General features: G+C 32.1%; 3 protein-coding genes and 1 pseudogene across 5 annotated transcripts; 2 read left to right on the top strand and 2 right to left on the bottom strand.

The window, feature by feature from the left end:
• Positions 1–30,485: 30,485 nt before the first annotated feature.
• Positions 30,486–35,698, top strand: LOC108479824 (probable LRR receptor-like serine/threonine-protein kinase At2g16250). The gene is made up of 5 exons (XM_053022572.1): positions 30,486–30,961; positions 31,103–33,256; positions 33,618–33,746; positions 34,396–34,418; positions 34,647–35,698. Exons 2-5 carry the CDS (start codon positions 31,305–31,307, stop codon positions 35,285–35,287), a joined length of 2,745 nt encoding a protein of 914 aa, XP_052878532.1. The 5' UTR covers positions 30,486–30,961; positions 31,103–31,304; the 3' UTR covers positions 35,288–35,698.
• A 288-nt stretch (positions 35,699–35,986) lies between these two features.
• LOC108479825 (NADH dehydrogenase [ubiquinone] iron-sulfur protein 8, mitochondrial-like) lies at positions 35,987–39,151 on the bottom strand (annotated as a pseudogene).
• Positions 39,152–39,182: 31 nt separating this feature from the next.
• Positions 39,183–40,432, top strand: LOC108480002 (protein NONRESPONDING TO OXYLIPINS 2, mitochondrial-like). The gene is made up of 3 exons (XM_017782890.2): positions 39,183–39,473; positions 39,549–39,667; positions 40,142–40,432. Exons 1-3 carry the CDS (start codon positions 39,349–39,351, stop codon positions 40,159–40,161), a joined length of 264 nt encoding a protein of 87 aa, XP_017638379.1. The 5' UTR covers positions 39,183–39,348; the 3' UTR covers positions 40,162–40,432.
• A 254-nt stretch (positions 40,433–40,686) lies between these two features.
• On the bottom strand, positions 40,687–43,619 carry LOC108480001 (BTB/POZ domain-containing protein At1g63850-like). 3 transcript variants are annotated; one of them, XM_017782889.2, is made up of 3 exons: positions 42,241–43,619; positions 42,096–42,135; positions 41,278–41,386 (listed from the first exon to the last, which is right to left on the bottom strand). In XM_017782889.2, the coding sequence occupies exons 1-2, from the start codon at positions 43,381–43,383 to the stop codon at positions 42,121–42,123; spliced, it is 1,158 nt and encodes a 385-aa protein (XP_017638378.1). In that variant the 5' UTR covers positions 43,384–43,619; the 3' UTR covers positions 41,278–41,386; positions 42,096–42,120. The 3 variants fall into 3 exon arrangements, 2 of the variants coding, with proteins under 2 accessions (XP_017638377.1, XP_017638378.1); XM_017782888.2 differs by lacking the exon at positions 42,096–42,135 and having other exon boundaries at positions 40,687–41,386; positions 42,241–43,617; XR_008275620.1 differs by having other exon boundaries at positions 42,096–43,619.
• Positions 43,620–72,089: the final 28,470 nt, after the last annotated feature.

Here is a 72,089-nt window from a genome sequence, read left to right as displayed (position 1 = left end):
CTAGATAAACTGATAGTGTGACTTGAATGCCGATACGATCGTCCAACCTGTCAAAAATCTACAGTGACATTGAACAACACAAGTAAGCTTAATGAAACTTAGTAAGTTTGACGAGTTAAATGAAAATCTTACTGAACTAAATATAATAAATCAAATAATAAAAATCAACCAAGACAACTCCTTGTCATTCATAACTTCAATCGATAAATACATCTGTATTTAAATCAATATAAAAATAAATAACATGTCTTTCAAATTCATTAAATAAATCACCTTACCGAGATTTTTCCATTCTAAGAATGACTTACAGTAAAAGTGCATCGTCAACAGAAGCGTATAAAAGCTGGTCCTCCCGAATACACCAACAAAAGCTTGAAAGCTGAACAGAAGCTCATAAGAGCTGAACAGAAGCTCGTAAAAGCTGATCCACCCAATCATGCCAAAGAGAAAGTAAAACACGAGACTTCACAACAAACGTTAAACTCTGTTTACTTGGGTAAAAATGCCGATACCTCCCTCCAATACCATCTCCATTCCAAACCCCCGTCATACACCAAATCACAAATGTACTCAAATCTCGCGTTCAATTCAAACTGAATATCCAATTCAATATTATAATTCAAACAATAATTTATTTCCAACAATAGAATATATGCATGATACCAATCATCAATTTATACAAATGTTAAATTTTAACCGTACGAACTTACCTGGGTTGAATTGTAGTAATTTAGAGGTGTGCATAGGCCGGGTCGGGCCCTACTAAAAGTTTAGGATCGTTTGCTAGGCCTGGGCTCTGCCCGGCCTGAAAAATGGGCCTAAAATTTTGCCCAAACCCGACCCGAATAAAAATGTTAAAACCCGGACTCGACTCGGCCCGCCCATATTAATTTTTATATTATTTTATATAATTTTAAAATATATATAAACCATCAAAAATACTAAAAACATCAAATAAATATACAAATGTCTTTAAAATAATAAAAAATTAACAATAAAATAAGTTTTATACAATATCCAAACAATAACAACAAAATAGTAGCAACATAATAGTAAAATAGTAGTAAAATAGGGAGAAAACAATAAGAAAATAATATTAAAAAAATTGTATGTAGTGAATTTGGGCCGGGTTGGGCCGGGCTGAGCCCAGGCCAAAAATGCCTTACTTGAGGCCCGGCCCATTTTTAAAACGGGCTTTATTTTTTTACCCAAACCCATTTTTTGGGCCTATATTTTTGCACACCTCTATAGTAATTATAGATGTTTAAGGACTATTTCGTTATTTTTTTCCTTTTCCACGAATATCTATGGGATCTTGATATGCAAAGAAATAAAGCAACCGAAGCTTTCTCCTCACCCTAGTTATTGCATTCGGCCATTTGAAGAAGATAAAGATAAAGTTTTGTTTTTCATTCTTTAATTTAACTTAATTTAATTAAACTTCTATTTATTTACAATTAAGGCATAATTATTTCTTAAGTCCTCTCTCATTTATTAATCAATCCATTTAATCACTTAATTATTATAATTAACATATTTTTCACTTTCTACAATTTAGTCCTTTTCTTTTAATTAACTAACTAAACATTAATATTTCTTAACCAAATTTTAATACAACTATAATGACCCTATAAATATTCTAAAATAATATTTATGAGTCGACACGATGGAAATTTTTAGTCCTGAAACCACTATTCCATCACCACTGAAAATCGGTCTGTTACAAAGCATATAGAGATACATGTATCGTGAGTAATCGTCTATGAAAGTGATGAAGTGTTTCTAACCTTGCACATCCATATTTGGGCAACATATATCAAAATGGATGATCTCTAATATTGTCGAACTCCTCTTGACACCTTTCTTTAACTTTTTTAGTCTACTTGCCCTTAATGCAGTCTATATAAGTATTGAAATCAATAAAATCTAAAATACTGAGTACCCCATCATTTAATAATCTCTTAATCCTTTCAATGGAGATGTGTTCTAATCTCCGGTGCCATAAAATAAAGGAATCTTCATTTATAACACAACGTTGAGTACCAATTTGAACATGAATAAATTTATGATTGACATTATTTTGCAAATTAAGAGAATAAAGACCAACAGAAAAAAAATCATTTCCAACAAGTTTAGATTTATAAAATAAACTGAAACCAATGTTTTAAAAACTAAAACAATACCCAAAGGGTGCAAGTATTGAAATAGAAACTAAATTTCTAGAAAAGTTGGGAATATAAAAAAAGTCATTTTTGAAATTAAAACAAAGTCACTCCTAAGCACTAATTCACATGTTCCAATTGTTTCCACGTGTGGCTCCATCTTGTTTCCCAAGTAGATGTGTCTCTTAGCTCCCACTGGTTCCCTTGAGTTTCTTAATCCCCGTAAGGAATTTGAGATTTGGATTGTGAAACCAAAGTCAATTCACCATGTGTTATAACTAACATCAATCATATTTGACTCAAAGCAAACAAGTAAGATTGATTTACCTTTCTTTCCAAGCCAACTCTTAAACTTGACACAGTCCTTCTTTAGGTTTCCGTTGTTTTTACAGAAAAAAACACCAGGACTCTTTCTTTATGTCAGTTTGGGGTTGCATTTTGGCCTTCCCTTTTTGCTTGGATTGGATTATCTTCTTTCCTTGAGTAACCGTCAGTGCACTCTCTCCCATCTCTAGTATGAGTCTAGCCTCTTCCTAATCACACATGGTCAAAAGTTCATCGATAGATCACTTATCCTTATTTATGTTATAGGAGATTTTAAATGACTTATAGTGAGGTGGAAGAGTGTTCAATATAAAGTGCACCAGGAAATATTCAGACATTTTAACCTCAAGTACTCTTAGTTGAGCTGCTAAATCTCTCATCTTGTTTATGTGATCACATACACCTTTCAAGGTACTGAGCTTCATTTATCTGAACTTCATGATTAGGGTGCTAGCTAATGAACTTTGAGAAGTTTTGAATTATTTTTCAATAACTTTTAATAATTCTTAGACATTCTCATAATGCTCAATTGAGCCACGAACATCAGTAGGAACCTTACTCTTTATGAACATGATACTTAAGCGATTAAATTGCTCCCATTTTTCATATAGAGCAATTGGTTTCAGTAATATATAGCTCAGATTTCCTTATGGCATAGTCAATATCCAAGAACCCCAACTGGAGGCAAATATAAATTTGAGGCAAATATAAATCATAATTTACCAATGCAAATTATGTAAATAATGAATCTAGTGACATAAAAATTACATGTGAGCTAAAATTTTAATTCAAATAAATCCATCTTATGATAGAATTATTTACTATCATTTTGATAAAATTATTAAATTCATTTTCATAATTCCTGTGGGTAACTATGAAAAGTCATTTAATAATTTTATCTTAATAAATTATGCAATGGGATTTAATACCTATACTTTTCAGATGTGATTTTTAATTTTAATAGTTTTATTTAACTAAATATGCTATGGCTAGTCTTTAATTAAATAAAATTATGAAAATCACTTAATATTAATCATTAAACTTTATTCAAGATTGTTGCTAAGTTATTATGCAACATCTAATGTCTATAAACCTTATAAGATCCTTACTACAATAAATAATTTCATTTAATTAAAGTTGTTGTGGCTAATGCCCTAATTAAATAAAATTATTTGGATCCCTAAACATATATTCTAAAGTTTTATTCTTAAACACATTATGCAATAAGTCTAAAAAATTTATACACCTAAAAAATGTTTGTAACTAATAACTAGATAATTCACATACAACCATTTACTTCGGCATAGAAAAAAATGATTCAAACAACATTTTAAAATTTTTCATTAAATTATTTATAATATAATTAATTTTAGAAATTTCACTTTAATAAAATCCAATGATTTTACATAAAAGTTTGCAATAAAAATCATCCTTATTTTGAGAAATTTACAAACTTTTAAAATTGGACAAGGTAAAGATTAATTATACTCGGATACCAAATATAAGCATAAATAACAGTTTAAACATTATAGTACAATAGAAAAATCAAACATAAAAACCTCCGACCATTATTTGAACCAAATGCTAAAATCTAAATGTTATTACATTACTCTCGAACAAGTCAAACCACTAACAAAGTCATCAAAATTAAGCGTATGAAAAATTGAAAACCGTCAAAGTCTTCTAAACACTCTAGAACTTCATTAAGTTATAAGGATGATTCCTACGTAAAAAACCACCAATTACATAAAAGTGAATGGAGATGTGAGAATTACCTACAAACCAAAGCATAATGGAAACATGGGAATGATCTCACTAACCAAAACATAATGCAGGTCCAACATTGAATGCATGAATAAATGTGAAGTTTATGAAAATTTTCTAGTAAAACTAAAAATAATAAATTTACAAACTTTTATTGTGATCTCAATTCATAACTCTATACCTGTTCTAGAAAAAAAGAAAAGAAAACCCAAATGTTAATTTTTATAATTTGAAATTTAATTATTTCATTTGCTTGTAACCTCTAACAACTTATTGTTTACTTATAAATAATTTATACAATAATAAAATACAAAAAAATCTCCATCCAAATTTATTTTTGATAAAAATTTTAAAATTAAAAAATCAAAAGAAATAAATTTATACTAAAAAGACAACAATATTCCTTTTGTGTGTTCTTTAAAAATTATTTAAATTATGGTTAATCAATAATTACTGGCTACATCTACAAGTTAATCATCTCTATGTACTGGTTAAGTGACTTCATCTCGTCATTGAATAAACACTTGACAGTTCAATTCGTCCTTATTCAACGACGTCTCTTTCCTGAAGCAAGAGATGAGTCTCTTATACAGGTGAAAGCTACCGATTGATCCATAACATTTTTTGTTTCTTCACCAGAGACGATTTGGCCGACGCCTCCACGTTGATATAACCACTATAATTCTCCCACTTGTTCTTCGGCGTTTCGCATTGTCTGGGTTTTGCCACTCTTAATGGCTTAATACTCGGCCACATTCAATATTAACTTTAATAAGTTTCTAGACAAAATTATATATGTAAAGGAGTGAAATACAACACCCGATAGCATTCAATATTAGCTGTAATAAATTTTTATTGATGTAATTATTTTTTTAAAAAAATTTATTTTCATCAGCTAATGAGCCCAACAGTCGGTGGTGCTAAAGCTGTCATTTGATTTTTTTTAAAAAATATCAATTCATGGAGAGGAGAGGAGAGGAGAGGGTCAGTGGGAGAGAGGGTGGGGTTTTTTATTTAATATTAATATTAATATAAACTTTAAATTTATTATTATATTTTTATAAATATTTATGTGTTTTATACATATATTTTAATTTTTTAGACTTAAAATAAAATTGAGATCATTTGTAAAATTTAATAGTTAATTTTTAAAATTATGATTAAATTAATATAATATGTAAAAGTTGAAAAGTTAAATTTATTATTATACCGATTTTTAACTGTCATGTTATCCTCCTGTTAGTGCTATTAATAGAAATGGATAAAAGAACTTGATTAATTAGATGACCGAAAAAGATACAAACTTTTTTAAAAAAATTCATAGTTGGATAAAAAAAATTTCACCAGCTGTAGTTTACTCTAAATATTACTGCTCTAAATGTTACTTGTTTCTTATTTTTTTTCTCAATTACTAAAGAAGAAAATGTTGACTCAGATTATTAGAGGTGCACATGAGTTGGGTCAGACTTAAGTATATATATTAACATACTTTATATTTATTCAAACTCGATCTAACTCGAAATTTGGGCCTAAAATTTTGTTTAAACTCGCCCATGTTTGCAAAAAATTAGTCCAAGCCCATGTTAGGCCAACCCATATTACTTTTTAAAATTTTTAAATATTTATTTTATTTTAATATTTTATAATTTTATAATTTTTATATAGTGATCTTAATATTATTTTAATGTTTACATTAAAGTAATATTATATATTTAGTATAGGTTTGTTTTTTTAAAGTGCTCTAAATTACATGATATATAAAAATAACATAATATAAAGTATTATAAACTTAAAACGAGTTGGGTTGGGTTGGGTTGGGTTCGGGCCTTGAATGTTCAAACCCGAACTCGGCTCATATTTTAAATTGGCTTTTTTTTTTTATCGAAACTCATTTTTTAAGCCTAATAATTTTGTACAAATCCTCCCAAATTTCAGATAGACCTTTAGATCTGTACAAATAACCCGTCCCATAAACAGTTTTACACATTACCAACACATATATAATTGTTTTTAAAAACAATAAATGTATGAACCAATCTTCTTTTAAACTTTGGTAACTTTACCATTGAAATAAGGTTGCATTTGAATGCAGCATTAAAAAAGTGGGGCAAGTCCAACACCCTGCAGTAAGCATGTCATCTGAAGTAAATGCTGTTTGCAGTTATTCCACCCTTTATTACTAATGTTTCTCTTTAACCCAATCTTATTTGTCTATCCTTCCCTCTATAAACAGCAAGAAATTAAAAATCTCTCCCTCCCTTCTCTCTATGTTTACTATTTTCAACTCATGTTTGTGAGAGTTGAATATATTTTTAAGGCTCAACTGGATGGGTAATGGGTTGAGTTGAATAATGAAAAGAATTTATAGGCAATGTTTGGTAGTTGGCAACAACTCTCTACTCTTCTTATTCCCAACAGTTTGGTTTTTATATATTTCAAGTTTTAAAGAGTTGTTGTGCTTTCACTTTCGCTTCCTCTTTCTCTTCTGCTTTGTCTTGTCTTTAATTAATGTTTAAAGCCTTACCACTTCAAGTATGCCACTCACACCTCAACTTATTGCTATTCTCTAACCCATTAACCTAACACAAATACATTTACTTATTGGAATTTGAAGTCAATGTTATGGCACTCCAATTTAACTTCTTCAATAAATCCAATTATTCTTCGGCAAAGGTTGAGGTACTTTACAACTTCAAATTCTACCATTTATAATTTCAATCTCTAAGTCTTATTCTCGTATTTCTTATCTGGGTTTTATCCAATTATTTTCAAAATAGTCCAAACTTTTGTCTGGTTTTTTTTATTTGTTGGATTCTACATTTTAGTTATTTTGACATATAGGTTGTTTATTGAATTAGGTTGAGTTAAAATGTCAAAATTTTGATTATTACTTTTTAAATAATTTAATTAAAATTAAAAGAATCCCGTTTAAAAATTATTCCCGATATCAATTAGTTTGACCATACCTGAGGTAATAAACACCCTAACCATCAAACCAACACACAAAATTTGTTTTCCCGTAAACTTTTATCCTCAACAACAAACACTTCTGTTGTTTGAATTAATACAAAATCAAGAAGATTAAGGAAATAAGTTTTAAATATTAATTTCTTACTATTTGAATTTGCTAAATCTCTTAGAGAATAAGGTCATTATCTTAGAGAAGTAAAGTAGGAAGGAATGAGTCAATTTCCAATTTAATATGCCCCAAAAATCATGTATTAACTTACAAACAATTGACCAACTATTGTTGGCCAGTTTTATATTTTATATGACAAGTCAAAGTTTTTCAATTAATGGGCCGAAAAAGTAATTGTATATAATTCGGGACAATTATTTGTCTAAGAAAATTGTTCAGAATGCTCAGAACTGAGTTTTGGGCATTTGAAGTTGAGGTTTTTCTTTCTAAGATTTGGTTAAAAAAGAATTTAAACACTTTGATTTTCTCTCTAAATTCAATTTTATTTTCTTTAACCCTAATATTTGAGTTGTTGGTTAAATGTGTTTATAACATCTCAAAGTCTTGAAATCAATCCACAAGATGTGCTTTATGTGGTAATTTAAATGAGTGTATGCGTAAATATAAATTTGAGATTTCTCTCATCTAAAGGTTTCTTTCTCTCTAAACTTGTAATTAATATTAATCATTTTCCAATGAAACTAACCCCTATTATTACCCAATGTAGTTTCTTTCTTAACCAACTTAAATATTTTTTCTCTAGTAAACAATAAAACTTCTATCTTCTTAATAGTTCCTTATTTTCTTCCTTTAATGAGAATAACGTCATCTCTGTTTTTTTTTTAGAATAAATCATATTCTTTTTACCTTATTATCTTCTTTTTTTTTCTTTCTTTCTTTCAATATAAACCATCATCCCCCGAATATTTTGTAAAGAAGCATTAAATAAAAAAAGAAGATGAAAAGTTTTATATTGTGTTTCAGGTGAAAAAACTAAGTGTATCGTTTTTGGTAAAATTGTACTCCTCTTATTATAAGAGTTAAGAAAAGCCTGTAAACTAACATTTTATGTTTTTAGGATGTAGGGACATAACTTTCTACATAATTAGTAAACTAACATGAAGAAAAAAATCAACCATAACAAGATCAAATGAAAACATTATTCAGAATAAAACCATGTTGATTAAAAGCATTCTAAACATATATGACTCAAGCCAAACAAATATCAATGCATTGAAATAACAAAGATTACATCCCACTGTTAATAAATATTTCATAAAAAAACCATGCAACTTAGAAACTAAACATTTGAAACATGTAGGGGAATTACGTATCCCTGTCATCATCCATAACATGAATGTGACAGTCATGGTAGGATGATTCCTGGAAGTAAGGAAATGAGGCGAACATTTGATGCTTTCAAAGTTTCCAAATACTTTTCTCTTTCTTGCCTCAGTTAGTTTGTGAGTGTCTAATAGACTAAAGTGCTTATAAACTATTGCGTTATGGAATAGATGAAGTGGATGTTTCCAACAAAGTTCCAAACACTTGGGTAGGTCTCATAGATGTTCTTCAGAAAAAAAAAACATGGGCCCTTGTTTCAACAAATTTCCCTTCATTACGAATAATGTTTAGGGCTTTGTATTGAATAGATAACGACATGGTCGTAGGATAGGCTTTTATTGATGGACCACAATAACTATTTTGATGATTTTTTTGACCAATTGAAGGGTGTCTCAGTCTTTTCTAGGATTAACTTGAGATCGGGATATTACCAGTTGAAGGTGAAAGATAGTGACGTACCAAAAGTAATGTTTCGTACGGGGTACGGTCACTATAAGTTCTAGTAATACCATTCGGACTATAAATGCCCCTGCGACATTCATGGATCTCATGAACCGCGTATATCAGCCCTATTTGGATGAGTTTGTAGTGGTATTCATTGATGATATCTTGATCTATTCAAAGTCCGAAGCTGAACATGATAAGCATCTGAGAATCGTATTACAAATGTTACATGAGAAGCAACTCTACGAAAAGCTCAATAACTACAAGTTTTGGTTATCTGAAGAGATATTTTTTGGGGCAAGTTATTTCAACCGAAAAGATTCTAGTTGATTCTAAAAAGATTGAAGCTATCTTTCAATGGAAAGCACCAAAGAATGTATCTTAGATTTGAAATTTCCTTGGTTTAACCGAGTACTACAAGAGATTTGTCAACGGGTTTTCCAAAATTGCCCTACTGATAACGAAGCTCCTGCATAAAAATGTGTCATTCTTGTGGGATGATCAATGTCAAGAAAGTTTTGAAAAGTTGAAAGTGATGTTGACTAAAACATCGATCTTGACTTTTCCTAAATCGGAGAAAATTTTGTAGTGTATAGTGATGCCTAATTGAATGGATTGGGTTGTGTGTTGAAGCAAGATGGTAAGGTGATTGCGCATGCATCTCGACAATTAAAACCGCATGAACGCAATTACCTGACGCATGACCTAGAGCTAACCGCTATGGTGTTCGCTCTAAAAATCTGGAGATACTACCTATATGGTGAAAAATGCCATATCTATATCGATCACAAAAGTATCAATACCTTCTATCCCAAAAGGATTTGAACTTGAGGCAACATCATTGGATCGAGTTGTTGAAAGGCTATGATTGTGTAATCTGAAAAAGCGAATGTTGTAGCTGATACTTTGAGTAAGAAAGCAACGATTGAATTGTGAGCAATGCTTGCTCAACTCAGTATTGAAAATGATGGTAGCCTATTAGCTAAATTGAGAGTCAAACTCGTGTTGCTTGATTAGATAAAGGAGGCGCAGCTTGTTGATGCTAAGTTGTATGAGAAAAAAGAGTTGGTTCAACAAGGCATCATTGAAAATTTCAGCATGGATGAAAATGATTGCCTTAGATTTCGTAATCGAATTTGTGTTCCCAATGTTGTTGAATTGAAAGATTTGATTTTATGCAAGGCTCATGATAGTCTCTTTGCTATGTATCATGGCGGTGAGAAAACATATCAAAACCTGCGAGAATCATACTTTTGGCCCAGAATGAAAAGAGAGATTGTTATATGTTGCTAAATATCTAACCTTTTAGCGAGTAAAGGCCGAGCATCAAGTTCCTATTGGTTTATTACAACTAATTTTTATTCCAGAATGAAAATGGGAACATATCACGATGGGTTTTGTAGTTGGCATGCCGACTTCACCCAGCAAAAGAAATGCCATCTGGGTAATAGTTGATCAATTAACAAAGTTAGCACAATAGCGAGTAAAGGCCGAGCATCAAGTTCCTATTGGTTTATTACAACCAATTTTTATTCCAGAATAAAAATGGGAACATATTACGATGGATTTCGTAGTTGGCATGCCGACTTCACCCAGCAAAAGAAATGCCATCTGAGTAATAGTTGATCAATTAACGAAGTTTTCACATTTTTTGGAGGTGAGAATTGATTGGTCACTCGTTTCAATTAACGAAGTTAGACTTCAAGACGTGCATGTGTCTATTATCTATGACCGGGACCCTCATTTTACCTCGAGATTTTAGAAGCAATTGCGTGAATCTTTTGGTACAAGATTAAATTTTAGTACAATGTTCCATCCCCAGTCTGATGGTCAATCTGAGCGAGTAATTCAAATTTTAGAAGATATGTTGTGAGCCTGTGTTATTGACTTTGAATCTAACTGGGAATGTGATTTATCACTAGTTGAATTTGTGTATAATAACAATTTCTTGTCAAGTATCCAAATGGCTCTATATTAAGCTTTATATAGTCATAGATGTAAAACACCTATCTATTGGTCAGAATTGAGCGAAAAAGGAATCATTAGGCTGGAATTGATTCAAAAGGCCGAAAGCATAGTAGAGTTGATTAAGGATATATTAAATGCAGTATCTGATAGATAGAAATCGTATGTTGATCTAAAAAGGAGAAATATCAAGTATTCAGTGGGTGATAAAGTACACCTGAAGGTTTCTCTATGGAAAAAGGCCCTATGCTTTGGTCGTAAAGGAAAATTAAGTCCCAAGTATATCGAACCATATGAAATCATCGAGAGAGTTGGATCGACTACATATCACCTAGCTTTACCCTTGGAATTGCAAAAGATTCAAGATGTATTCCATTTATTCATGCTCAGACGATACCATTCTAAATCATCTCATGTTATTCTGATGGAAGAAATTGATATTCATTTTGATTTTCTTATAAGGAAGAACCAATAAAAAATTTTAGCTCTCAAAGTGAAAAAGCTGAGGAATAAACATGTACCACTCATGAAAGTCTTTTGGCGCATTCATAGCGTAGAAGAAATGACCTAGGAACTGGAAGAGAAAACAAGATTCTAGTATCCCTACCTATTTCCTGGGAAATTTCAAGGATGAAATTTCTTAAATGGAGAATTGTAATGCCCTAGTTTCCAATGGTGTCAGAAAAGGCAATTTCGAAACCTATTTTCATAAATTGAGCTATTAAATATTTAATAAAGATATTTACGGAGTTACTATATAGTTGAATCTAATTTTAAATAAGTAATTTAATCAAACTTGTGTTTAATTAGGGCCTATGGACTAAATTGTAAAGTCCAATTGCTATAGACTTTTAATTAGAAAATGACTTAAAGACTTAAATTACAATTAACCCAAAGTCTAAAATAGTAAATAGATCATCTTAAAAATGTTATATAAACCTTAATATATGTGTATATATAAACTATAATGGAAAGGTGTCATCACCTTTATTTTTATCATCTCCTTACTGTCCATAAGAGAAAAAAACCTAAAGGGAACTTTAAAGTATTTGACCTTCATTCGGTACGTGATTTCAAGTCTTTTTTTTTCTACAATTTTTATGTTTTAGGGGTTTTGAGAGCTTGATTTAGCTAGCCTGTGTACCAATTTGTAAAATATTTAAAGTTTTAAATTGTTTTCATTTTTTATTTCTTGAAGTTTTAGGTGTTAAATTGTTATATTTTAAGCTTAGATATGAAAAAATGGACTAAATTGTAAACCTAATTGATAATTTCGTACATTAAGGACCAAATTTAATCAAATGTAAAATTGATAGTAGGAATAGGAAATAAGAGGTCCTTGATGAATAAATGTGAAATTGGATTTCAATTTGGAGCTTTAGATTGAAAGTTAGGTTAGTCTTGGTTTTAGGGTCTAAATTGAATAAATTAAAAAAATTGTATAAATTGATAATTGATTGGGAGTTGGTTGATTATTGATAGTACTATATGTTTTGTGTAAATCCATAGCTACCATTGACTCGGACTTGTCGAAAGGGAAATGAAAATCCAAAGTCGTCGACAATTAGCTTAGAATTTTGGTTTGTATAATTCAGGAACACTATTTTTTGCATGTGTATGTCATTTTGCATTATATGAAATTTGAGGTAAGTTATTAGTGATTAATTGAAACGAATTGATATGTTTGAGATTAACTTCTGAGACAATGACTAAATTGAATAAAGTATAAATTATTTGATATTTGAAATTGGGCATGAAATTGTATTGAGACATTTTGTACATGCTTTGAAAATATGAAATGTGGTTGAATTGGGTTTAATGAAATGTAAATTGAACTTTATACAATGAATTGAAAATTGATTACCCTATTAGCTGTTCGGATCGAGTCAGATATAATTGGCATGCCATATGGTCAAACTACTAAGTAAAACCATTATTTTCGAGCAATCGGGGGTGGTAGATATTGTGTATTGATTCATTATTGTCGAGAAACCCAAAGTGATAGATTGATTGAAATGAGAAAACCATTATTGTCGGGCAATTCAGGGTGGTATTATGTATTGCTATAACATTATCATTGCCATGCAACATGAGGTGACGGATCTATGTTTCCATTTTGAGCCCATGTCGACCTAATAGGGTTATAAACATAGGAATTGATTGAACGCTAAATGAACAAAATGGAATGTGAAATATGTCAATATGTGAAATGAGCTGAAAATGAGCACTGAGGGCCAATTGGATCAATAAGCTCTTAAGCTCGAAAGTGATTAAAGGAAATGAAATAAGATTGAATAGTGATGCATAAAATTGATATACCTAAATGGTTATGCATATAATAAAATTGTGACATGAAATTTGAGCATGTGTGTATATATATATGATGGTAGGATGAAATGATTATGTAACTTGCAATCTATAATGTAGAATGGTATGAAAGTATAAAAAATGAAATAATAGAAGATCTTGATATAAATTGTATGTGTAATGTATTGTGAATTGGACTTGAATTAGATCTATGCATTTGCATATGTTGTTTATATTATCTTGAATCGTAGATTTATTATTGGGCATTTTGCTCAGTGTACGATTTTTTTTCTCCATGTGCAAGTAAAGTAGATTCTTGATAGATCGAGAGGTGGTCATCTGAGCATCTAAAAATTGAACTTAACTCAGCCATTTTTGTGTATTTCCGGTTTTGTTAATAGTTTGGCATGTACCTACCTAGTTGAGTCACTTTTGATATACTACTATACTTATGTGATCTATGAATGAAATTTTAACTTATGGTATTGATGTTTTAGATATACATACACACTTAAGTGTTGCAATGTAAATCATATGAAGGAATAAGTGTGTATGTATATCTAAGTAAAACTTAGGTGAAATGTGTTACGTAATTTCTCTTATATATGTGATGGCATTGGCAGATGGTTGAATAAGTGTTATTGAGTTATAATTGGTATCCTAAGGATTTCAAATGATATCTATTCATGTTATGACATATAATTATAGATATGACATGTGGAATGGCTCTGAGTAGGTTAAAGATGGTTGAAGCTTGTAGACTTGTCATTAAATTGTTAAGTTTTTGAATGAATTGTATTAATTGGTTGGACTATAAATGATAAGGCATTAGTCTAGTATGTTTAAAGTTTTGAAGTACTTATTTTGGTGTTGGACTGCTGCTTATAATAGATGAACATTAGGTCGGTGTAGGTGTGATGATGCTTGGGAAATTTGTAGGTATTGTGTACCTTCAAATTGCAAAAACAATATGTAACGTCGCGATGTCAAACGTATCTTATCGCGACGAGATCAAAGCTCTAGGCCACAGCACAATGAGGAACCCTGTCACCCGACGAGGCCAAGTTAGTATGTCACATCACAACGAGGAACCAATTCACGTCACGATGTCAACCCTGTAATTTGAATACTTTACAATTTTGTCCTAATTCGATCTCGAGTTAGCTTTAGAGCTTTCGTAAGCTCATATAAGACCTGAGAATGATTAATTATCGTATTATTTACTTACCCATTTTTGCATGCCTAATGATATGAAACAATATTTAATTTGATAATAGTTGCTTCTGCAATGAATGCGACACATTATAGCTTGGACCTAGCGATCAGGTCGGGTTTATGTTGTTACAACCCATGTGCCATTACTTAAGAAGAAAATGGTTATCTATGATTGACCAATGGCTAGTGTTAAGAACAATTCATTTGTCAAATTTTTTTTAAGAGAAATAGAAATAGGTTATCGTCAAGCTCATGCACCTCAAAATGGTCATAGATCGATCATACCTTTTTTAGGATATGGATCTTTGGTCCAACTAGTAATTGCGCATTGGGAATTACTTTTCCAACAAGTGAAACTGCTCTCATCCTCTCATCAATCAATTCATTAAATTCTAGGTTGCATTGTACTATTTCAGTTTTAAGGTCCTCCATAATAATGTCGAAAACTTCTTCTTCAATGTCTTAGCCAATAGTCATGGAAACGGAACAGTTTTGGTTGGGAAAGAAAAAAGGTAAGATAGAAAGATTACTAATTGAGAAGTACAAAGGAAGCTTGAAAATGGCATGCATTTGAGGTGTACTTAAATAAAGAAATCTGGTAGTTTTGGAATAAAGATGAAGATTTAAATTATGAATAGTGGTATCAATGAAAGAGTAGCATGAATTATTAAAGAACACAATTAATCATAACGACCTTAAGACCTTGGGTATTGAGTAATCAAGTTTTAAATACAACTTGAAAGAACCATTTAGCTATTTAAAATCATTTTGTATAGTACTAATATCCATTTGGTCCCTGGATAAGTATTGCAAATTAGCTAATTGGTTCTCTAACACAAATACCCATAAAGTTTACTTATTATATTCAAATGAAATAAGCAAATTTAATTTAACATTGGAATTAAGCTTAGATAATTTGTTTAATGTTAGGTACATATATATATATATATATATTTCTTTGATTTTTTAAAACTTTTGTAAGTTGGCAATTTATCTATAATTATATTCAGATCTTAACTTAATTAATGTCATGAGTCAACTGAGCATCAAATCCTTTTGGGAAATTTTAAAATACTCTTACTATGTACAAAGTTACAAATATTAATAAAATTTTATCAAACAATGAAAGGAAAAATAAACTAAGAGAAAATATCAACACAAAGATGTAATACAATAGAAAGATAAATGAGAGACCTTTTTATTTAATTCGGTGTATATCACTACAAGCCTTGTACATGCCTCTATTTATAGGCCTTCTAACATAATATAATCCCTTAAGTTATAAATAATAAATAGAGGCGTAATTACAATATAAAAACCTCATAATTCTATTAGGGTTACTACATTAGAGATTACAACTCTAAGTTATAGGCATCCATAATAAAATATTATTTATAACAAAATTAGTGTTTTTATCTTGTCAAATATTAAAGAATTATTCATGAAATAGGATTTGAACTTAGGACACAATTTTAACCTAACCGTTCCAACCAAAGCCTCAATTGGTTTTAATATAACTTTAAAATATATATATTTTGACATAGGTTTTGTTGCTTATCGATTTAGGGTTTACATCGATATATATACACATGGAAAATGATGAGTAATGCAATGTCCTTAGAAAATTAGATTAGAGTTTAGGATTTACATAGATATATATACATTTATAAAATAAAGAGTACTGTGAGGCAAAATTTATTTCTAGTTAAGAAATTCGATTATGTATTTAAGGCGCCCAGAGATAAATATATTTCTATTTAAGAAAAAAACTTGATTTTGACCTCTTATGTAATTTTTGAAATTGCTAACCAAATATAAAAGAATAATATTCAGAAAAGAAAATGTTTAGAATTTGTATTTTATAAGTATAAATCATTTAAAGTGAAGATAAAACTGCAATAATAGTGTAAAATAAAGATAGACATTATAAATCATTCAAATAAAGGATTACATCGAACATGATAATTTAAAACTAAAAGACATAGAAATATTATATAAGAAACTGGTAAAATAAATCATCAGAAACATCAAGAAATTTTAATAGTTAAGCATATCATGGTTGATAGTATTCCATATCATTAATCAGAATGGACTCATATTTGTAGTATGAAATATGACATTGGCATGATGGTTGTTAAATTCCTTTATTGTGGGATTTGTTCTTGGCAATAAGTAATTTAGCCGAATGTCGTAGGCTTTAAAACTTTTCAAACACTTTTTTCGGCCTCACTTGTAACTTTATTGGATATTATATTAGATTGCCAAAAAATGATAGGGTTCTCGAACAAGATGGATAGGGATCTCGCATTTGTTACCCTAAACTTGCTAAGAAAGTTCCAAACATTTGGTTAAGCCTCATAGATATTTTTCTTGACGTAAAACAAGTCCTTTGTATCCATATTTTTTCATTCATGAATGATAGCCTAGATGGTTTTGTGAGCAGATATACAACTACTTTTAGGTATGTCTCTTATCAATGGCCCACAATACAAATCATATTTGAGCCAACTAGTTTTCCAACATTGTTTGGAGATGTGTCCTAATCTACCACATAAGTAATGTCACACCCTAATAAAGTTTAACATCTATAAAGGCATCATCAAAACAATATATGGCAACTTGCATAAATAATACTTCTAACAATACCAACACCTCACCCTTGAGCTTTCAGATCATATCTATATCAATCAAGGTGCTCCCTAAACTCCGTGAATCCAATCGGGCTCTTTTTGGAGTTAGGGAGACAAAACCCCCAAGTAGGACAATACCATCCATTGAGGGTCCGACACTCAACTTCCCCCAACATATAAGTAAAATTTTGATTTTGATTAAATTACACATATTTAAAGAAATAAATACATCAAATATATCTTTATATTAGATAAGTATACCCATTTGTATATGCAATGTGTAAACTTAAAAATGTTTTATATTGATAATAATAATGATTTTTGAAAGTCGAACCTAACCAAAATGTCATGTATAAAATTGCAAAAAAAAAAAAAAGATCAAAGTTTTTAGAGGGAATTGGCTCTTTTTTGGAGAAGTATTTGAAGTGTCATCCTTTGAGAGCGGACCCAAACCTCGATTAGTGAAGGTATTGTACCTTGGGTGTCTTGATTTGTCGTAATTTGATATGTCAAATTAGGCTCCCTCGAACACTTGATGAATTTGTTCTCAAGCAATTTACGAGTCTTTTCAATGTTTTTTGTTTATTTTTAGTTTTTAGTGTTAATGATAATTTCTCTTACATTTTAATCCTTTCAAGACCCAAATTGGAAAAACTATGCCAATGAGAGTCTAATGGTGGATTTGAGTTGTGTAAGGAGATGACTAAAGCCAAGCCTCGAGGAAAACATAACTATTGTGGGTGTTGCGACACTAACCTTTCATCACCTTAAGGAAGTAAAACTTTAACGAAAAACCAACCTAGACCAGTCTACCACGAGTGTCACGACACTATATGTGTTGTGTCATGACATTGAGCCTTAATGTCTTAAATACAAGCCTTCGAAGTCGCGATTCCAAGTTGATGGTTGAAGTGAATAAGCATAGTACCACTATCGAGGAAGTCATGACACTAGTTAGGTTGTGTCACGACATCAAGAACCCCCAAGCAAATGTCATGCCTACTATCGAGGATTTTGCAACACCCAACTTTGGTATAGCAACACTGAATCTGACAAGGTAAAAAATATTGCAGGGGCAATTTTGTGTTATCGTAAACTTAAGTTAAATCATTCTCTCCAAGGGCATGTTTTTAAAATGTTAGGGTTGAAAATTTTGTTGTATTAAAGGCATCCTTATGCCAAACAAAAAAGGAGCATCATTTATCATCTTTTTGATCTTCTCTTTTATTTCTTTCACCATTTTTAGTTTTCTAGGTTTTCCTTTCTAAGCTTAGTTAGTTAGTAGTTGTTACTTTCTTCATTTTTATTGTAGCTTTAGTTCTTGCACTTAGATATAAAACTTTCTCTTCTTTTTTTTAAGTTCTTTTTGAGTTATTGTATTGATTTCATCTTTGTAAACTTTCAAAAGTGTAAAAATATCATATTTGGTTGTGTTTCCACTACTTTTCTTGCTAATATCATCTTCAACAAAGATTCCCTCAAGAGTCCCAAAGAACCTCCCAACTTTGCCTTTTTTATGTTTTCTAAAATGAATCTTCTAAGCATGAAATTGACTGATATTTGTATGTTGATGATGAATAAGCATTAAATCTTATGGTGGTTGGTTGATTGAAATGTTGTATGGTTAGTTTTTGGGTCAGAGACTACCTTTTAAAAATTGGACTAATTTGAATAGACTTAAAACCTAGAACTAATGCCTTTAGATGAATAGTTAGATAGGTGTGACCGATAGGAGAACCTATTGCGAACCTATTTGATTGTCTCAATTGAGTTTAGTGAGGTCAAGAGATAAATTGAACTAAATCGTCTAATTAGGTAAAATTGGACCAATTAGAAGTTTGATAAATTTAGATTCCTAATCCAAGAATTAACTAGCAACATGAATATCAATCGACCACTTTATCTCATTGAATTGATATTTGTGCACTTTTGTATGTGATTCAATTTAGTCCTCTTAGGTGTAGTTTAGTTTAATTAACCTTTGATGATGACTTGTTATAATATAATACTTAGTGATTAACTAGCATGTGTTATCATTGTCATACACCTTATCACTCAATCTCTCTTGGGCTCGATCCTTGGAATGCTTTGAGTATAACATTGTAATACTTGAAAATGTTGCTTTTAACTTGTCACACTTATAGTCAAGCTGCTTTAATTTTTAATATTTTGTGTTAATTCTCTGCTCGACATTTGTACGTCGCGGAGTGGTCATGTCTATGCTCGGTCATAGCCCTAGGGTATTGTCTCTTGACTTTGAGGAAAGCCCAAAGGGGTTCATGGAGTTTACTGGGAGCGCCTAAGGTCCTCCAGGGAAATGTTTTATCATTTTTCCCTTAGTGGGATTCAGATTCATGCCCTTAAAGGGTCTTAGTGGGTAAGAATACTACAACTTGGCCAAGCCTAGCCAATACTAGGCATGTTAAGGTAAAACATTTAAGCCTACCTTGGTTGATGGTTTGATCTCCCGTAGGCACACTTTGTATAAATAATATTTCTAACAATATTAACACGTCTCTCATGAGCTTGCAGGTCGTATCTTCATCAACTAAGAACACTCTCTAAACTTCTTGAACTCAGTTGGGCTTTCTTCGGAATAAGGAGACAATATCTCTTAACGGAACAATTCCTTTTATTAAGAGTCTGAAATCCAACTTCCCTCGATAATATAAAATTACATATTGAACCAAAATTTATATATAATTAAAAAATGTATAATTTTGAGATTAATCTTATTTAACGAGTGGGGAAGACGTTGTAACGTGGAGTAATTTATCATAATTCAGTTTCAGAAGCTGATAGCTTGTTCACTTAGTTTTTTATTAATGTTCTTAAAAATATTTGGGCAAATGCGGCCTTTGTCCTTTTAAATTACTTTTTTCTTTTAGTAGAAATAAAAAAAAAAAAAGAGTGGAAGGAAATAGGCAATAGCATAGTAGACCATAGTGCTTGTTTTGATTTTAAAAGCAAGGTGTGACTTTAGCCACAGGTAAACAGTAAAAGATTCGTGCTACTCTTTTAGGCTCCCTTTTTTTGTCCCATAACAAAAAAAATAAGAATTTAATGTCATACAACTTATATTTTGGTATATTTGAAATTTATAATTAATTTTTGTAATTATCTATTGTATTTGAAATTATATCTTTTAGATTACTTAATTTAATATCAATATTTTATATAAGTTACAAATGTTGAATTTCATCACAACTTTCATTATTGTCACTTTATGCCAATGCTGATTTTATTAAATAATTAGTTTACTATACATGGATTTATTTTAGTTAGTTAATTAAAATATTTCAAAATAAAAATTACAAAATTGTCTTATGTTTTGAATTTCTTGTTAAAATTTATTAATATGAAAAAAGGACATTATAGATATTATTAAAATTTAATAATACATTATACAGTACATTATAATACAAATTTAAATATATTAAAATATTTTTGATACAATATTAGGGAAAGGGAGAGGGTAACACGATTTGAACCCATACTAAACGGATGTCGATAAGAACTTTAACCATTATTCCATACAATCAAGATAAATATAATAAAATATTTAAACTATGATTTAATGTTTAAAAATAAAATAACATATAAATAATATGAAATAACTAAATAAATGAATAGCTACTGTTTTGAATTATTTTAACATTTATCTTATTATAATTTTTATAATATCTGTTCTTTTTATATAAAACTTAAAACTACCTATAGTCCCTCTCCAACCCTTTAATAGAAGAATAATGCGCTTTAGCGCACTCAAACTCACATCCTCCTGCAATGAAAACAATACAATGCCAATCAAATTAATATTCAATCGACAATTCAATGTTATATGTTAAATATTGTAATAATGTATATAAAAGAAATATAATTCATTACTTAGCGAATGACATGATTATATATAAAATTATCCTAAAATAATAATATTATTACTATTAGTAATTATATAAAGAAAAAAATTGATATTTATCTCTGGAAAATCATCTTCACTTAATGTTTAATGTGAAATATTACAATATATATATATATATATATACCCAACAATTTGTAGTTACTTAACGCAAAATTCTTGTGTTCTTCTTTCATTATTTTAGTATAAATTATATTTCATATTTAAGTTTTAGAGAATTATAATTAAAGTAAAAGAAATGTAATTTACCAAAAGTAAAATAAAAGAAATGTAGATTAAAATGCTATTAAATATTGGAAAATCCCATACTTATGAAAGTAAAAGAAAAAAGAACAAAGAGCAACATAATTTAATAAAACTACATTTTTACCAAAACACTAAAAATGTAATTCTAGCTTAAATGTGAAACCTATATATAGTAATATTGAAACCTAAATAATGAAAGAAGAACAAAACAGTTTTATGTTCGGCAACAATAAAAGGCTACCGGTAATTATTAATCCATTGGTGTATAAATTTGATAAGTAAATACGTAATATTTAAATGTTAAAAACTTTCTAACTTTATATGTTTTAATAAATAATTAAATTTAAAATTTGTATATATATTAAAAAAATTTAATTGAATAGATATGATTTTGTTGAGTAAAAATTATGAAAAACTTGGATAAAATGTTTTAGTTTAAAATCTAAATTAAGTATATAAACAAATAATTTAAACTATGCTTGTTTTATATGTGGGCTTTCATATCTTAATTCCATGCAGGACTTTAGTATTTTTCTTTTTAATATTTGATTAAAAATTGAACTTAATTAAAATTAAATAATAATTGTATTGTTAATTGAATATTAACGCAATTGGTATGGTTATTAATGTCAATGTAGGAGGATATGAGTTTGAGTGTGTTGAACTATATTATCTTCTTATTTTTGGGCTGGGGTGGGGTTATAAGTAGTTTTAGACATTGTGTCAAAAGAATAGATATGATCAAAACTTATAATGAGTTTATTCAAAATAATAATAATTATATTTTACGAGAGAAAATGATTTTATTATTTTTATTTTTATCTAATTAAATGGGTAATGTTTAAGTTTTCAAATTTTAGACTTATTATAAATTAGGTAAGCTACACTTGTAATCAGTCAATTATAGGCAAGTTTCTTTTTTTGTCATCCAATTATGAAAAGTTACAAAATAGTTATCCAACTATTCAATTTTACCGTTTTTGGCCACTAACCGTTAAATGGCTAAAAGAAAAATGAGGTAACAATTTTTAAAATTGGCATAATAGCAAGTTTAACCTCAACATTTATACATTGTGTCAATTTAGTCTTAATTCTAAAAAATTTAACCCTCAACATTTACACTTTGTGTAATTCGATTTATTTTTTTTATTTTTTTGCAATTTTGCTTTTATTTGTGACCCTTTCATCTAAAAAGCTAAAAAAATATTAGTTGAATTTGACTGAAAATACCCAAAATGGAAACACCCAGAAATCCAAGATCATAATTTTTTTCACTTTCTTTTAAAATAAATCCCCAACGTTACTGTAGTTTTGTGAAAATTGTGAAAAATGCTTGTTATTATTTACGTGAAGTGGAATGCTTATATATACACATAATATCTTGTACATATGGCCTTGATAGGCTCTTATAAATTAGGATATGCAATAAAAAATCTTAACTAATATAATATATCAGTAGTTTAGGTAAATAATCTCCTAATAATAAATTATACAACGTGATACAACTAATCACATGCCTAGATTGATTCCCTACACTCTTCAAACTAGGCGACCTATGTTCTTCAAACCATGTATAGTACTTAGTTTATTGAGATTGATGCCTAGAGGGAACATAGTTGAGTGAGATTGTCTTGCTTTCAATTTTCTCATTGATGAATTGCCTATCAATCTCCACATGCTTAGTTCGATCATGATGGACTAGATTTTTGGTAATTAGAATTATTGACTGGTTATCACACATGATCCTGATAGAATCTGAAGTTCCAATCTTAAGATTGTTTAATAGTCGTTGTAACAAAATTCCTTCATAGATGCCTAAGGCTAATGCACAGAACTCATCCTCAGCACTGCTATGTGCTACCACTACCTATTTTTTTTACTACACCATGTCACTAGATTCCCCAAATAAATAAGCTATATCTATATGTAGATTTTCGGTCATAAGGAGATCTAACCCAATTAGCTTTAATATAAACTTCTATTGCCTGATTGGTTGTTATTCTGAACATAAGTCCTTTCCAAGATCTTTCTTCAAGTATATTAGGATACGGTTTGTTGCCTATAAGTGATCTACTGATGGGTTGCTGAGAAATTGAGTAACAATGCTAACAACAAAACTTATATTTGGACATGTATGAGTTAGATATATTAGCTGACACACTAAGCATTAATATTGTGAGTAAGAGGCGTGAAATAGATTGTCATAGGATTTTCAGCTTGACGAAGATTATGGAGAGAAGTTTTCACATGAAAAAGTTTAACTGCGTTCCCACGACTAAAGAATGTTTCATGTTTTACTTCCCATATATCTTTTTGTAATTGCCCATTTTAAGTGGTGACAGAAATAGTGATTTCGGGGCCACAATTCTAATGATTAAATTATTATTTTAAAGTTTATTTAATGTTTATATGATTATATTAAGTTCTTATTAAAATTTTGTTCAGAAATTTTGATGTTTAAATGGTTAACTAAGTAAAAAGGACTAAATCGTAAAATGTGTAAAAGTTAAATTCTATTAGTTAAAGGGATTCAATGGCTTTGAAATCTTAAAATAAAGGACTCTAATGGTAAATATACCATTTAAAGTGTTAGTGGATGTGCATGGATAAGGTTTTATTGAAATTTAGATAACTTTTAAAGGTTAAATGTGTAATTGGATAATTAAAGCATAAATTAAGTAAAAAAAAATTGTTTCATCTTCTCTAATCTCCTTCTCCAATGAAATTTAAAGAAAGAAGTAGCCATTTCGGTGCTTAAAGTTTCGTCTAGCATAAATGCTTACATGGTATGTGATTTCGGTCCTGTTTTTAATGATTTTTATGTTTTTGTGATTGTTTTAGCTTAATCTAGCTAGCCTGGGGGTTATTTTGTAAAACTATTAAGGTTGAGGGACTTTCCATGGAATTTTTTTGAAAATATTTTGATGTTAGTTGATGGATTATTTATCTTTGTTTTAAAATAAACATGTTTTGTTAAGTGATTTTTGTTGAATTTTAGAAATAGGGATTAAATTGTTAAATGTATAAATCTATGGGTTTATTGTGAAATGTTGGTAAATATGAGTTACTTTAAGGTCCCTTGAAACATGGGTTAAGTTGGATTTAGGTTAAAATGGTTAGATTCTAAGTTATGAGCTTAATGACTAAATTGTGAAAAGTCAAAGTATCACGGCTAATTTGTAATTTTGCATAAATATGAATTATGGATTAAATTGAATTCTAGAAGTACTTAATTGAATAAAATTATTTATTTAGATCAAGACAAACCCCAATCGAACTTAAATTCAGGAAAAGCTAAAGCTTCAGATTAGTTCGACTTTTCTTCTACGCCCCTAATTATCGAGGTAAGTTCGTATGAACTGCAATTGTTTTAATGTTAGTTAAATTTGAATATTTGCTATATTGTTGTAATATAAATGAGTTTGAAAATAAATGTATTCATATTATGATAAATTGACGGATAACGAGTCCCGGTTAGGATACAAATGACATGTCATTAGGGATTTCATGTTTCGGGTGCTGGTCTTGAATATCCTACCAATGGCTGAGGTCCTACATTCGTTGCGGATTCTCTATAGCTTGTGTTTGTAGCATCGTGTACCTTATATTTTGACCCACAACTTGTGTGAGCAAGCCCATTTCACAGCTTGTATGAGCATTGATGTAAAGGAAATGTTATGGTTATATGTAAAGGCACACTATGTGTGAGCTTTCCTGAGTATCCGATGTAATTCTAGATGGTTCAATGAGTAAGTAAAGGAAACGAAATGGTAAGTATGCAAATGGATTGAATCATGATATTATGAAAAGATTTATGTGCTAAATGTTGTATCTACGTATGGAATTTTACTTGTCTTATAGTTGAATTCATTTGTACCATGAACAAGTGTACTAACTTGTGAATTTGATGATGTTGTATAGGCTTAAGCTAAGCTTATGGTATTGATAATGAATTATGTTTAATCTATGAATTGTATAAATGAAATGGTAAGTTAAGTTTAAGTTTATACGAGCTTACTAAGCATTCGTTGCTTACGTAGTTACTTTCTTTTGTTTTATAGATAATTGGAAGCTCGATCAGTTGGAAGCTCGTCAAAGACCTATCACATTATCCAACAACCATTTCGGTAGTTTTTGTGCATTTTAGCCAATTTTAATATTGGCATGTATAGGTTATTTTGTAATGGTATTATGGTGAATGAGTTAATGGTTTTGGTATGTATATGCTTTGAAGTGATGATGGTTTGATGCATTTTAATGCCTTACCAAATTATGTCAAACTGGTTACTTTTGAGTACTTGTAAATAAGGTTCTTTTGGTACGTTGATGATGGCTTGAAAATGGTCAATTTTGTGATATGTTTCAGTACATATTGTAACTCGGTCTTTATGCATGAAATGAGGCAATGTTAACTTGTTTTGGTAAATGATGTTTTGATGCAATTATGGTGCTTTAGGATGTTTCAAATGACATGTTTATGTCTGTTTGAATGATGTTTGAACCCTTTGAATGTGTTCCCAAATGGTTTGAATGGTTAGGTATGAATTGAACTTGAAGTGGCTTATTTTTTGGTTAAATTTTGGATTCACACGGCCTAGAACATAGGCTGTCATATGGCCGTGTGTCATTTGAGATTTCTTAGTATTTCAAGTTAGTGAGTTACACGGCCGTGTGACCCTACTCAATAAGTTACATGGGTGAGGACACGAGCTGGGTTACGGCTGTGTTTCCCTTTTTTTTATTATTACACGGCCTGGGCTATGTCACACAACCTAGCCACACGGCCGTGTGACCCCTATTTTCCAATTTTTGCATCTTTTTCTTAAAACCTCTGATTTGTTTCAATTTAGTCTCAATTACTTCTAAGCTATTTTTAGGGCCTCGAAGGCTCAATTTAGGGACAAAATGCACGTAAGCGAATGGTTTATTATATGTTTAATTTATTTATATGTTATGATGCTGAGTGTTCTCCAATTGTATAGTAATGTTTCGTAACCTTAATCTAATGATGAAGACGGGTTAGGGGGTTACACTTTTGCCATGGTGTACATGAAAAAAATTCTCCTATCTCGTTTGTCATGGAATTGATTAACCAAGACACAACTAGATTAGTTTATGCTCTTTAAGTTTTATAGTCAGCATTGTTTGAATATGGTTTTGGGATAACCGTTGAAGGTAGTTGTGGCCATTTAATTTATGAGTGGTAATAAGGATAAGATTATTTACTGTGGTGGTTGGAGTTCTCCAAAAGGTTATAGGAGTATTGAGAGAGGGATTAGATGTATATGAATCCCTAGATGTTTGTTCAAATTCCACCATGAAAGATGATTTCTGAAAAAAAAAAAGGAGAGGAAAGCTAAGAGTGGCAGTTGAGTGGAAGGGCAGGGTTTCGAAACTTACAACTCTGATACTTTGTAGTTTTGTGAGAATTGTGAAAAATGTTTGTTATTATTTACGTGAAGCTAAATGGCTATATACATACACATAATATCATGTACATATGGCCTTAATAAGCTTCTATAAATTAGGATCTATAATAGAAAATTTTAACTAATATATAATATCAGTAATTTAGGTAACTAATCTCCTAAGAATCAACTATACAAATTGATACAACTAATTACATGACTAGATTGATTTCCTACAATTACAAAGAAAAACAAAACTATAAAAAGATCAAATTACACAATATGCAAATGTTTAGGGTTAATTTTTTAAAATCAAGACTAAATTGATACGATGTAAAAATGTTAAAGGTTAAAGGTTAAAGTTACTATTATGTCAATTTTAAAAGTTAACAAATATCTTTTGTTAGTAATTCAATTGTTGGTGACAAAAAATTTGAATTGTTGAGTGACCAAAAAGAAATTTACTAATAGTTGGGTGGCTACCAATATAATTTACCATATAAATTAACAATTCTAAATAGATAATATTATTTTTAATACTAATAATATATATGCTTTAAAATTTGAGGTTTAATAATTCATTTTAAAATATTTTTTGTGTTAATGCTAATTTTTATTAATGTATATTTTATTTAATAAATTTAAATTTAAATTTAAATTTTATTATTTAGAATGATTTTATATTTAAATTTTAAATGTGTGTTTTATTCATTTATTGTATATTGTAGATAATTTAATTTAATTTAAAGTTTAAAAGTAGAAATTTCTCTTGTTGTTGTAATTGTCGCTTAGATTATGTTTGGTTGTCGTCGACGTCATCATTTGAATGGATAAATGTATTTTTATGAAAATAGCTAACCACATAAACATTTATACAGTAATTTATGTTAATAATTAAGAGTGGGTGTGTCTCATAAATTATTAAAAGTTTTTATCTCGTTTTTCGATTTCGTTTTATTGTCAACATTTAATGTTTTAAATGCGTGTGATAATTATTTTAATTTTTATTTAATATAAATATTTCAATAAAAACTGTTGAATAAGATAATCGTTTAATGTAAAAATATTAAGTTTATTTTATTTTATTAAAATTTAAAATAAATTATCATTTTTAAAAATAAGATGTTTAAATTATTATATTTATCTTTCATCCAAAATGATCTAAAATAATATAAAATATTATATTAACAAGATTAAAATTTAAAATAATTAATATTTACTTTTATAAAATAATTATTTTAGTACTTATATTTACTAATTTACTAAATAATTTTGTAATATAAATTAAACTTTTATAAAATTTAACAATAAAATTTAAAATATTTAATTTTTCGACATTTAAATTTTTAGTTTATTAAATACCCTAAGTCAATGAAAGTTATTCTATTTGTTGAATTGGCTCATAAAAATAAATCTATCTAAATTTTAAAAGATAATCTTAATAGATTAGATAATTTGAAATTTTAAGATAAATTAATTTTCTATTTAGATATATAAAATTAAAAAATCATTAATATATGAGAGATAAATTTAAAATTAAATTACAAATTGAACTATAACTCATATTTTCATGACTTAAAAAGAAACTAATAGCTCAAATCTTTGACATCAATTTAATACTAGATTTGTTGCATTTCCAATATTTGATAGTAGATTTATTCATAGGTTGGATTATTTGATCCGACCTGAAAGCCTGTCCAAAAATAAGAAGGTTTGGGTAAAAATATGGGTCCGACAAATCAGTTTGGGCAAAACAATGAGACCCGTTTAGAAAATGGGTCGGGCCTTGGGTAGGGCTTTTTTGGCCTCGAGCTCAACCCAGCTTGGCCTGACCTAGCCCGAATATACAAAAAAAAACTGCTGTTTTTTTTTACTATTCTTGCTTTTTTTTTTTCTATTTTCTTGTTATTATTTTGCTACCATTTCACTACCATATTGCTACTATTTTGTTGTTTATCTTGTAGTTTTATTGTTAATTTTGTTACTATTTTAGAGGTATTTATATGTTAAGTTGCACTTATCTTAGTATTATTTAAGTGTACATATTGCTTTTTAATTTATTTTCAATTTGTCGGAAATATTTATTTTAATGTTTTTAATATTTTGATGCATTATATTTTTAAAAGAAATTTATATAGAAAATAATATAAAAAAATTAAGGCAGGGGAGTAGGTGGGCCAAGCCCGAGTTTAAACATTTTTATCTAGGCCGAGCACGATCCTAGCAAACGAGACTAAAATTTTAGTTGGGCCCAGCCCGACCTATGGACACTTCTATTTGATAGCCCAATTGATCTTTGCTGCTAATTTCTTTTTTTCGTGTTATAAAGATGCAACGTCGGTTTTTTTATATAAATAACCTAAATATACTAATTAATTACGAAAATAAATTGGAGGAAAAATTATATACGAAAATGATCCTTTTGTTATAGTATTTATTGGTGTCACCACCGGCTTTCCCCCCTTAATCATGATCAAATCATCAGTGTTTAAAAAATAATCTTTTAGTGGTGCCCCTTAACACAGTGGTGTCACCGAATTGAAGTATGATTATATAAAACATCCAAAGACCTAACGAATCAATTACCCTTTTTAGATTGAACAAAATAAAAGCGAAGAAGCAAACTACTTGGAGACTTTTAAGCAAATTGATGGATTTGATAAATGATTATGAATATTATATTTTTAAATAGCTTACTACTTAACTTACACTAATTTTAAAATCTAAATTTAAATCCAAATTCTAAAATTCCCTAACGCTATCTTAAGGAATTTATAAATCACTAATAATACATGTTCGATCAACTCAATACAAAGTATAATGGATAGAAAATCTGTATATATCTTAACTAAGACCTACATATAATAAAATTTAAACCGAAAATTATTTAAAGGATAAGATTTGAACTTGTGTTAAAATTATAAATTCTTTGTATATGTTATTATATGTATAATTATTCAAAGTTAGTTAAAAATGACAAATTGAGTGATCCCAATAAGAATCTTAACGGTCAGCAATCTTTCATTATCATCTTTCTTTAAATATAATAGTCTTAGAGATCCCGAAAGGGGAAAAAAATTGCTCTTCAATCCCTAATTTTCAGTTAAAATATTCCAGTTGAGGCCAAACATTACAAAAATACTCGTGATTAAATTAATACTTACAGCTATATTTTAAAATTTGAAATAAAATAAAAATCGATTAAAAGGATTATAAAATTTGGAATTTAATTTGATTTTGGATAAAATTAAATGTAATAATTGGTGCATCGATCTTATATTTTACTTTAATAAAATAAACATTAATACAATAAAACGATTAAATATATTATTTTATTTTAAGATGACAAATTAAATAGTCTTCAAATAGAATTACTAATAGTATTTAATTCGATTAATCATAACATTTAAAATTGAAAGTTATCGATCTTTAATAGTAAAGTTGGCGTGGGTTAAAATTGATTAGTGTTGTCGGTTGAATCTTAACTCGATTGGCATGGATATTGTTGCCAATGAAGGAGGACGTGGATTCGAATGTGTTGAAGTGCATTATCTTCCTATTTATTGATTGAAGAGAGTCTATGGGTAGTTCTAGATATTATCTTAAAAAGAATAAATATTATTAGAACATATAATGAGATTATTAAAAATGGTTATTTGAACTGGACTAAATTGGATAAATCAATTTTTATAGAAGTATATTTTATAGATTTTCAATAATTAATTTATTGGATTATAAAAATAAAAAATTAATTTGATAAAAACAAGGGTTATAAGTAGAGTAGAAGAACAAAAGCATTGAAGGGTCCTTAATGAGGAAAAGCAAGGACCGTAACTTATTGTTAAACTGCACAGCCCCAAACAAAAACAAATAAAACGACATAAACCGATACTAAAAACGGGAAACATGAGAAAACCAGCAGACTATATGACTACAACACCACCAATGGTGGGAAAGTACTAGAGAGAGTCCAGTTTGTTTAGTAAAATTTATAGTATTTTTGGAATTCGAAGCTTTGCTTAGCTGTAGTGGGCGGGATTGCCGGTGGTCAAACCAGAAATTGAATCAGCGCCGGAGAGGGAGAGCCAGCTCTGTTGTTCAACCCCTTAATTACTGAACCACCCCTTCCCTCTTCTTCCATTGGTTCAAAACCCATTATTATTAAGCCTTCCTTTTTCATTATATTTACCTTTTTTGGGTTTTTACCCTCTGTTCTTTTTGCTCTTCAAAGATCCACCCTTTGCTTTTTGGTCTGTTTAGAATAAGAAAAAAGGGTAAGATAAAAAAAGGTCAACACTTTTTAAGTTTTTGACCAGCCTCCTCCTTCTCATTCTCTAGAATTAAGTATGATTAATTTAAGAGTTTTTCGATTACAATTTTCATTTTAAAAATCTCTTGCTTTTTCTCTTGGTCAGCTTAAGAAACTGAAGGATTTAGAGAGAGAAAAGGAAGTAGTAGGTAGAAAGAGAAAAAGTAAAGGCAAAGAAGAACAGAAGTTGATACAGATTGGTTACCAACAATTTTGAAGAAATTAAAAGTGAAGAATTTTCTGGGTTGTTTTCTTAGTTGGGGGGGCGTTGAGAATGTTGGGGTGATTGGGGGTAGTGTCAATGAGCCATGGTGGATCAGCGTAGCATAAGAGTGGCTTTGTTATATCTCTTGTTGTTACTGTTATTTGAATCTACATTTGAGCAACAAGTGCAGCAGCAGCGGCTGAGTTCAGGCGTCGAGTTTACAGCTTTGTTTGAACTCAGATCCTCTTTGGGGCTCAGAAGCAGAGATTGGCCTAGAAAAGTTGATCCTTGTTCGAGTTGGAACGGTATAAGATGCGAAAATGGTAGTGTTATTGGGATTAACATTTCTGGGTTTAGAAGAACAAGGGTGGGTAAACAAAACCCACAGTTTGCTGTCAATTCTCTTGTAAATTTCACACATTTGATGTCTTTTAATGCCTCAAGATTCATGCTCCCTGGTTCTATCCCTGATTGGTTTGGTCAAAGGCTGTCCACACTGCAAGTGTTGGATCTCAGGTCTTGTAATGTTACTGGTGTTTTACCTTCGAGTATGGGCAATTTGACAAACTTAACTAGTTTGTATTTGTCGGATAATAGGCTCACTGGCCAAATTCCATCCACTCTGGGTCAATTGTTAAGCCTTTTAGTTCTTGATCTTTCCAAGAATTCGCTTACTGGATCTATTCCATCATCATTTGGTTCACTAAGGAATTTAACAAGTCTTGACATTTCTTCCAACAGTTTAAGGGGGTCAATTCCCCCTGGCCTTGGGGCCCTTTCCAAGCTTCAAACTCTGAATCTTTCAGTCAATGGTCTAACGTCTTCGATACCTTCACAGCTTGGCGACCTTGATAGCTTGGTGGACCTTGATCTCAGCAGCAATGGTTTGTCAGGGTCGGTTCCACAAGATCTTAGAAGGCTAAGGAATTTGCAGAGAATGGTTTTGGGGAACAATGGTCTTAGTGGGTCCCTTCCGGTCAATTTGTTCCCTACACCAAGTCAGTTGCATGTTGTTGTTCTGAGAAACAATAGGTTCATTGGTAACCTTCCTCAAGTATTATGGTCAATTCCTGGGTTGAACCTGCTTGATATCTCTGACAATAATTTCACTGGGGAGCTGCCTACTGCTTTGGACAATAATGCCATTGCTGCGGTTCTTGACATGTCTCGGAACAAGTTTTATGGAGGTCTAACAACTGTTCTCAGAAGGTTCAGTTCTATTAATTTGTCTGGAAACTATTTTGAAGGCAGGGTTCCAGATTACATGCTTGACAATGCCTCTCTTACTAGTAACTGTCTCCAAAATGTGTCAAACCAGAGGACTTTAATTGAGTGTGTATCATTTTATACTGAGAAGGGCCTGAGCTTTGATAATTTTGGGCGCCCAAATGCCACTGTACCTGCTGCAGCTGAAAGTGGGAACAACAACAGAAGGGTAATTATATTGGCTGCTGTATTGGGCGGAGCTGGGCTTATTGTGCTATTATTGTTGTTGCTTTTACTGGTTCTATTATGTGTTCGTAGACGGAACACAGCAAATCATAGAGGGATTGGTGTGGAACCAGTTCCAACTGGAGGAACACCTCCTTCACCAGGATTAGCCATTAACTTCTCGAGTCTAGGTGATCTGTTTACATATCAACAACTTCTTCAAGCCACTGGTGATTTTAGTGATGCAAACCTCATCAAGCATGGTCATTCTGGTGATCTCTTCAGGGGTGTTTTAGAAGACGGGCTTCCTGTTGTCATCAAAAGGATCGATTTGCAGTCGATTAAAAAGGAAGCATACCTTTTGGAATTGGATTTCTTTAGTAAGGTTTCGCACACAAGAGTAGTTACTCTATTGGGGCACTGCTTAGAGAAAGAAGATGAGAAGTTGTTGGTTTATAAATATATGCCGAATGGAGACTTGTCAAGTTCCTTGTACAGGAAAAACAATTTGGAAGATGATAGTTTACAGTCATTAGATTGGATAACTAGATTGAAAATAGCGATAGGAGTTGCCGAAGGTCTATCTTATCTGCATCATGAATGTACACCTCCCCTCGTCCACAGGTATTCTTTTGTTATGCTTAAACTTGCTTCTGTTTCAATGGTTCCTTTTCTCATGCACATAATAACTTCTGGTGAACTGGAATGTGGAGAAATTTTCACTTAAAAAGCTTGCGCTATTTGCCAGAAGTCTAGTCGTATTTCCTCTAGGCAAATTATCATATGATGATGATTTTGTTAAAATAATTAGTTTTGTTTTTTGGTGTTGATGGATCGGCTTACATCGACTATGAGTTGATTATTCAAAGCAAATGCTTTGCTGGCTCGAGTGTATCTTAATTTCTTTTTGCTGTGCAATAGATATAACCTATTAGCACTGAAAAACCTATAACAAGCAATGACATGTTCTGTTTTGATCTTGAAGAGATATTCAAGCTAGCAGTATACTTCTTGATGATAAATTTGAAGTGCGACTAGGGAGCCTGAGTGAGGTCTGCGCTCAAGAAAGTGATGGTCATCAAAATAGAATCTCAAGGTTACTGCGGTTGCCACAGTGAGTGTTCTGTTCAATCTGCTCATGTTTTCAGATTGACATTTTACTTTGCATTAGATGTTTATTGGACATGTTCTTGACTATGGTTTTTGTTATATCAGTATATCACTTAGTAAGTTACAATTGACTATTACTGTTTTCTTAGTCTCCCAGGTGTGATGGTTTGACATGCTTAACTTTTGCAGCAAATTAAGTTGCAGAAAACTGTTGCTGGCTGTCTTTCTAATGCAATTTTTCTATTTATCGTTTTCATGAGTTTCCTTCTGTTAGTTGCAGATAACACAGGCCTTTATCTGTCATTAGTTCTAGATGTCTAAATGTTTTTGTTAGGATTTGTGATAAAATCCGTATGCATCAGCACTCAGTGCTAAAGTAGTCGTTACACATTAAATAAATGCTATTTTGCTATGCCATCTACAATCCATGCATAGTCTTTACATGTTTCGAAACCTAGAGCCCTGTATGCATGAGAACTCAGTGCTAAACTAGTAATTAGCATCAAAAAGCATATTATATTTCCACCTCTTTATTCTCTTTGTGGATTTTATTGTTGTTTCAAGCAAAATGTACCTAGCTGCATTGTATTTATTATCATGCTTGTTTTCTCTATAAAAGATTGTCACGCAGTCCTTTTCTTTGTTGCATGCAGGTCATCAGAACAAGGTTCTTCTGGTATGTGCACCTTTAATTTATGCAATAGATCTTGATCTTTATCTTCTAGCTGTTCATTTGTTTGATTTGTTAGCTTGCACTTTAGGTCTGACATATTTGTTGCACCTCTTGTATGGTTGAAAGTATTGTTTGAATAATTAGCTACCCTTTGCGTTCAAGTTTCTCATTCTTATGGCATTGAACCCTAAACCATTTTCTGAAAAAAAAATTTATTTGTAAAACGGATAGGTTCATCTACAGCGTTATGTTCCTATGATGTTTACTGCTTTGGGAAGGTTTTACTCGGGTTGGTAACTGGGAAGCTGGACATGAGTGCATCAAGTGATACCCAGATGAAGGAATGGTTAGAACAGACACTGCCATGTATCAGTATATATGATAAGGAACTTGTGACAAAAATTTTGGATCCGTCTCTTCTTGTGGATGAGGATCTTTTGGAGGAAGTTTGGGCCATGGCTATTGTAGCCAGGTCCTGTCTTAATCCTAAAGCTTCTAGGCGGCCCCCAATGAGATATATTCTAAAAGCATTGGAAAATCCTTTGAGGGTGGTAAGGGAAGATAATTCAAGCTCAGCAAGGCTTAGAGCAACATCTTCAAGAGGATCTTGGAATGCTGCTCTTTTTGGGAGCTGGCGTCAAAGCTCGTCTGATGTCACCATTATTCCGGCAGCCTCAACAACTAAAGCTGAAGGGGGAAGTAGTTTCAAACAACCTGTCATTCCAGAAGGCTCCGCTATTAGAGCTGAAGGTGGAAGTAGTTTCAAACATTCAGGAACAACAGGTTCACGGGGCAGTGCTCAAAAAGATGGAGGTGACAATTCATCCTCCTGGAGACGATATTCTAAGGAGATATTCCCAGAACCATTATAGAAAAGACAGGATGAGAACTAGCATAGAGACTAATTTGTTCTTCATTATTTCCCAGTAAGATATCAGGTTTCCCATTTGAGTGCCTGCCGGTTGCCACCTGATGAAGCTCTTACTAGTTTTTTCGGATGATATTTGACATGGAGCCGGGAAGGATTCAAGATGCACATATATTCTTGACAACCAGAAAAGGGTTCTAATCTATTGACAATCCCATCCATCATGCATATTTGTTTTGAGAGCTTGTTATTTTAGAACAAGCTACAATTTTTTTTAATCTGTAATTGATCTTTGTTTTTGAGCCTTTTGTGCAATGCAAATTAAATTGTAATTGTCGAAGATTCCTTCATTCACACCAGAAAGACATGAAAATCCAGATAGAAATGAAATTATACAGATTGATTTGTTGTTTTATTCTTGGGGTTACTATTGGGTTTTTGTATTTGCTAATGGTTAAACCAGCTAATCTTTTGTTGGTTGGCAAAGAAAGATTGTTCAATTATTTTTTCTAGTAGAATATATGCATTTGTTTCTAGGTGTGATGGTACCGTTCATAGAGTATTGTATTTGTTTTCTTTCACTGCATTATTAGGTCACATTAATATTCAAAATCTGCAAAATTAAAACATCTGTAATATGAATTTATTATGATTAATGTTTACTTGGAAAAACTAGATGGTTTACCTTAGACTTAAGAGTAAGTTCTTTAAGGGAAAAAAGAAAATTCGGTGTCACAGAAATCTGAACTTGGGTTACTGTATTCAGAGTACAATGTCCTTGCCACTAAACCATAGAACCTTGGTTGACACATGTTTCCCAGAAATAAAGAAACACTTAAAAACTTACCAAGACAAACTCCTTTTTCTTGCCGTCTCCTCCTCCCTCCAACCGCACGTGGCCCTTACACTGCCCTCCCCAGTCGTCTTTTACCCATCTATGCAAGAAAGTACACTATCATCATTGACAAATTGAAAATCTGATCAGAGAAAAAAACCTTTTACTTCGAACTCTTCCCTGTTGCTACACCAATAAACCCAAAATATTCAGTACAATTAAATTGAAGATTATCATCATAGCACCAAACTTTAAATTCTACAAAAGTTTCACTGTATGCCCATTCTGTCCAATATGCATAATATAATATTGATTTAACATTCCATCCATTCCTTAAAGAACAAAACAAAAATCTTGCTATATCTCGTTTTGCTGAAGTTTTGCAACTTGAAATCTGTTCGCCTGATTATAGGATCCTTTTCTCCATCATTGCCTTTATATGTAGCAAAAACAAAAGTAATTCATCCACGAACTCACAATGGACAAAATACAAATTGTATATGCAACAACACCAAGTATATATCATTTTCTTTTTTTCAGCAACTATAAAAGCAAGCAGCTGCTGCCACACGGTGAGAAGGGAAATAGAGGAACAACATCAGCGATAAAGGCTTTCAGATCTGAGATTCTCTGCAATCTCAGTTTCCCATCTGTCACCATTCTCAAGCAGCTTCTCTTTGTGGTACAGCAGCTCCTGCAACATTGAGATTAACTAATTTACCTCACAACCAACAAGTGAAAATGGACATTTGTAATTGATTTATCAGACGAAGACAAACCTCATGAGTCTCGGTGGCAAATTCAAAGTCCGGTCCTTCAACAATTGCATCAACAGGACATGCCTCTTGGCAAAGTCCACAGTAGATACACTTAGTCATGTCAATGTCATAGCTGCAAAGTTGAACTAATGTAAGACAAAGAAGACAACCATAATAGAAAAGAGGGGGAAAAAGAGAAAAAGAAAAAAAAGAGAAGAGAGATTGAACCTTGTAGTTCGACAACTTCCATCCTCCCTTTCCTCAGCCTCTATTGTGATTGCTTGCGCTGGGCATATCTGATAAACCACTATCACTACATGAGAACATCATAACAGTAAATCTACATTCAGTGAGCGAAGCTTAATCAGGAGTTGATAATGGATAGGATTACTGAAAATTAATCAGCAAACCCAAGAACAGTTTGACGGGTCCAACTTCTCACAGATTGCTTACTCTTCAAGAGAAGCAATAGCAGACACTAATCTTCCTTTCTATATAACTAGAGGGTAAAATAGAGACAATACACATAACAAATATAGTAAACTTTTTTTTATGCATATTACCAGGTGAACCAATTCAGTGACCATAACACCCATTTAATTGCGAGAATGTTAACCTAAGACCACATATAGACTAAAAGGAAAAGGCATAAAGCCCCCAGACTCCCACTCCAGTCAGGTGTCCATACCAGAGGGCAGGGGATACTTTCTCCCAGGTTGATAATAGTCATTCCATATTGTATCACTGCATGCTGGTATCATTCCCACCAAATAAAAGTAATATAGCTAACTGATAATGTTGAACTTACAGCTTCACAAAGTTTACAGGCAATGCAACGTTCCTCTCCAGTTGGATATCGGCGGAGAACATGTTCCCCTCGAAAACGTGGGCTCAATGGACCCTTCTCAAATGGATAGTTAATCTGTACAAGAAAGACAGGTTTGTATCATAATATGTTCAATGCAAGCTCAAAAGAAGCATGAGGACACTTACTGTAACTTTTCAGTCAAAGAAGTACTTGAAAGTCAGCATGAGGCCCCTAACCATTTCAATTAGAAACAATGTGTTTATGCTTCGCTCAAAAACTGTCATTGAGAAGAATATAAAAAGACATTAATTGAAAAAGATAAAATTGAACTACTAACAAGAAATAGAGACAGAAACATTTCAGTGCACACTATATTACCAGAACTCCAGTCTTTAGAAATCTCCTTTGCAAGCTGCTCTCTTTCTACATCATCTGCAGTTAATACACATGAAAACACACATGAACCAAGACATCTTATATCAAGCAAAAGAACAGCCTTAAAAATAGAAGTCCCATCAAACACTAGGATTGATGGTCATGCATGGAAGAAAATTGTTAAAGCATTTCTTATGATTTCCATGGAGAACCGTGGTGGAAAACTGAAAGGCATTTATTCCCCATCGCATGCTCTTCCAAAACTCAAAAATATCTCCCCATTAATAACATAAAATAATTCATAATCTTCACTTTCCATCCATATTCCAGAGAATTCTTAATACTTTTCCAATTTCAAGATAGCTATAGCTATAATAAAAAGGAAGATCAAAGAGGGAGTAAGGCAAGACCTTTCTTGTGCCGTAGGAGTGCGAACTGAGTTGCAGACCATAGTTTTGTAAACCTTGCAACGCTTGCCCCGACACAGCTTATAAGTACATAACCCAAAAGAATCAGTAAAATATCCAAAAAGAAAAAATACAAGTCCCAGAAAAATCATAACAACGTTGATGACAAATAATCAGTGAGGTTCTGTTAATACATAATAGCTTTTGAGCCGATGGATAAAGCAATTAAAACAGGAAAAAACGAGAGTTTAATTTATGGAAATTGAAGTAAAACAAAAGAGAATAAAATTTTAAATTATATACAACAGAGGTAAAGTCTCTAACCTAAATCTACATATGAGCCTCGTCTTTTTCCACAACTTCATTTCTGTACATTATCAGGTGCCAGAAAACTAACATTTTAATTCCCGCTGGCTATGAACAAATTCTAATGAATAATCAATTCCATGATTATATAAATCTAAGGTATGGATCAAAAGGAGAAGAGGAAAGTGAGCTCTTACGAGGTGTCGAGCTCGGAGAGCATTGAGAGAATTACGAGCGAATATCGCAGCCATTGATTTTGATTGTTGATGGCGTTGATCTCGATCGGAGCTGTAACTAAGCTTCTCCTCCCCACCTCATTAATCGGGTATTTTCTCTTTTCAGTTCTTTACGACATCGTTTTATCCTGCGCTACATTAATATGGACTTATGAATGTCCAGCTCAAAGAAAGTAGGGCCCAATGGCCCAAGAAGAGCATTTCAATCCAACAGCGTCATTTCGAAGGAGCTCAGGATCTCAAATCTCTGAGCCGATATTTTTAGGGTTTAAGGAAGACACCACTGCCAGCCTCCCGGTGTTTGTTTCAACTCTCCACCCAATTTCCAAACCAGCGAGAGATGGCGTCGTTTTTCGGATCAGCAATGCGGGCTGGCTCGAGGACCCTAGCTTCTCGATCTAAAACCCTAACTTTAAAGAGCCTAATCCCAAATCCTTCAACAAGATCCCTCCCTCGGGCCTCAAGGTACTTGCTTTGTGTTTTTTCCATCTAAATTTTTTATCAAATTCTTAACTTCATTTTTTTTTTAAATTTTTAAAGGATTGTTTCGGCGTTGGGAGGATTAGAGTCGATGATGCCACTTCATAGTGCCATTGCATCTGCTCGCCTGCAATCAAGCATAGCCGTCGATTCCTCCTGTTGGAGCTGCCTCTCTCAAGGTTTTTCTTCTATACCTTTTAAAAGAAACAATTGTTTAATATATCAATGTCTCATCAACGTTATAGTTGTTCTGTTGGTTCAAGTTTTTTTATGCTACAATTGGGTATAAATTTCAAATGCAGTATAGTTTTTGTTGCAAGTTTAGGAATGAATTATCCTTCACTTCCCTACGTTCCCTTTGACGTTATTCAAGAATCCAAAGTAGAAACTGTATATAGAAATTGACTTCCAATGCTCTTAGCTGTAATTGTTTTGAGGAATTATATATGTAAAAATATGTACTAATTTCTAGTAATAATATGGGCTTCGGATTGTTAGCTTGAAGTATTTGAAGACAACCGTGTGATCTGCATTGTTATAATGCTGGGTTCTAATGGGCATGGAATAAAACTTGACCATCCATGAAAGCATGTCGTTTGATGTACAAACATAGCTGTTCTACTTCTAACTTGGTTTTCTAATTCATGAAATAGGACTTGCAACACCCTTGTGACAAAGCTGGATACTTTGTGGGACTGGGACATTAAGAGCATAGGGTCTTTGTTTTTGAAAGCTCTGTCAAGGGATTTCTGACAACTGAAACTTCTTCAGCTCCAATGTCTTAGCAAATGATTAGCTACCTTTGCAGCATATTGGGGGGTTTTGTTGTTGATTTGTGATGCATCTGATTTAGACCTTTTATATGCTTTGGAGGAATCACTGCCCAAAGCAAAATCCATTTTACTTTATTTACAAAGTGAACTTCTAAGCTTTCTTGCTCTTAACTTTTTTTTCAGTATTCATGTATTTGATATATATCTGGACATGAAAAGAAAAATAAGATTTTTTAAGGTGCACCTAATTCATGAAAAACCATGAAAACAATGGGCGCACACACACACGTGTACTAATAGAATAGTTTGCTTTTCTCATTTACTAAATCAATTTTCATTTCAGATCACTTTGACTTAACATTGTAAATTTTTTAGTTCAAACCACTCAAGATAGTATTTTGACTAATAAAAGAACATCAGCGAGATAAATCAATAACGCCATGCATTTAACTTTTAATTGATAAATCAATTTATACATACCACTATTTCATGGTGGAATATTCAAATATTGTTAGCTATAACCTCACTTTGAACACATAGAATAGTTATAAGTCATCGAGTAACCGAACAATGTCAACAATCTTATCTCCTTTCCAGCCAACAGTAACTTTCACGTTTAAGACTAGGTAAAAGAGGTGCATTGCAGCCTCAAGCTATATTATCTTCTTCTTCTTTCTTTTCTTGTATATATTAACACATTGGGAAATATCTAGTTTTATGCAGAGTAGTCAGTTCGGGTCATCATTCACCAGCTTACTATATGCACAGAAGTCTGAGAGAAAACTAAAGCTCCATAAGCAGCACTATCTACAACCAATGCCATCGCCATTGATAAATACCATTCTTCTAATCAAGATTTTCCATTTGAGGAGGTTGACTTGCCCTGCGGAACCAAGTATTGAAAGCTGTGACCAAGTGGGGGCAATCTTCAACATTCCTGGTTGAGAAGCTTAGACATTGTTGCAACAGAACTTGTGCATCTGACATTGGCAATGTTGATATAATTCTCAGGAATGTCTCCTCCAATTCTAGGTACAGTGTTTTATGACTGGGCAGCATAGGTGAGACATTGTCTTTGCATGAGATCAGAACAGGAAGCCAATCTTTCACAAGCTTCATTCTCACCTGAAAGTTTACAAAGACTCAGCTCATTTTCACCATCCATAATGGGCAAAATGCCGATGGTAAGAATTGGCTTAACCCTCTATTCTTGTAAGAATATATATATAACTCTACCCTTAAGTACCCCGCAATTTATCATTCAAATATGGTGACAGAACATGTTCAGACCATACTTTTGCCTAGAAGACAAACTTAGTTTTAGATCATTTTGAACTCTAACAACCAAAAATATTTGCATTCCCTTTACACTTGTTAGATCTTAAGAGTATTAAGTTGAATGATTCTGATAGATGAAATCATAGAGGTCCTAGTTGATATGACCATTATGTACAAAATACTAGGATGAGGGACTACATTTCAACCATAAAAATATTAACAGGTGACCAAAAAGGGTGATTAAGGCCTGCAATTAAACAATTACCCTATCAAAGACTCGGACGTTAACTGAAGACATAAACTTTAAGCAACTGACTGATGAAGCAAATTTCTTGGGGTTTATAATATTTCAGAATCACTTTTACAGCAAAGCTTAAATAAGATTTGACTAACAACACATTTACACATCATATTATAGCCAATCCATACTCCATGGTCACCTAGACGATAAAACTAATAAGCTTACTTCAACATTGCAAATTACCCATCATAACCTTAAATTGAAATCAACTTATTCCTTTGGGCTATGAGTTCCCAGAACAAACAATTTACATACCTAACAAGCAGACCTAACCTGAACTCTATTCAGCAAACTCCTACAAAACACAGCGACAAAACATCACGTTTATCTATTGATTAGGCAATATTAAATAAACACCAGCAGGTTTGTATAATCAAATAAATTGCAACAACAACAATACCTGTCTGGAAGATAATATTGTTCCAGCAGCAACTGCACTGGCAAGCTTACAAGTACAGCGGAGCATGACAGCAGGGAGTCCTGGAACAATATTTCTCCAAGCATCATCCCTAAACGCTTTCTGCAAATCCACCGTAAACGCAGCCTGCTCACTCCATTGCTTCACTGCCGAATCTGCAACCTTCAACTCAATCATCATCTCAACCAGCCACAACAAATGCCTCCCATTAGTCATCGCCGTATGCAAATGCAACCTCTGTATCGCCTCTGTCTCGTTATGATCACCTCTAAAATCAGGGCTCGAATACTGCTCCAAACTCTCCTTCACGATCCTCAAATTCGCGTCGAACGCCCTCTCCAAAACCCTCCTCGCTGATTCCCGCGACGAAAAATCTCTCAGAAGCTTAGCCACGAAGACTTTAACAAACGCCATGTTAGGCTGGCTATACATCGCTTTTTCAATCAATCCATGCAACATCTCCTCACAAAAATCATCTTCCCCCGGCGAAACTCTGGCGAGGAGTTCCTTGGATTCTTCTTCACGCAAGAGAGGGATCAAGCTCAAAACTCTCTTCTCCTCTTCCTCACTCCACGGCACGGCTTCTAAGAATTTGACGCAGGCTTTGACGCAATCTTCGAAGAGTAACTCGAGAGCGACGGGGAGGATTTCGAGTGCGGTTGAAGCTGAGGCGATGACGGTTGGGAAATCGTAGGTGTAAAGCAGTTGAAGCACAGTTAAATGGACGGTCGGATCGTCGTGAACGCCGAGATTCAAATGGAACATATTATTACAATTAGCAATGGTTCTAGAATCATGGCCGGCATTGTGGTTGTTTGCTTGATGTTGCCAGCGATCAGATAAAAGAGTGGAGAAATATTTGGCGCGGGAGATGACGCGAGAGTGGAGATAGATCTGGAGGTCGGAATGGCGGGCGGAATCGGAGGGGTTGGAGGAATCAAAGGGGGAACGGTCGGTGAAGAAGCGGAGGATGACGTCAGCGGTGGAAGGATCATTGAAGGAGGAGGAGGTTCGGGGGAGCTTTTGGGAGGATTCGGAGATGGTCCTGTGGGGGAAGGCTTCGACGATAGCGGAGGCGTGGTGGTGAGGCGGGCGCTGGCGCTTTCGGGAGCTGTTTGGTATCATCTGGGAGTATCTAGAGGAATTACTAATTTTGATTTAGGGGTTTTGAATGTATATTTATATTTTGGTCTAGGATTTGAATAGGAGAAGAGGGAGACTTGGGAGTTTTATTTACGTTAGGAAGACAGGTTAAACCAAAAGCAGCTGGATGAAGGTGGGTTTGTTTTTCTAGTTTCTGCCTATACTGACCGACAAACAATTAAGTATTGTGGCTTTTTCTCAAAACTATACCTGCTAATGGGCAGGTATACCCCGCCTAGTCCGAATATCCACTTGAAAAGTATGTGAGTTTTGATAAAAATATAATATAAAAAAATAAATTTAAAATAAATTATTTAAAAAATGAGTCAGACTTTGTGTAAGACTTTTTCGGCCCAGGTACAAAATCTATCACAAAAATGATTTGTTTTCTATAGTGTATTTTGGTGCCGATCATCTCACCGTCGGCACCACCCTCCATCATCCCCTGATCATTGCCCCATGATTGCCCGGTGAATAAAAAATATTTTTTTGTGCCGACATTGTGTTTGTTGACACTTGTATGTATTTTATCAAATGCACCTTAAAAATATTCGTATTTTAAAAAATATTAAAAAATAAAATAATGTTTTAATAGGTGGCGACGTTTAGGTTGCCGGCACTGGTTCAATTTTTTTTTAAAAATAAAGGTGTCAGTGTCTTTTTGGTGATGGTGTTCTTTTTGCTGGTATTGGTGCGGTTTTTAATTTTATTTTTTGTCGGCTTACTTTGGTTGTTAAAAACGGTGACTATTTGGTTCTTCTTCTTCAAGCCTTGGACAATGTGACTCCTAAACCTTCAGTTGTATGAGAAGGCATGTTTGAATAAAATAACACAAAATCAGTAGAGAAGAAACACTAAATATTTGAGAAGAAAAAGAAATGCTTTTGAGTTTAGTTTACTGATTATAGTAGGCAAAGGAAATAAGAGAAGATGAAAAAAAAAAATCCAACAATCAAGGAAGAAGAGAAGAAGATAAAGAGGAAAATCAGTGATTGAATAGAGGAGAATAGGAAGAGAAATAGACAAGAAGAAAATAGAGAGTTACGCTACATTTATTATTAGATTAACAATTCCAATAAAATGCAACTGAAGGTTTAAGAGTTACATTGTCCAAGGCTTGAAGAAGAAAAACGAAATAGTTACCGGTCCTAGCAATCAGAGCAGGCCGACAAAAAAAAAATTCAAAAACCACACCAGTGCTAGCAAAAAGAATGTTGGCACCAAAAAAACACTAACATACCTTTTTTTAAAAAAAAAAAATGAACCGATGTTAGCAACCTAAACGCAAACATCTATTATAATATTATTTTATTTTTTAAAAATATTATTTTTAAAATACAAGTATTTTTAAGGTGTATTTGAAAAAAATACATACAAGTGTCGGCGAACACGATGCCGACACAAAAAAATTATTTTTTATTCACCGGGCAATCATGAGGCAATGATTAAAGGATGATGGAGGGTAGTACTGACGGTGAAATGGCCGACACTAAAATGCATTGTAGAAAACAGAAATACTATTTTTAAAAATTATTTTTTGTAAATAAATATTTTTTTGGTCAATTTTTGTACCTAGATCATTTTCGTAATAAATTTTGCACCTAAATTATTTTTGTAAATAATCATTTTTTGGGGTCAATTTAAAAAAAAACCAAGTATTTTTTTACAAAAATCTAAGGCCAGCTTGGCGATGACATACTAATTTGTTGGTTGGCTTGTTTTCCTGCTTTGTATGATGGTTTAAGTCATTTGACGTCCCCCAACTTATTTCGTAATTCTAAAAATTATTAGTAGGCAGGAGGCGCCTTTGGAATTCGGAGATAGCCTGCACAATTCCACCTATGGTGTGGTCAAATTCTATTTTTCTATTGCCAGCAATTGCACATCCTCATGAATTTTTTTTACAGTTATGATTCCAACTATTCATCAACATTCAGTTAATATATCATAACTTGAACTTTATTCTCAAATGAATTTATGTTTACATGTACTTTTTTTCAAAGCTTTTTAAAATCAGGCCAGTGATTGAATTAATCAAATCATCGACTCTCAACTCGATCGATTTGTTCATTTAATTGAATAAATTATTAAAAGATCATAAAAAAATAAAAAAATAAAAACTAAAAAATAGTGAAAATTAGTTCAATCGGTTCGCGAGTTCGGTCCAACTTTTTTTTAAATTAATACCCTAATTTATTTTTTATCTAACCGATCGATCTAGTTCTGTTTTGAAAACAATGATTCCCACTATTAAAAAAGAGATTCATATTTTGAAAATGATTTAGGGAGATTTTAAAATGCAATTTTTTTAAATGTTATATTAAAATGGAAAATTTTATTAGTTTTGATATAATAATATTTAAGATTGGAATTACAAATTATTCTTAAGTTATTTTCTAAAAGCTTATTGAAAATCTCTTAAAACATTTTCAAGGATTCAAAATCTCAAATTGTTTAAAATAGTAGGATATGTTTCTAATGTTTTTGAGCTAGTCAAAATCTATTTCAAGTGATCCCCAAACTTGAAGCCGAATGCACTTTCTAAAGGGGCAGAGGATTGATCCTTTACGAGTAACAATTATATTTTTTCTGCTTAATTTTTCACTTTCTTATATAGTCATATTTCATCCCAAAAGCTCCAAACAACTACAAATTAATTCTTTGATATAAATGCACTTCAACAACACTTCAATAAGCAAAAGAGAGGTATCCCAACAAAAATACAAAGCTTTTACAAGAATATCCAAGAAAAGTTTCAGTCCTTTCATCTTTTTCTTTGTACATATTTAGTGTATTGAGTTAAATATCTTTATACAAGTTTCTATTACTATTCTTGAAATCTCTAATTTTGTAAGCATCTACCTTAGAGAGTGCCTCCTTGTTTACACATTAAAACACATCAATAAAAGTAGAGGTTTCTATTTTGGCCTTGAAAGTTAAAATGGTTATATCTTAGCCCTAAAAAGATAGGTGAAAGTGGCTTTTATAGTAGCTAAGTAAAAATATAAAGTTGTAAAGGATATATATTTTCTTTGAAAGGTAGTTCAAGATAGTGAATTGAGAACCCTTTGACAAGTGAGGCTGAGAGAGAGGTCATAGGCAAGTGAAGTCAAAACTTCTATAATTTTTTTTATGTTGATATTCCTTGGACCTTTCTATGTTTGTAAAATAAAGGGAAAAAACATTATCCACTCATCTAAACCATCATTGTGTTTATTCAATTACTTGAGCTTAATAATTGGTATCAGAGAATTATCTTCATTGAAGGTTTCACCATTAGGAGAAAAGATTATTAAAACTCACATTTTCGAATAAGGAAAAATGACATTAAAGTTGGGGTCAATAGTATGGGTTAAAGTCATTCCATCGTGAGGCCATCACTCTTCAATGGAATAAATTATTCCTATTGGAGAAGAGCAATGAAATTGTTGAAATTGTTCATTTAAGCAAATGCTTACGAAGTGTGGAGAATTATCACAAACAAGCCAATCATTTTAAGCAAATGAGTGGGAAAATCTCATGTGTTAAAGGGCAAAGATGAATGGGATGAAATTGACATGAATATGACACAACATAACATTCAAAAATTCTAAAATAGATTGTATTTGGCTCCCAACAAAAACCAATTATAATGGGGAGTATTATAATTTATTGACATGATGCGTACAAATGTTGATACATGTAAAATATCATATCATTATACATATATAAAAAGTTGTGTTCTTAAAAGTAATGTTTTAGCTACTAATTAGAGTTTGGAAGCATTTAATTATTAATTCTACTAAACTAATTTATACACATAAACAACATGTTTTTGCGATAGTTACTCGCAACGAAAATCTAACATAAAATAATCATTGAAAGACCAAGAAATAAACTCACAAACATGCAAGAATTATTTTGTTTGCATGATCTGAAAGTTTTGTTATAAAACTAATCATTAAATAAGTAATCTTACAAACAACAGGTTGCGATTCGATAACTCAAATGAGATTATATTATAGATGCATCTACTAAAATTATATTAAAACATCTTATTGTTGGATAAGTGAGCCCCTACTTCATTAAAAATGCAAGAGATTCAATACAACTTTTGTTAGTGAGGTTTTATAAATCATTTTATTTAAAACAAACAACACTTGAGAATTATTTAAAATGAAAAATCTTCGGTTCTTTAATAAACTTACTATATTAACATATCTAGACTAGTAAAACTTACTATGCATGTGATTCAACACTATTAATGTAAACTTTTGGTTTGCTATTACATGTGATTTAACCATATAAATATATTACATGTGATTTAACCATATAAATGAATACAAAATTCTTACTTAATAGAATAGATTTAATATATAAAAATTAATTGTTTCTAGTCCACAATCTCAATATGATATCTGTTACAACAAATAGTTTTTTTAAATAATATTTTCTTTGAGACTGGCTAGAACATAATGCATTAACTATCACTTTGTTTCTTTGATAACAATGTATTAGCTCTTCTCCACATTGAACATAGGGTAGCAATATATTAGCTCTTCTGGAGCTACCACTAAATATTTCTTTGTTTCATTACCAAACAAGAAAATTATTTATCATCCTTAAGTATAATATCTGTTGTTATATTATCTACGAAATATATATTTCCTTTTTAAGGAATTAATTGAATAATAAAATATTCAAATACACGAATTGAGAACATAAATTATCACCCTTCTTTGAAGGGAAAATTCTTGTCCATCTCTTACTTTATCTTTATTATTCCACTTCCAAATACGGTAATTACGCAAAATTTATACATATCATTAAATTAGCATATTAGCATACAATTATGATCATCCATTAATATTAAGAGTTATAGATATTTTCTTATGGTAAATATGTGGTCAATTATAAATACATTTGTTTTTGTAAATAATTAACAATTTCAAGAAATTGCTGAACTTATTTGAAAGACAAATTTTTTGATGAAAATTTGAGGAGCTTTTGGGCAACATGTGGATCTGAGGAATATCTTATCAACTTTACAAAATCCAGAGTCAAGCATTGAAATTGATTCAGGAGAAATTTCGGGATCATCAGAAGAGTCTGAACTCTCATCAGCCATTAAGCAAGGGTAAACACTAGGGATCCAGTTTCCAAAGCAGCGCATTGCACTGTCCCTCTTGATGTGGAGCTTTGCAATAAAATCGAGATTGCCACATAGAATAAATGGCACTGTAGGCTGCGACCACGCGTCACATGATCGTCCCGGCCATCAAGGTTGCACATTATAGCCTCCAAGCTCACTCATTTGCTCGATGTGTCATTCATTGTTGAACCCACTGGAGGCTGCCAGTGTATTTCTCTCCGAGTTCTTGGCAATAAAGGCATTTTCAATAAGTTGTGTATCAAAGTTTCATGTTGAAAGCCTTGCGTATATTCCAAAGTGATATCTCCATAAATGCCATAAGAAGACGCTCAAGGTTGTGAAATTTTCCTTGTCAAGTAGCCACATATTGGGGTGAATTCAAAAAAAGAATTTAGGTTCATTATAAATTTTTAAGAGTTTATGATATATTACTTTATAATTTCATTATTTTTATAGGATTGAACATAATTTCTTTTCATTTTTAAAAGTAAAAGTATAATTTTACTTTAATGGCCAATTTTTGGCCCAAGCAAACAAGCAAAAAATAAAATCCACATAACCAAATTCCAAGTCCATTTACAATGTTAAACAGCCCAAAAATCAAAACTACCCAATTACAATAACTAAACCTACCCAAACCCAATACCCAAACTTAAGCAATTTTCAGCAAAGAAAAGTGGTGATGAACCCTAGCCGTCACCCCACCTTGGCCACCTACGCCACTACCAGTTGTCTGCCACCAGCACACCCACTTGCCTCCACCACTCTATACCTGCAAAAGAAGACAAAAAAAAGACAGCAAAGAAAAACACAAAAAAAATAAAATTCTTTGTATTTTTTTCTTTGGATTTTGGGCTATATAAAAGCCCTATGTTCCTTGTGCCAAAGGGGGAATCAATTGTATTTTGGAGAGAAGAGATTGTATTAGAAGGGGTTGTATTACAGAGATTTTTGGGAGAAATCAAAAGGAGAAAACAAGTTCAAAAGGTGTTTATCCTTATATTTATTTATTTATTTATTTTGATCTTCTTTCTATTCGTTCGTTTTATCTATTTTACAAATATTTTTAACAAAAAAAAACTTGCAAAAAAATATAAAAAAGCGAAAGAGGGAAGGAACTTACCGGTGTTCAGTTTTCCAACATCGTGGACGACCGAGGAAGCCACCGCTGAAGATCGGTGGTCGAAAACCGAATGGATTCTTGAGTTCTAGGGTGCTTCTCATTAATTTTTGAAGGTTTTTGGGTCGTTTTAACCCCAAATCCTGGCTCTACTCGAGAAGAGAAGCGAAAAAAGGTCTCGAAAAATTTTTCGGCCACCGTGGACGGCGGCGCGACCGTCGGTGGCCGGTGACCGGCGTGACGGTTGATGGCCGGTCCGATGACCGGAGGAGGGGAAGGGTTGAGAGAGTTGAGAGCCTTCTCTCTATTTTGAAAAATGAATGTAGGGTGGTAGGGTGATGTTTTAACTCTTTTTTTGTTGTTTTTTTTTTTTAAAAAGTTTTTTTTATGATAAAAAAAAAGAAAATAAAGTATGGTTTTAATTAATAATAAAATAAAATGGTATGAGGAAGTAGTTTTAATTAACAATAAAACAAAATAGTATGGGGAAGTAGTTTTAATTAACAATAAAACAAAATAGCATGGGGAGTGGTTTTGATTAATAATAAAACAAAGTAGCATGGGGGGAGTGAAATCAGCTTTTTTTGCTTGGGACCATGCATGTTACCTTTAATTGGGTAATTTACGCAATTGGTCCCCTCCTTTGTGCTAGCTCTCAATCGGGCCATATTTAAGTTTTTTATATTATTTTAAATTGGCCCTGCAGTCTGTGTGCTATTTCAATTTGCTCCATTAGCGCGGTATTTTAAGATTTGGGGCATTTTTAATTTTAGATCTCAGACATTTATACGCAATTAATTTTAGCCCAAAATTACATTTCAATAATTTGTTTTACTTGTAAGTTATCTCTTGGATTTTGTTTCTTCTCTCAATTAAGTTTCAGTTATTCTTTTAGAATAAACATGTTTCTACATATTATTTTGATTTCATACTTTTGTAATTATTATTTTCTCTTTTCTTTTTTCACGTGCATACTGTTTATATGAAATACTTTTATATTATTATTACTACTATATGTATATATTTATAATATTACTAATAGTTTATTTTTACATTATTATGTATATACCATGTAAATATTTTAATATTATATCATGTATACATTTTATATATATATATATATATACATATATATATCTTTTAATATTGTATTTTTATTGTTTTGCATATGCCCTAATATTATATCGTTTATATATTTTTTTATTCCCCATATTTTCTTACTTTATATATTTTTAACTATATCATGTATATGCTACTACTATATATCTAGTTATGTAGTATTATTAATAGTTGTTTCTAATATTATGATTATTTCTAATATGTATATATTATGTACTTACCTTCAATATTATATATCGTATATTTCTAATACTATTACGTTATTACTACTATTATATTATTATTATATTTTTACCCATTACTCTTTAAATACACTTATTTTACCTTTTACTCTTCACTCACTATATATATTGTTTACTTATCTATATATTCACATACATATATATAATTTCACACATCACTCCAAAATTTTTACTTGTATTATTACTATTAATATTATTATTATCTTCACTATACTATCATTCTTTAGTCTTACATAATGATTGTTTATTTATTACTAGTTTTTTTAATCTCGAATATTTCCTAGCTTATTCGTTATTATCTTTTTATTCGTTTTATTCATTTATTTGTTATCTCGAAATAAGATTTTTGCAAATAAGGCAATGCTTGGTGTTTGGAAATTTCGAGAAAGTAGTGCCCTAACTTATTGGGTTGCCACTTTTCTCGTTGAATTGAATAATTAAGTACCCTTCTAAGTTTTTTAGAGGTTTTCTAAATGCAAGCCACTATCTTGGAATTTCAAAGCAATATGTCCTAACTTATTGGATATAGCGTTTTCTTTGTTTGAGATAGGAATTTCAAAAAGGATAACTTAATGTCAATACTTGACGCTAGTGAATCCCAATTTTCAAAGTTAAAATATTTTAAAGAGGACTACATCTTAATTTTTTTTTCTTTCGACATTAAAGACATTTGATAATCAATTAGGTACCAATTTTTGGGCGTTACGAGGGTGCTAATCCTTCCTCGTACGTAACCGACTCCCGAACCCGTTCTTTTATTTCGTGGACCAAAATTAATGATTTTAAAACAAAATGTTTTAAAGGTGATCCAATCACACCTAAAAAGATTGGTGACGACTCCCGTTTGCGTTTTTAAAATCGATTCCTATTTTTCAAAACTCGATTTGAAAATGGTTTCGACTTTTACCATGTATTAACTTAAGGTGTTAAAAAAAAAATTTTATTTGGGAAGGGGTTCCTTAGATTTACCTCTTACTACACAGTAAACCTGAATCATCAATGCAATTGCCTGCATCAAAACTCAACAAACCATCATTAGTGCCAGCTAAAACAAGTCTTACAAGATACTTGAAAAGTATTAGATATCATCTCTAAAAGTGGTTCACATCATCGACACCTAGAATCACCCGATATAGTGATATAGTGATATGGTGAATGACACCATAATAATGCATCTCTGGGTCTAGGCCTTACAATAGGAATTCACAGAATTTCATGCATACACATCCCGCTCTCCACGTCCAATTCAATTTTGGTACAATTCAAATCCACTTCTATTATTATTATTATAGATTCTTTAACGAATGTGTAGATTTAATGATTCAATTACAAAATAAATAATCATTAGAATTAATAAAGAATTTAATCTTAGTTTCAAAAATAAAAATAAAGATGCATCATAAAGTCATAATAATTCAATTTAAATTAGTCTTATGGTTGTATGATACCTTCTAATATAGCATTTTACATTCCACAAAAATTTGTTCTACAGATGACAAAATCTAATGAAGGTTTGTGTTCGAATAACTTAGACCATTGATATTTGATTTGATCGATTTTATTTAATTCAATTAAATAAAGAATAAAAGTTAAAAAATACATATATTTAAAAATAAATAATTGATTTGTGAGTGAATTAATTTAACCCTTTATTTTGGATGATAACTTGACTGGTTTTAACTCAACTTCAGTTCAATTATAAAAACAATAATTTTAATTAAATTGTATAATAATTCTAATTATTTTTATGCTGAGTAAATATAATTATTCGTGTATATTATAATGCCATATAAATAATGATATTAATGATTCGCAAACACTAAATTAAAATTAATATTTTATATACATTGATATCAAATAAAAATTCTCGAAGTCTATTAAAATAAAAATTCAAATTTGATTTTTAAAAGGTTAAAATTATTTGATTGTATAAAATAATTGCTCTAGTGGTTTCTGAAAACGATAAGGTTTGCAAAAGTTTTGCAGATTGGAATCAAAGCGGGGAATGATGGGAAATTGTTGAGGGTGGATCTATTTTTAAAATTGATTTATTGGATTGAAACGTAAGTAAACAGACAGGCAAAGTGTAGAAATGAAGCGCAGGAGTAGGACCACACCACACACCCATTTGAGGATTACCGAATGAACACTTAACAAAGCACACTGCACTCGCACAATCGTGGGGCACCGTTCTGTTTCCCCATAGCCCAACACCTATGGAATAGTTACTTTCCTCCTTAGGGCTAGTTTAGTAATATTTTTAAAAAGTATTTTTAAAAATGTTATAAAAAGTGTTTTAAAAAGTTTAATTTAAAATTTAAGTATTTAGTATTACTGTCAAAAATGTTTTGAGAAATAAATTATCTATTTTAGACATATTATTATCAAGTAACAAATATGCGTTTAAATAAAATATAAATTAGTTAATATTATTATATTTTAGTAAAAATATAAAAAATTATTATAACTTGTTATTAATATTTTAATATATGAAATATAAATTTTAAATATTTTAAGTAATAAATATTAATTACTTATAAAATTTAATTAGAATATATAAACTACATTTTAAATATTTAAATATAACCATTAAATATTTGTACTTAGTATTTTAAAAATATTTTTATTTTTAATTAATAATTTTAATACATTTGTAATTAAGCACCAAGAAAAAAAAAGGGAAAGTACTATGTAATTGGAGGGTGAAAAAATAATTAAACACTAAAAGTGCTTTTGGGGAGGAAAAACTAAAAATTTTAACTTCTCCTTTTTAAAAGTGCTTTTGAAAAGCACTTCTGAAAAGTCAAAAATTCTAGCTAAAAATAACTTGTTCTGTACAGCTTTTCTTCCAAAAGTGCTTTTAGAGCCAAAAGTGTTTTTTTTAAGCATAAAAGAACAGACCCTTAGTCCATATTCCAAGTCAATCCTAAGAAACATAAAATATCACCTAGACTTTATATAAATTTTAATTAAGCTATTATTATTTGTTTTCTAACCCAGAATTAGCTTAGTTTTAGAGTTCCATTAAAATTTCTTATGATTACTTTATAATTTTTTTAAAAATACCCTAAACTTTGCATATTAAGTTAGTACATGTTGATACAACGAGGGGCAAAGAAGAAAGGATGGTGGTTGTTGTGGAGGCTTGAGAAGTGGTTGTAGGTAGAGTTGTTCATGGGCTGGGTTTGAGTCGGGACTAAGCATGATATTAATATACTTTATGCTTGTCCAAACCCAACTATATTTGCAAAAGATTAACCTAAGCCCATTTTATTTTTTAAATTTTTTAAAAACATTTATTTTATTTATTTTATTTTGTTTTAATATTTAATAATTCTATACTTTTTTATTGAAATTTTTATATAGTCATCGAACATTATTTTAATGTTTACATTAGAGTAGTATCATATATTTAGTATAGATTTTTTCTTAATGTGTTCTAAATTACATAATATATAAAAATAACATAATATAAACTATTATAAAATAAAAATGTGTAGCACCCCAAACCCGCCCGAAGTTATGGTAGGATCCAAGCATGCCACATCAAAAACGTAAAAAAAAATTTCATTCTAAGTCCGAAAATCGTACTTGATGTTCAAAAGATTAATTCATTAAGGGTTAAAGTGAATGGAAGTCATGCACCGGTAGGAAACCGGAAAAGAGGTGGTGAGTCCATCTGATTGCTTAATACCAAGCTCCTTCGGATCCAATCCTAGACATGCATACCGCCATTGCCACACCTTAACGTCATGGATATTTCTAGAAACCGATTTGATTAAGTCATTTTAGGAAAAGTGATTAATTTTGGAAAATACTTTCATTACGGAAGCTTTGCTTGTTGTCGTGTTATTTTGAAATCAATTGTTGTTTTTGAAAACGCGCCCTAAAGCTATCCAATTTCAACAGTTAAAATAAGTAATACCTATCTTAGTAATACATATTAAAACCATCAAAAATAATTAAGCGGCCTTATTACATTTAAAAACCCAAAACTTCAAAACGTAAATAAAAAGATGTCCAGTTCACCAGAAGAAAATCAAACTTTCAGAACGGGTGGCCACTCCGAATTCCCTTATAGCTCCAAGCCCACTATGGTTGGGGATTACCTGCGTGGATGAAAATAAAAGGGATGAGTTTGGGGAAACTCAGTGTGTAAATTAACCCAACCATAGCCTATATCAGCTCAAACCACAGAAATAGAATAAGTTGGCCTTAGCCCAGAACAGAATTCAGAATAAAGCCCATAGGCCCATAGCAAAACAGAATGGATATTACATGTTTATGCAGAAACCCAACCATATCCAACTGTATACACCCCCGTACCAACCTTACACCGTGTGGGGAGACAACTTGACCCACCCACCCAACCGCTACACACCACAGAATTTGCAGCATGGTTGCCAGAGCAGATAATGTGTGAGTCACGATCTGAATAATCGTGGCGAGCCACCGAATCAGATATATGTGGCGAGCCACCGGATCGAATATTTGTGGCGAGCCACCAGATCGAATATTTGTGGCATAGCCACCGAACGCTTCCTCCATAATATAACCCATGTCCTCATGCAACAGATATATAATCATGGCATACATCATACGTAATCGATCGTCATGCTTTTCGGTCAAAATTAACCCTAGGGGTATAACGGTAATTTTGCACCTAGGGGTATAATGATAATTTTCCATACATAGGGTATTATAGTAATTTAGCTACTTTTAGGGTTTTCATGCATATCCTAACTATTTACGTACTATCGAACACTTACAGCGTATACTTACGAATTAGGCCGTTGGCCCATGAACCCGATCTTTGGCCCATTAAGCCCAAATTATCAAAATGTACGAAATCGTATGCATCTGCAGTTTATTACTTTAGATTACCAAATATACAAACCCAACTATCTTACAAGCATTACTTTTTCATAAATTCCCAAAATACCGACTTTTCGGCATTTCGACTTTTCGGCTTTTGCCAATCTAGTCTATGAGAGGGTGTCGATTACACACTGCTTATGACGATATCTTGTGAGATCCACACACGAACTGCCTACAATTGGATTACTAACACGTTAATCTAACTATTCAAATACAAACTACGTATTAACCCTTACAATATTCGGCCAACCACACCTACAGATCATAGTAAGCTTATAAGAAATCAATAAGCAACTCATTAACAATTTTTTGTCAATGTTTACTACATAATCATAATTGCACTGCAAGTTGTCTTCCTGAGCAACAGTCACTAAATTATTTATAACTGGAGCTACGAAACTCCAAATCAAGTGCCGTTAATTTTCCCTGAAAATAGACTCATATATCTTTTATCCATAAAATTTTCAGAATTTTTGGTATGGCCAATCAATACCAGATTTTTCTTAAAGTTTCCCATGTTTCACTGTTTGACTAATCTGACCACTCTTCATTACGAATCAAATTTCTAATTGTACAGAATTCAAAATATGTTCTCGTTTATCCATTTGAAACTAGACTCATTAAGCTTTAATTACATAATTTATGCAGTTTCTAACTCATCTCCCACAATTTATGGTGATTTTCCAAAGTCACGTTACTGCTGCTGTCCCAAGCAGATTTATTACCAAATCACTCTTTCACACCTAACTTGCATGCTTGTTATTTAAACATGTATATCACCAATCAATCATCACATATCTATGATTTTACTTAAGTATAATCTCCATTTCATCATTTTAAAGCACAACATGTTAGCCGATTTTTCCCTTTAGCATCTAAGGCACATGCATGCTCATTTGTTTGGCTCAACTTCACCTATCTTCCATTTTTCATCAAAAGAACATGAAACAACAACCATTTCCTTCATTTTAATTCATGACTAAATGCTCACAACACAACTAAAAATCAAAATATACTTCAAGAGTTAAGGTAGAATCAAGAAGAACTCATGAACCTCAAAATAGAAGCAAGATACCAAGAACTTACCTTCAATTTTCCTCCTCCTAATGACCGAATACTCAAGAGCTTTCTCCTCTCCTTTCTCTTCTCTAACTTTCAGCTATGATGAACAAAGATGGACAAAACTTTATTCTTTTCACCCCTTTTTCTTTTAATAAAACTTCATATTTCATCCATTTAATTCTTTAATACAAAAGACATGAAATTCTTATCATGAAACATTTACCTAACCTATTATCATGAAACATTTACCTAACCCATTATCATGGAACATTTACCTAACCTATTATCATGGAACATTTACCTAACCTATTATCATGGAACATTTACCTAACCTATTATCAATTTGAATCAATTTGTACCATAAATTATGGATATCAAGTGTACATTTTGTCTACAACAACATGATGGCTAGCCACTACATGTAAAATGGGAGGTTTGTCATGCAAATCCTCCTATTTTGCACTCCTATTTATTTGGCCACTTCAATTTAGCCTATAGCATTTTCAAACATTTTCACATAGGTCCTATTTCATAATTTCACCCCCTTTTTCTTATGGAACAAAATTTAACTAAAATTGCCGGGTTCTATCTTAAGCTTAGGCTTTCTAGAGGCCCACTAACATAATTAAACCTATGCCAACATTCACAGAATTCCCGAAAATTGGGGTATTACAAAATGGGTCAGGTCAGGTCAGGCTCGGGCCTTGAAGGTTCAAATTCGAGCTCAACCTATATTTTAAACGGGCCTAATTTTTCTGCCCAAGCCCATTTTCTAGGCCTAATATTTTTGCCCAAACCCTCACAAATTTTGGGCGAGCCTTCGGGTCTGGATCAATAGCCTAACCCATGAACAGGTCTAGTTGTAGGAAACTTTTCTTGTACAAAACCCCTTTAGTCAAGGTATAAGGGGAAGCTATCTGTGCCATCTTCAGATTTTTTATTTTTTGGTCCTTATGTGTCTTTTCTCCCGTTAAGAAATTTCGAATTGAGGTGATCCAAGTATCTTCTGAGTCGAGGGTAAAAACTTGTCTTGTTGCCTCATAACTTAGATGTTTTTTATGTTCCAACAAGATCTTTCCTTTCTCCGTAATGTTGAAACTATTAGTTTGGATAGGGCTTGGCTTGGCTGTGACATTTTCTATCTTAGAGGTTTTATTCACTTGGACCTTAGGGAGCTTTTTCAACAAATTAATGGTTAGAGAGTAGTATTTGGCCAGTGTTGGCTCTTTGACCTCATACGCTCCCTGGATTTGCTTCACAACTAGCTGGGAGTCTATATGGACTTAAAGAATTTAGATGCTTAGCTTCTAGGCTATTTACAATTCCACTACTAGAGCCTCATGACAAAAGATAAACTATACTACCATGCTTCTCCTTCAAGACCAATCAATAAGACTCTGCCCCGAAACCTCCTTTTCCTGTAGAACCATCAACATTGAGCACCCAAGGCTTTTCTCGTGGTAGATGGTGGGTTGTGGAAGGACCTTTTTCTGACATTTTAGCTGGACCATTGGTGGGATTGTTATTCTCAAGGGCTTCGGATGGTTGGGAAAATGAGCATTCGGCTACAAAGTTTGCTAGGGCCTAAGCTTTAACTGCTTTTCATGGTGAATATTCCAACCTAAATTCACTCAGCTCGACATTCCATTTGGTCATTCTTTCAGAAATGTCTAATTTCCCAAGATTTTTTTAAGCGATTGGTCTGATAACACCATAATGGGGCGAGCTTGGAAGTAAGGGCAGAGTTTTCTTGTAGCCACAATTAGAGTAAAAACAATTTTATCAACTTGCGAATAATTCAATTCTCCATAGTAAATCGGGTGTTGCTATATTTCAACCTCTTTAACCAATATTGTTGCAATTGTTTCATCAGGAACACCGAGGTAAACATATAACTGTTGGGAAATGTGCCCATATTGTAGTAAACATGTAAGTATTGTTGTCTTTCATATTTTGCATGCATAGCGAAATTGTGACAAGCAAATATTAGCTCATTGGCTCTCTAAGTTCAAACTAATGATAGGTGGCATTGTAAGAACATTTACATAGTAAGAAAGACAACTTATTTCAATAGATAATCTAAACGAGTCCGTAATCCTGTAAAAGAATCAAAGTGAACATTTGATTCAAATACTGAGAAGGATTATTATGTCTCTACAATTCCAATTAAAGAGATGGCTAGTCTTGGCTATGGGAGCAGTTGACTCCACAGGTAGACGCATAGATGTATTCATTGGCAGAATGATACATTAAACTGGACCTAAGATGAATTAATTCTGAATATGTTTGTGAATTAATTCGCTTGTGACATTTATGGTGTGATTTACCTAAATCTTGAGTTAGTCATTGACCATGCGCATGTAACTCATGTGCTTTGATATAAGTAGAGGCTTATGGATCGAGTTGATAGCTGGTATGTTGGGTACATGACTTGTGTATAACATAACTTTATTAGCAACAATAGAATTCATAGCTCAATTAAAGAGTTAATAATATCCTCTCATTGACATTGTGTCGATTGATAAATATGGAACGTGACCATGGGTTGCTTGTTCTTAAATGAGCAATTTATTACAGTCATTTATTGGCAATGATCATTTTAATCATTAAGAAGACAAAATGGTGACAATAAGATAAAATAGAATTGCATTGAGTGAATAGATTTAACTTAAAAGAACCAAGGGTATCATATGAGGGCAAAACACACATGACGAGGACATTGGACAAAACAGTTGAATGAATTGCTTTCGTAAAGAGTATATAATAAGGGGTTTTCAATCATAATACTTTTTTGTGGACTAACTGCATGATTGAGTAATTGTGAATTATCAGAATAATGCTTCTAGACATAATTGCGATAACTAAAGCTTAATTGTATATGACTGATTGATCCTTCCGCTAGCTCAATAAAAGCTTGATCAAACTGCTTTTGAATTAGAAGAAAATTCTACAACTTTGGAAATAATTTAATTGAGTTGATTTATTCGATTTGATTAAAGAATTTTCTTGAAAAAATAATTTGGAAAATTTAAGTGATTTTTGGGAAAATTAATTTTGAGCAAATAAAATAAAATTAATCAAATTAATTAAATTTAATATGATATCTTTGGAAATTAATTTTTAAGTCAGATAATTGATCCAATGGGTAATTGAACTTGAAAATTGGTCTTCAAATCATAAATTGGGCCCAGGAGCCCAAAACTGAGACCAAGACCCAAAAAATGGTCGAATCGGGCCTAGTATATGAAATTGAGCCGACGGTCCAATCGGTGGTTTGACTGAATCGGTCGGGCCGTCACTGGCTCAGACCAAATCAGCAAAAATTGAACCAGCTCGGGGTACCAGCGGCTGCGAATTATTTGAGATAGATTCGTTTATTTTTACCCTTTTACTTCTTGCATTAGCTTTGCTCTAATGGCTTCAATTTATTCATTTATAGAGACATTGTTGTTACCTTATAAATGTCGGGATATTGCTAGGATGTTGGAATTATTTTTACAAAGGTCTTCCAAATCATTATGCACACTCTCATTGAAGGGCGAACTAAGCTTCATTCTCTTGATGAGTCAAGTTCTTCATCCAGGAACCCCCTTGTGTAACCTTTAACTCAACGATAAACTACTCATTCTGGAGGCATTCCTTTGGTTAAGGATACGTTGTTGTTTTTACTGCTCCTTGAAGCGACACTCTTTCTGAGAAAATTGCTCTTAAAACGTTGCAAATTTTCTTGAGTTTCTAAGGACATGATGCTTGTTGGTGAGAATCCTAGTCCAGAGAGGTGGGGGTCATGGTTGGTGGAGCAGGCGTGGTTGTGAGACAAGTTATGGCTTCTTGCAAGCAGTAGGTTATTCCTTCCAAGGGTCCAAAAGAGGACACGTCAGGTTGTGGTTGATGTTAGGGGTGACCAAAATCTGATTCGATCCAAAAAACTTGATAAAAATTCAAATTTTGAATTAAATAGTTTGAGTTATTTGAGTTAATCAAGTTATTCGGATCAACTCGAATAGAAAATCAAAATTTTTAGTTTAAATCGAATATGAATTACACAATTCAAGTTTTTCAAAAATCCGAATAAGAAAAGACAAAACAACGTCATTTTGATAAATTTTTACCTTTTCTAAAATTAAAAATCAAAATCATTAAGTTAAAAAGTAGAACTACATTGTTTTGATAAATGTTTACCTATTAAGTTAAAAGGTAAAACTATTATATTATTTATGTCGTTAAATAATCTTATACATTTTCTACTAGTTAAATAAGCGGTCCATGTAAACGCAACATTGAGGATAAATAATAGGATTCGTTAAATTGACTCGACTTGACTCGAAATTTTTTGACTCTATTTGATTTGAAAAAGTTTTAATTTGAGTTCGGTTCTAAAATAGGATTTTTCAACTCGACTAACTCAAAATTTTTTGACTTGATTCGACTCAACTTGATCAAATGCTCACCCTTAGTTGATGTTTTGCTATAATAGGGGGTTGGGGCAATTGAGGAAGTGGTTCATGTTGGCACAATTGGAGGGGTAGGATTGGGAACCTGAGGATCCCTTAGAGCTTTCATCAATTGCTCTAAGATGGGCAAGATGATACTTGTGTATTGTAGAAAAGTTCCGATAGGGATAGAAGAAGTATCCTGGAGTAGGGTTGTAATGCCCCCGTACCCGAGACCGTCGCCGGAGTCGAGCACAATATGTTAATGGACTTAATTCATTAATTAAACAGCTCAAACAATTTATTTTAGAATTACCAGACAAGCTGGCTAACTGCATGATAGTCACTAAAAAATCCATATCTCGAGTTACGAAACTCGAAATCCAATTCCGTAAATTTTCCTTGAATCTAGACTCATATATCTAATTATTAATTTTTTTCTAGAATTTTTGGTCCAGCCAATTAGTACAGTTTATTAGTTAAAGTCTCCCCTGTTTCAAGGTTCGGCTACTCTGACCCCTGTGTATTACGAACCAGATATCTCCTTGTACAGAGTTTCAATGACTATACCGTTTGTTTCTCATAAAACTAGACTCAATAAGTATTTCATACATGTAATGTACAACTCTAATTGTTTTTTTAAAATTTATGGTGAATTTTTAAAGTCAGAACAGGGGATTCAAAGATCGCTCTGACCCTGTTCCACCAAAACTTAAATATCTCATAAAATATAACTCATTTACCTGTTTCGTTTCTTCCATATGAAAATATACTTATCAAGCTTCGATTCCATGACTTATTCATAATTTAATTCCATTTATACTATTTTTAGTGATTTTTCAAATTCACGTCACTGCTGCTGTCTGGTTCTGTTTTGTGCCAAATTTTACCTTTCCAAGAATTTTCATGGTTTAGTTAAGACATAAAGCATACATGTTATCATATATAAACTTCATTAGCCATTCCAATAGCTAATCATTCTCAAAAATTTCCATTCCATCCATGGCCATATCGTAAGATTGTACACACAAAATGATTGGAATGCTATACATGCCATATTTCCAAAAATTTCAAGTCATTATACCGCGATTGTCCAGTGATAGTGTGAGCGTGCCTCCGACCGTCCCGATCTCCAAATTGACTTGTCAAAACTACAAAGAATGCAAAGGATGGAGTAAGCATAGATGCTTAGTAAGTCCACATGCAAATAACAAATAACTTAACAAAGCAATTATACCAACCAACATTAGCATAATATCACCAAAACATGTATCACATTTCTATTCATCATTCATCATCTTACCTTATTATTGTTGTCGTATCAAGTCTCAACCCGAGGGTTAAGTACATACCTGTCCAAAGTGCTCATTCCACAACACTTACCAATACGTCACTTGCATCTTGAGTATTCTTCCATTTCACTAGAATTTTACCCGTTGAACACATCAGAATATAACTCGGATACATGGAAAGTTTGCACATAAGTGCCACATATGTAGCCAAGCTACCATGTAACCCGCCCATAAGCGAACTCGGACTCAACTCAACGAGCTCGGGCGTTCGCATCCATAAGTGAACTCGGACTCAACTCAACGAGTTCGGATGCCTAGTTACATTTCACGAACTCGGACTCAACTCAACGAGTTTAGACGTTCGCATCCATAAGTGAACCAAGACTCAACTCAACGAGTTCGGATGTTTGCATCCATAAGTGAACTCGGACTCAACTCAACGAGGTCGGATGCCCAAATATCCAAATCTATTCCTAAGGTTCAACGGGACTTTCCTCGTTCGTACTCCTTTACCATTCTCCTTGGAATACCAATGACGATACTTCGATAGTCTTCACATTTTTCACATAATTCATAAAATTTTTGCATGTTGTCCAACAATGACCACACAACATAGAATTGCATGACAACGATCATAATATCGTATAAATAACATTAAATGATTTAAAATAACGGTTATATTACAATATTTACATATGAACTTACCTGGATACAAAATGAGAATAGTCGAGCCTATTCCTCGCAAACTTTATTTTTCCCCCGATCTCGACTCGAATCTCTTTTCTCTTGATAATCAAGGCTTAAAAGTGTTGAAACCCCAGCTATGGTGGAGAGCAAAATTCAGCAGCAACTTATGGAAAAGATGATCATTTTTGTGTTATTTTTCCTATTTTATTTCATTTAATATCCAAATGACCAAAATGCCCTTCTTTACTAAACTTTCAAAAATTCCATCCATGTCTAATTTTTGTCCATAAACTTAGAAATTGGTCAAATTGCTATTTAAGACCTCCTAATTAATATTTCAAAGCAATTTCATACTAGAAACTTCTAGAATGCAAGTTTTGCAACTTATTCAATTTAGTCCCTAACTTCAAATTAAGCACTTTATGCATAAAATTTCTTCACGAAATTTTCACACAATCATGCAATCATATCATAGACCTCAAAATAATCATAAAATAATTATTCCTATCTCGGATTTTGTGATCCTGAAACCATTATTCTGATTAGGCCCTAATTCGGGTTATCACAATTCTCCCCCCATTAAGAATTTTCGTCCCCGAAAATCTTACCGGTAAACAATTGTGGGTATTGATTCCTCATAGTTTCCTCGGGCTCCCATGTAGCCTCTTCTACCCCATGTTTTTGCCACAATACCTTCACGAGAGCGATACTTTTATTTCTCAATTGCTTGACCTCCTCAGCTAAAATTTTAATCGGTTCTTCATTGTAAGTCATATCCGGTTGTAACTCGATTTCTGTCGGTGAAATCACATGTGAAGGATCCGAACGATACTGACGTAACATAGATACATGGAATACATCATGGATCTTCTCTAATTCCGGCAGTAATGCTAACCGATACGCTACCGGGCCAATTCTTTCAATTACCTCATACGGTCCAATGAAACGTGGACTCAACTTACTTTTCCGGTCAAATCTAAGAACTTTCTTCCACGGAGACACTTTTAAAAACACTTTATCACCAACTTGAAACTCGATCTCTTTTCGCTTCAAATCTGCGTAAGAATTTTACCTATCCGAAGCAGCTTTCAAACAGTCTCGAATCACTTTCACTTTTTCTTCAGTTTCCTTGATTAAATCAACTCCGTAAATCTGGTTTTCTTGGAGTTCGGTCCAATACAGTGGTGTCCGGCACTTGCAACCATACAACGCTTCATAAGGTGCCATTTTCAAACTCGTCTGATAACTGTTATTGTAAGCAAATTCCACCAACGGTAAGTACCTTTCCCAACTTCCTTGGAACTCCAACACGCAACATCTGAGCATGTCTTCAAGAATCTGAATTACTCTCTCTGATTGTCCATCAGTCTGTGGATGGAAGGCAGTGCTGAAATTTAACTTCGTACCTAATGCTTCTTGCAGCTTTTGCCAAAATCGCGAAGTAAACCTCGAATCTCTATCCGAAATAATCGACAAGGGTACTCCATGAAGTCTAACAATCTTACTAATATATAATTCAACTAACTTATTAAGAGAATAATCAGTGCGTACCAGAATAAAGTGGGATAATTTAGTCAATCTGTCGACTATCACCCAGACGGCATCTTTCTTCTTCGGAGTTAACGGCAATCCTGATACAAAATCCATAGTAATTCGATCCCATTTTCATTCGGGAATCATGATAGGCTGAAGTAGACCTGAAGACACCTGATGTTCAGCTTTTACTTGCTGAAAAACCAAGCATCGCGATACAAACTCGAAAATATCTCTTTTCATTTCGTTCCACCAATACATTTTCTTCAAGTCATTGTACATCTTTATACTACCCGGATGCATAGATAAACAACTATTGTGTGCTTCGGGCAAGATCCTCCGAATCAACTCATTATTTTTTGGTACACAAATCCGATCTTTAAACATCAGACAACCATCAGGGCCGATTCTAAAGTCTAATCCTGTATCTGCCTCATATTGTTTTCTTTTAGCTTGTAATTCTTTATCACTTCTCTGAGCTTCATAAATCTCTTGTAAAAACATCGATCTTTTCTTCCAATTTCTTGTCTCAGCCTCTGTCTTTTTCTTCTCTTTAATTAGTTCTTTAGCCTTGCAAGCCCGATCAACCTTTCAACTCAAGAATACCCACAAATACCTTGATGTCTTCATTAAGTCCATCTTCAAATCGTTTGCACATTTTAACCTCTGAAGGGATATATTCTCGAGCATACTTGCTCAATTGAACGAACTCTCTTTCATACTCGGTAACTGTTATGTTGCCTTGCTTCAACTCGAGAAACTCTTTACGCTTCTGGTCTACAAATCTTTCGCTGATATATTTCTTCCGAAATTCTTCTTGAAAGAATTCCCAAGTCACCTTCACTTTCGGCACCACTGAAATTAATGTCTTCCACCAATGATAAGTCGAATCCCTCAGCAATGATATAGCACACTTCAAGTACTCTTCAGGTGTAAAAGATAACTCATCAAATACCCGAATAGAATTTTTGAGCCAAAATTTTGCTTTTTCAACGTCATCATCAACATTTGCCCTGAATTCTTCGGCCCCTTGCTTGCGGATTCGGTCAACCAGAGATTTATGGAATTTCATCAGATCCATACCTGAAGGCATTTGGGGTATAGGTTGAGAAATCGGGGGTGGTGGAGGAGGTTGTTGAGCAGTGGGGTTCGTACGAATGAACTCTGTATACCAAGCATTCATCATTTGGAGAAAGGCTTCTCGAACCCTTTCTTCTCCTCCTTGGACAACAGTAGGAGGTCGATTTTCAGTCGGCACTGCCCCTTCAGCAGGAGCTGGCTCATTGCTCTCTACATCATCAGCCACAGTTGGATCGGGATCCATTTACTATAAAAAAAATCATTTAAAAAGGTCAAGAGTCGTCACACTATCACCATATATAAATATGACATGTATAACAAAATCCGTACTTACACCACGTTAGTCTGAGAACAGACTAAACCTGCTCTGATACCAGCAAATGTAACGCCCCCGTATCCGAGACCGTCGCCAAAGTCAAGCACGAGATGTTAACGGACTTAATTCATTAATTAAACAGTTCAAACAATTTATTTTAGAATTACCAGACAAGCTGGCTAACTGCATCATAGTCGCTAAAAAATCCATATCTCGAGTTACGAAACTCAAAATCCAATTATGTAAATTTTATTTGAAACTAGACTCGTATATCTAATTAATAATTGTTTTCTAGAATTTTTAGTCTAGCCAATTAGTACAGTTTATTAGTTAAAGTCTCCCCTGTTTCAAGGTTCGGCTACTCTGACCCCTGTGTATTACGAACCAGATATCTCCTTGTACAGAGTTTCAATGACTATACCGTTTGTTTCTCATAAAACTAGACTCAATAAGTATTTCATACATGTAATGTACAACTCTAATTGTTTTTTAAAATTTATGGTGAATTTTTAAAGTCAGAACAGGGATTCAAAGATCGCTCTGACCTGTTCCACCAAAACTTAAATATCTCATAAAATATAACTCATTTACCTGTTTCGTTTCTTCTATATGAAAATATACTTATCAAGCTTCGATTCCATGACTTATTCATAATTTAATTCCATTTATACTATTTTTAGTGATTTTCAAATTCACGTCACTGCTGCTGTCTGGTTCTGTTTTGTGCCAAATTTTACCTTTCCAAGAATTTTCATGGTTTAGTGAAGACATAAAGCATACATGTTATCATATATAAACTTCATTAGCCATTCCAATAGCTAATCATTCTCAAAAATTTCCATTCCATCCATGGCCATATCGTAAGATTGTACACACAAAATGATTGGAATGCTATACATGCCATATTTCCAAAAATTTCAAGTCATTATACGCGATTGTCCGGTGATAGTGTGGCGTGCCTCCGACCGTCCGATCTCCAAATTGACTTGTCAAAACTACAAAGAATGCAAAGGATGGAGTAAGCATAGATGCTTAGTAAGTCCACATGCAAATAACAAATAACTTAACAAAGCAATTATACCAACCAACATTAGCATAATATCACCAAAACATGTATCACATTTCTATTCATCATTCATCATCTTACCATATTATTGTTGTCGTATCAAGTCTCAACCCGAGGGTTAAGTACATACCTGTCCAAAGTGCTCATTCCACAACACTTACCAATACGTCACTTGCATCTTGAGTATTCTTCCATTTCACTAGAATTTTACCCGTTGAACACATCAGAATATAACTCGGATACATGGAAAGTTTGCACATAAGTGCCACATATGTAGCCAAGCTACCATGTAACCCGCCCATAAGCGAACTCGGACTCAACTCAACGAGCTCGGGCGTTCGCATCCATAAGTGAACTCGGACTCAACTCAACGAGGTCGGATGCCCAAATATCCAAATCTATTCCTAAGGTTCAACGGGACTTTCCTCGTTCGTACTCCTTTACCATTCTCCTTGGAATACCAATGACGATACTTCGATGGTCTTCACATTTTTCACATAATTCATAAAATTTTTGCATGTTGTCCAACAATGACCACACAACATAGAATTGCATGACAACGATCATAATATCGTATAAATAACATTAAATGATTTAAAATAACGGTTATATTACAATATTTACATATGAACTTACCTGGATACAAAATGAGAATAGTCGAGCCTATTCCTCGCAAACTTTATTTTTCCCCCGGTCTCGACTCGAATCTCTTTTCTCTTGATAATCAAGGCTTAAAAGTGTTGAAACCCCAGCTATGGTGGAGAGCAAAATTCAGCAGCAACTTATGGAAAAGATGATCATTTTTGTGTTATTTTTCCTATTTTATTTCATTTAATATCCAAATGACCAAAATGCCCTTCTTTACTAAACTTTCAAAAATTCCATCCATGTCTAATTTTTGTCCATAAACTTAGAAATTGGTCAAATTGCTATTTAAGACCTCCTAATTAATATTTCAAAGCAATTTCATACTAGAAACTTCTAGAATGCAAGTTTTGCAACTTATTCAATTTAGTCCCTAACTTCAAATTAAGCACTTTATGCATAAAATTTCTTCACGAAATTTTCACACAATCATGTAATCATATCATAGACCTCAAAATAATCATAAAATAATTATTTCTATCTCAGATTTTGTGGTCTCGAAACCACTATTTTGATTAGGCCCTAAATTTGGGTTATCACAAGGGTTCAGGCCAAAAGAAGCTCTTGAGCCAAGCGGGATGGGTGTGTTAAATGGAGCGGAGAAGTTGATCTGGTTGACTAGATCATTGGTTTAGTTGGATGGGTTGATATGGTTGGCCCTAATTTTGGTTGACGGGATGTTGTCCACACTCACTGCACCAATTGTTGATAAAGTGATATAACAAGGAGATGTGGTGGTTGTTGCGAAGGTTGGTTCAACCAATTGGGGCGAGAGCTGAAGGTTACAAAGAATGAAGGTGAGGAAAGTATCAAGGTTGAAAGCTGAAGATAAGTTGACAGAGTATAAGCTTGGTATTTTTGGAGAGTCGATCCTTTGTTCATCATTCTTGGATGTATTTATAGGCGAGGGTCCTATGTAGGATGATGTTAACGTGTTGGACCTGCCCTCTAGTCATTATTACGAAACATGTAGGACAGATTTCTTCGATGAAACGAGAATGTCTATGATAAAACTAGCTCTGTCATTCACTCTAACTTGATGATATAAGACAGTTAAATCCATGTAGTGTTTAATAATCTAGATGACGAATGACTTATGCTTGTCCGGATAGTCTCTTCGAAAGAAAACCTTATGGGTGACCTTTCAATTTGCCGACAATTGACATACCATTTGAATATCTTTTTGATTTACCGACACGAATAAAAGTATTACAATACGTAATGAAATGATTTACGGGGACTCTTGAGTAATAAATATGAGTATATATGTTTGTTATGGTATGATATGGTTTTAGAAGGTTGCAGCCTTGTGATTTTCAATAAACTAACCGTTATGATTGTCATTCTTCTTTTGCTTTCAGCTTTGGACCAATCAGATTTCTTTTTAGTTTGGCAGCATTCGACGCTACTTTTTGATAATATGTATATGAATGTGGTGATACATCCAACGTAAAGTTGCTTTCCCTGTTGTTGCAATTTTATTCAACAAGAAGGCTTCAAGTTTTAGTTTAATTCGAATAAAGACAATCCTGCTCTCTAACTTATTTTATTTTGGTAAAATATCAATTCCAACAAGCCTCATCCATTCAAATGGTTTTCTTTAAACAATTCATTTAATATTTAATTTTTTATTGATTTAAAAGATTTACAAAATATCCTTTTGTGTATAAAATAAGTTTATTATTACGAGAATATTTTTATATTTTTAATAAAAATTTACATATGATGAAATTTAAACGCATGTCTTTAACATTTATAATACCTACTTTATCACTCCGACAAAAACTTGAGTTAGTATTTGATATATTGATAATTTATTTTTTATTTCAAAACAAATTTAAAAATTTATAATGTTTCTTTTTTTGAAATATTTTAATATCGTTAACTCCTGATCTTGTTTGCGAGTCTAAAAACTCCACTAGCAATATATCAAATATTTTCTTAAAACTTTATTTTATTTTTTGTATACATTTTAATTTTATTTTCTGAACTTTTCATCAACATTGTCCTTTGTGTGTGTATATATATATATATATATATATATATATATATATATTTATATTAAATCTTTGACTAAGTTGGTGTTACAAGCTAACCAGGCTCCAACTTAATTGAGATATTACAAAATTACCCTTTCACATATAAAGTAACAAATATTAATAACAAATATATTTTTGTGTTTTCATTTTTTAATAAAATAAAGGGTAAACTATAAAGATAGTCATCCAACTATCAAAATGTTCATTTTAAGCATCCAAAATATAAAAAAAAATTGTAATTTAAGCACGCATGTTACATGATAAATTTTGAGCTTAGGACATATGCATATCAAAATTTTAACTTTGCCATTTCAACCAAAGCATCATTTGGATTTTATATAATTTTTTTATAAATTTACTTATTACATAATTTTTTATCCACATAATGGGTGTGCCATAAATCTAGTATTGATATCGTTAATTGAGTTAGTGTTACAAATCAACTTGATATCAATTCAAGATTAATGAGTTTTTTTTTTAAATTAAGTTACCGCTCTTGACTCTACCAAGAATTCAGTTGTTAAATAAATATTTTATAACTATATTTTTAATGTTGTTTTTTTATGAACATGATAAAATTTTGACATTTTGATAACATGTTAAATGATGTAACATAAATTTTGACATTTTGATAACATGTTAAATGACGTAACATAAATTTTGATATTTTGATAACGTGTTAAATGACCTAACATTAGAGGCAAATACAACGGGGCAGGATTAGACTGCATTTAATATTTTTAATCACATGTATTTACGTATTTAAATTTATTTTTACTCACAGTTTAAACTAATTTGTTTTGTTTTAATTTCGTACATATTATATATATTATTATTATTAATTTCAAACCATATGCTTAATTATTTATTGAATGATATTATTAAACGAGCACATGTGTTCTAAACACATGACTTCACGCATTATAGATTTACTAGTATTGATAATGTCATTGATTGAGTTAGTGTCATAAGTTAACTCAATACCTGCTCAAGATCGATGAGAATTTAAAAAAAAAAATATCACTCTAACTATTATTCAATTATTAAATAATTCTTTTATAGCTAGATTTTTAATGTAAGATTTTCTTTCACAAATATATTACATTATACTTGTGGAGTTAGGCTTCGCATTTTTCAGTTTTTCTTCTCTCAATTAAACTCTAATTTTAGTTTCTCACTTAAACTTAAATTAGTGTAGGTTATTTTAATATTAGTTACCCACTTAAACTCTAATTAGAGTAAATTATTTTAATATTATTTGACCTACAAATTTAGCCTATAAATAGACCATTTTCCCACTCTAGAAAGATAACACATAATACATTTAGGTATTAGCTTTTCAAGCTTTTAGAGAATTTAATGTTTAATTCTTATTTTCGGGTTTCGGGGGTTTAGTTTTATCTCCATCTTTATACTCTTAGTTTTGCCGTTATAGTGAAATTATCTTTATTTGTGATTTTTTATCTTTTTCGGAAGAGTTTTTCCACGTAAAATATTTATGTTTGATCTTTTCAATTTCTTTATTATTTTACTTGTTTATTGTTTAATCACCTTTATTTGATATTTATTTAAAAAAATTGAAGTTAATTTAGTGATGGTTGAGTTAATCTTGAGCCAATTAAATTTGAGTATTTTAATTTTTAGATTAAGTAGTTGACGAGCCTAATTAAAGATTCATATTTTCAATTAATATTTCTTTGGAGCATGAATAATTGAATTTAAAAGCAAGCATCGAATATAATCTCATTTTATACTAAATAAATGAATCAATGGTTTTAATTTAGCCAACTCAAATCATTTTAGCATTTTAAATTAAATTCCGGGTGTATTTAGATAGACAATGCGTTTTTCTATGGTAAGTGTAAAAATAATGATGGCAGTGAGATTAAATATTGTAGCAATACTAAAACGTAAAACAAAAAGTAAACTAAACGCACCCTACTTCGCCTCACCTCATCTCACCGTCCATCGAAACCCACCCTCCCTCTTCAAAATGAAAGTAGATAGAATTTGACCTAAAGACCTAAACTTCAAACTTTAAATTT

Source organism: Gossypium arboreum, chromosome 12, assembly GCF_025698485.1.
Source record: "Gossypium arboreum isolate Shixiya-1 chromosome 12, ASM2569848v2, whole genome shotgun sequence".
Lineage (NCBI taxonomy): Eukaryota > Viridiplantae > Streptophyta > Magnoliopsida > Malvales > Malvaceae > Gossypium > Gossypium arboreum.
The sequence above is the reverse complement of the archived record's forward strand: the minus strand, read 5'-3'. Positions and strand labels throughout refer to the sequence as shown.

Excerpts from the sequence above, each read along its gene's own strand:
- LOC108479824 (XM_053022572.1), top strand. The coding sequence starts at position 31,305 with ATGGTGGATCAGCGTAGCATAAGAGTGGCTTTGTTATATCTCTTGTTG. Across the intron at positions 33,747-34,395 it reads AGGTTACTGCGGTTGCCACA|GTCATCAGAACAAGGTTCTT; the intron begins GTGAGTGTTCTG and ends TGTTGCATGCAG. Across the intron at positions 34,419-34,646 it reads ATCAGAACAAGGTTCTTCTG|GTTCATCTACAGCGTTATGT; the intron begins GTATGTGCACCT and ends TAAAACGGATAG.
- LOC108480002 (XM_017782890.2), top strand. The coding sequence starts at position 39,349 with ATGGCGTCGTTTTTCGGATCAGCAATGCGGGCTGGCTCGAGGACCCTA. Across the intron at positions 39,474-39,548 it reads TCCCTCCCTCGGGCCTCAAG|GATTGTTTCGGCGTTGGGAG; the intron begins GTACTTGCTTTG and ends AAATTTTTAAAG. Across the intron at positions 39,668-40,141 it reads TTGGAGCTGCCTCTCTCAAG|GACTTGCAACACCCTTGTGA; the intron begins GTTTTTCTTCTA and ends TTCATGAAATAG.
- LOC108480001 (XM_017782888.2), bottom strand. The coding sequence starts at position 43,383 with ATGATACCAAACAGCTCCCGAAAGCGCCAGCGCCCGCCTCACCACCAC. Across the intron at positions 41,387-42,240 it reads CAATATTATCTTCCAGACAG|GTGAGAATGAAGCTTGTGAA; the intron begins GTATTGTTGTTG and ends GTAAACTTTCAG.